The 72,089-nt window shown below is 45.1% G+C and overlaps 4 protein-coding genes across 4 annotated transcripts; 2 read left to right on the top strand and 2 right to left on the bottom strand.

The window, feature by feature from the left end:
* Positions 1–1,805: 1,805 nt before the first annotated feature.
* Positions 1,806–7,639, bottom strand: LOC115144469 (myozenin-1-like). Its single transcript, XM_065002299.1, has 6 exons — positions 7,485–7,639; positions 5,528–5,618; positions 3,348–3,514; positions 3,166–3,238; positions 2,420–2,603; positions 1,806–2,251 (listed from the first exon to the last, which is right to left on the bottom strand). Exons 2-6 carry the CDS (start codon positions 5,607–5,609, stop codon positions 2,020–2,022), a joined length of 738 nt encoding a protein of 245 aa, XP_064858371.1. The 5' UTR covers positions 5,610–5,618; positions 7,485–7,639; the 3' UTR covers positions 1,806–2,019.
* A 2,057-nt stretch (positions 7,640–9,696) lies between these two features.
* On the bottom strand, positions 9,697–20,950 carry LOC115144079 (synaptopodin 2-like protein). Its single transcript, XM_065002448.1, is given in 6 exon segments — positions 9,697–11,883; positions 11,886–14,087; positions 17,140–17,588; positions 17,680–17,955; positions 18,149–18,300; positions 20,606–20,950. Coding segments are annotated over 6 exon segments (3,723 nt in total). The 5' UTR covers positions 20,708–20,950; the 3' UTR covers positions 9,697–11,341.
* Positions 20,951–32,421: 11,471 nt separating this feature from the next.
* Positions 32,422–65,258, top strand: LOC115144078 (protein transport protein Sec24C-like). The gene is given in 22 exon segments (XM_029684773.2): positions 32,422–32,606; positions 37,625–37,803; positions 38,199–38,279; positions 38,637–38,769; positions 38,856–39,022; positions 39,109–39,417; positions 39,420–39,731; positions 41,366–41,508; positions 49,640–49,879; positions 50,044–50,182; positions 50,268–50,383; positions 50,631–50,755; positions 50,835–51,026; positions 52,354–52,564; positions 52,773–52,943; positions 57,781–57,877; positions 59,423–59,707; positions 59,950–60,068; positions 60,311–60,490; positions 60,668–60,853; positions 60,956–61,045; positions 63,666–65,258. Coding segments are annotated over 21 exon segments (3,597 nt in total). The 5' UTR covers positions 32,422–32,606; positions 37,625–37,643; the 3' UTR covers positions 63,807–65,258.
* LOC135561209 (general transcription factor II-I repeat domain-containing protein 2-like) lies at positions 43,111–46,671 on the top strand. Its single transcript, XM_065002447.1, has 2 exons — positions 43,111–46,087; positions 46,268–46,671. The coding sequence occupies exon 1, from the start codon at positions 44,295–44,297 to the stop codon at positions 45,642–45,644; it is 1,350 nt and encodes a 449-aa protein (XP_064858519.1). The 5' UTR covers positions 43,111–44,294; the 3' UTR covers positions 45,645–46,087; positions 46,268–46,671.
* Positions 65,259–72,089: the final 6,831 nt, after the last annotated feature.

Genomic DNA, 72,089 nt, shown 5'->3' with positions numbered 1-72,089 from the left:
AGTGTGTGTCTACATCAGTGTGTGTCTACATCAGTGTGTGTCTACATCAGGGTGTGTCTACATCAGTGTGTGTCTACATCAGTGTGTATCTACATCAGTGTGTATCTACATCAGTGTGTGTCTACATCAGTGTGTGTCTACAGTACATCAGTGTTTGTCTACATCAGTGTGTGTGTACACTACATCAGTGTGTCTACATCAGTGTGTGTCTACAGTACATCAGTGTGTATCTACATCAGTTTGTGTCTACATCAGTGTGTATCTACAGTACATCAGTGTGTGTCTACATCAGTGTGTGTCTACAGTACATCAGTGTGTCTACATCAGTGTGTATCTACATCAGTGTGTGTCTACATCAGTGTGTGTCTACATCAGTGTGTATCTACATCAGTGTGTGTCTACATCAGTGTGTGTCTACATCAGTGTGTGTCTACATCAGTGTGTGTCTACAGTACATCAGTGTGTATCTACATCAGTGTGTGTCTATAGTACATCAGTGTGTATCTACATCAGTGTGTGTCTACAGTACATCAGTGTGTATCTACATCAGTGTGTGTCTACATCAGTGTGTCTACAGTACATCAGTGTGTGTCTACATCAGTGTGTGTCTATAGTACATCAGTGTGTATCTACATCAGTGTGTGTCTACATCAGTGTGTATCTACATCAGTGTGTGTCTACATCAGTGTGTGTCTACATCAGTGTGTATCTACATCAGTGTGTATCTACATCAGTGTGTGTCTACATCAGTGTGTGTCTACAGTACATCAGTGTGTGTCTACATCAGTGTGTGTCTACAGTACATCAGTGTGTATCTACATCAGTGTGTGTCTACATCAGTGTGTGTCTACATCAGGGTGTGTCTATAGTACATCAGTGTGTATCTACATCAGTGTGTGTCTACATCAGTGTGTCTACATCAGTGTGTGTCTACAGTACATCAGTGTGTATCTACATCAGTGCGTCTACATCAGTGTGTGTCTACAGTACATCAGTGTGTCTACATCAGTGTGTGTCTATAGTACATCAGTGTGTATCTACATCAGTGTGTGTCTACATCAGTGTGTGTCTACATCAGTGTGTATCTACATCAGTGTGTGTCTACATCAGTGTGTATCTACATCAGTGTGTATCTACATCAGTGTGTGTCTACATCAGTGTGTGTCTACATCAGTGTGTATCTACATCAGTGTGTGTCTACATCAGTGTGTATCTACATCAGTGTGTGTCTACATCAGTGTGTGTCTACATCAGTGTGTGTCTACATCAGTGTGTGTCTACAGTACATCAGTGTGTCTACATCAGTGTGTGTCTATAGTACATCAGTGTGTATCTACATCAGTGTGTGTCTACAGTACATCAATGTGTATCTACAGTACATCAGTGTGTGTCTACATCAGTGTGTGTCTACATCAGTGTGTGTCTACAGTACATCAGTGTGTCTACATCAGTGTGTGTCTACAGTACATCAGTGTGTCTACATCAGTGCGTGTCTACATCAGTGTGTGTCTACATCAGTGTGTGTCTACATCAGTGTGTGTCTACATCAGTGTGTCTACATCAGTGTGTGTCTACAGTACATCAGTGTGTGTCTACAGTACATCAGTGTGTGTCTACAGTACATCAGTGTGTGTCTACAGTACATCAGTGTGTATCTACATCAGTGTGTGTCTACATCAGTGTGTGTCTACAGTACATCAGTGTGTATCTACATCCGTGTGTGTCTACAGTACATCAGTGTGTGTCTACAGTACATCAGTGTGTGTCTACATCAGTGTGTGTCTACAGTACATCAGTGTGTCTACATCAGTGTGTGTCTACAGTACATCAGTGTGTGTCTACATCAGTGTGTGTCTATAGTACATCAGTGTGTGTGTGTGTGTGTGTGTGTGTGTGTGTGTGTGTGTGTGTGTGTGTGTGTGTGTGTGTGTGTGTGTGTGTGTGTGTGTGTGTGTGTGTGTGTGTGTGTGTGTGTATGAGTGTGTGTGTGTGTGTGTGCGTGTGTGTGTGTGTGTGTGTCTACAGATTGTCCGTCTCTCCGTCGAAGGGCAGCATGTCGTCCAACTGCTTGTGGATGTGTGAGTTGTCCTCCGGGTTGCACACCCAACCGATGGGGGTGCGGTTGAACGAGGGGCGGGACCTAATGTCTGCCTGCAGGGAAGGGAGAGGCTCCAGCTCAAATGGGATCTCAGGAGACTCGAAGGTCATGTGGCCTCTCACCTTCTCGGAGCCGCCATAGGGCAGGGCCGACCTGTCAATCAAATATTAATATCATAACGTACAAAATACATGTCTACATAGTAAAAAATGCATCAGCAGTAACCTTCTGAAGGTCTTGAATCTGGTTATTTTCGACAGGTGTTTATGTGCGTGCGTGTTTGTGTGCATATGTGTGTTGGTGTGAATGTGTGTGCGTTACCTGTTGAAGCTCTTAAACTTGAGCATTTCGTGGGGGGGGTGTGGTCCTGCCATGCAGTGGTGCATGGTGGCAGTCAGAGACTCGTCTCCCCTCATGGCCCGTTCCCATGGAGACACATAAGTACGCACATACTGCTGCCTCCTCTTCTCTTTCTCTGCCTCCTTATCCAACACCTCCTCCTCTACTGTGGGGGAGACAAACATGACATCATCTTACTGTTTTCGCTTGTGTGTAAGTTTCCCTGGTGTTGACATCAGAACACGCTTCAATACATATGAATGTCAAATAGTTTTACATACTTGAGGTGTGCTTGATTTTTACAGAACAAAAATATAAACGCAACATGTAAAGTGTTGGTCACATGAGCTGAAATAAAAGATCCCAGAAATTGTCCAAACGCACAAAAAGCTTTTTCTCTCAAATTTTGTGCACAAATTTGTTTACATCCCGGTTAGTAAGCATTTCTCCTCTGCCAAGATAATCTATGACAGGTGTGGCATATCAAGAAGCTGATTAAACAGCATGATCATTACACTCCCAGGCCCATCCATGACTGCACCCCTACCCAGTCATGTGAAAGCCATAGATTAGGGCCTAATGAATTTATTTAAATGAACTGATTTCCTTCTATGAACTGTAAAATGGTTCAAATCTTTTAAATTGTTGAATGTCGTGTTCACATTTTTGTTCAGTACAGCTTGGTACAATGGAACTAATTGAGAAGTCCTAGAAGTGCATAGTCCTACCGTGCTCAGGTTCAGGCTCGGGTGGCGGGGCCATCATTTCACAACCCAGGGACGGAACTAGGCTCTGGAGATTCTGCTAGAGGAGACAGGACACACACACACACACACACACAGCCAGATCAGCACACTCACACACACACATGTACACTTACACCACCCCCCACCCCCCCCCTCTCCCCCACCATATTCTCGTTGGTGACAATGAAGCGCTCCACCCTCTGTTGTCTCCTCCTGAACAGCTTGGATCCCTTGTTGGTCATAAGAGACAATTCCTCCAGCATGGTGTCTTTAGGAGTCTTGATCTTGGTGCCCAAATCAAACTCTGATGCCTCGGGGTCCGATTCTTCATCTGTAGAAGGGGGAAACACAATGTCATTGAATGAGATGACATGTACTGTCATTTACATATCCCTGATTGCATTGATTCCAATGCTAAGTTCACAAAGCATCACAGTCCCACCTTTACTATGTAAAGTGATTTGAGCACTGGAAACGGGCTATTTTAATCCACTCAATTATCAATCAATATTCTCTTCCCAGACCCATATCACCACTAACTCCATCCTCTAGTCTAAACTCCCAACTCCTAAGCACGGTTGCTCTGAAAGTGCAGATAGCTGCGAACATGGCGAAAATGTCAACTTGACCAATATGAGAGCAAGGTGGAAGTATTCAAATGTTACATGGTCCTTCTCTCTCTCTCTCTCTCCCTATTCCCTATATCTCTTTCTCTCTCTCTCTCTCTCCCTATTCCCTATATCTCTTTTTCTCTCTCTTTCCATCCATATTCCCTATATCTTTTTCTCTCTCTTTCTCTCCCTATTCCCTATATCTCTTTTTCTCTCTCTCTCCCTATATCTCTTTCTCTCTCTCTCTCTCTCTCTTTCTCTCCCTATTCCCTATATCTCTTTTTCTCTCTCTCTCTCCCTATTCCCTATATCTCTTTTTCTCTCTCTCTCTCCCTATTCCCTATATCTCTTTCTCTCTCTCTCCCCCTATTCCCTATATCTCTTTCTCTCTCTCTCCCCCTATTCCCTATATCTCTTTTTTCTCTCTCTCACTCTCCCTATTCCCTATATCTCTTTCTCTCTCTCTCCCCCTATTCCCTATATCTCTTTTTCTCTCTCTCGCTCTCCCTATTCCCTATATCTCTCTCTCGCTCTCCCTATTCCCTATATCTCTCTCTCTCTCTCTCTCTCTCTCTCTCCTCTCCCTATTCCCTATATCTCTTTCTCTCTCTCCCCCTATTCCCTATATCTCTTTCTCTCTCTCTCCCCTATTCCCTATATCTCTTTTTTCTCTCTCTTGCTCTCCCTATTCCCTATATCTCTTTCTCTCTCTCTCCCCCTATTCCCTACATCTCTTTTTCTCTCTCTCGCTCTCCCTATTCCCTATATATCTCTCTCTCTCTCTCCCTATTCCCTATATCTCTTTCTCTCTCTCTCTCTCTCTTTCTCTCTCTCTCTCTCTCTCTCTCTCTCTCTCTCTCTCTCTCTCTCTCCTATTCCCTATATCTATTTCTCTCTCTCTCCCTATTCCCTATATCTCTTTCTCTCTCTCTCTCCCTCTTCCCTAAATCTCTTTCTCTCTCTCTCTCTCCCTATTCCCTATATCTCTTTTTTCTCTCTCTCCCCCTATTCCCTATATCTCTTTCGCTCTCTCTCTCTCTCTCTCTCTCTCTCTCTCTCCCTATTCCCTATATCTCTTTCGCTCTCTCTCTCTCTCTCTCTCTCTCTCTCCCTATTCCCTATATCTCTTTTTTCTCTCTCTCTCCCCCTATTCCCTATGTCTCTTTCGCTCTCTCTCTCTCTCTCTCTCTCTCTCGCTCTCTCTCTCTCTCTCTCTCTCTCTCTCTCCCCCTATTCCCTATATCTCTTTCGCTCTCTCTCTCTCTCTCTCTCTCTCACTCTCCCTATTCCCTATATTTCTTTCTTTCTCTCTCTCTCTTTCTCTATCTCTCTCTCTCTCTCTCTCTCTCTCTCTCTCTCTCCCTATTCCCTTTCTCTCTCTCTCTCCCTATTCCCTATATCTCTTTCTCTCTCTCTCTCTGATAAAAGTGTCAAATATGTTTTACAGATGGCTGGCTGGTCTGCTCTCCTCCCCGTAAAACGTTCTCCTCGTCATCTGCTACACACTCTCTGATATCACTCATAACACCTGGAGCCCAGCCACACAATATATACACACACACACACACACACACACACACACACACACACACACACACACACACACACACACACAAAACTGGGAGCTGGCAAAGCAATCCTGTGCTGAGAGCTGTAGCTTGCAGTACCTTGTAAATCAGGACTGTGTGTGTGTGGTCTGTGTTTGTGTGTGTGTGCGCGTGCATGCGTCATACCGTCCTGGGTGATGTTGGTCAGATCAGTAATGATCTTGTTGGCCTTCTTCCTCTTTGGGGGGGCGGGAGTTGAGAGAGGCATGGCTAGAGCCTGCATCAGAAATACACAGTTCAAATCAACAGCCAATCACAGAGCGATCGGTGACATCCACCAATCCCAATCAGACTGATAATGATAATGATGATGATGATGATGATGATGATGATGATGATGATACATGACTGACCCGGAAAGGAAAGGTTTTAGGTGTCTAGGGAACCATTACTTTGAGGCTCTTGGCCTGTGGGTCTATATTCCATACTGTAGTTGGTGTAATTGATTTAATCTGCTGTAATTGAAGCTCCTGCTGGAATCCAACACCCTGTAGCTATTATTACTACATGTTCCACAGCAGCTCTGTTGAGTGCTACTGTCACCACTCACACACACACACACACACACACACACACACACACACACACACACACACACAAACACACACACACACACACAAACACACACACACACACAGGGCAATTCCACGGTGACAGAGTAATGCTGAGACTAAGATTTTTCACTCTAAAATGTATGTCAAACTATTTGACCAAGAAGGAGAGTGATGAAGTGGAGCATCAGATGACCTAGCCCCTACAATCACCTGACCTCAACCCAAATGAGAAGGTTTGGGATGAGTTGGACCGCATAGTGAAGGAAAAGCAGCCAACAAGCTCTCAGCATATGTGGGAACTCTTTCAAGACTGTTGGAAAAGCATTCCTCGTGAAGCTGGTTGAGAGAATGCCAAGACCGTGCAAAGCTGTCATCAAGGCAACTGGTGGCTACTTTTAAGAATCTCACATATAAAATACATTTTGATTTGTTTAACACTTTTTTGGTTACTACATGATTCCATATGTGTTATTTCATAGTTTTGATGTCTTCACTATTATTCTACAATGTAGAAAATAGTAAAAGTAAAGTATTGTACACAATAAAGACAATCAATTACAGGTCAACCTTTAAATATTGCTCCCACTGAGGTGGGAGAACGCCAGGCTTACGGAGCTCCTGCTGAGTTAGCGCTGGGAAAAGTCCCCCAACTTCAGGAGAACGTGAGCCTGAATGTCTGGTTACTCCAAGCAGAAGGGACTCCTGTCCCGCTCACTATTCCTGATTTAGCTACAGATAAATCTCACCGGAGGACAACAAACATAGTCAGTCAGCACATTCCCAAACATCCCAAATCCCAAAACACTCCGCTCACTCCGCTTTTATCCAGAGCTATTTACAGGAGGAATTGGGTTTATATAGACAAAATGTTCACCTAGTCAGCTGGGGATTCAAACCAGCGACCTTTCAGTTACTGGTCCAACGCTCTTAACCGCTAGGCTACCTGCCGCCCATCAACCTCACATTCCTAACTCACTCTGGTCTGATGGACATGGAATGGGAATGGTTTCGGGAACAAGCAGGCCAACGGCATAGTTTGCATTCACTGACCATGTAGTCATTCAACTTAGTACCCGATGATTTAACATGGGGCTGTCGAAGGTGTATCGAGTAAGTGTGGAAGAGCTTATCAGTCTGCGTTGCATGATCCATACAGCTACTAGCCGGTGTGAGTTGAAACGATGCCGTTGATACATTTATTCATTCATTTTATGATGTGATATGATATGCTGCCATATGGTGGATGACACATGATTCACACTGACGGGGACTTCTCTGCCTGGCACAGCACAGCCTAGCACAGTGCAGGCCCTGCATGGCATAAACCCATGTTCAATCAACCTTCCAATTGGTATTTCGCTCAATTCGCTCCCTGCCTGGTAGCTTGTCCCTACCCTGGTGACATTTAGACCTGTATCATCAGTCCTGCTTCATTTCCCTATTATCACAACAACATAAGCCACAGACATGTACTGCTTGTGTGTGTGTGTGGGATTGCGTGGGCAGCGATGTCACAAACTCAGCCTTACCTCAGTAGAATCCTCAGGAATTAGAGAAGAAGGGCAGAAGGAGAAGAGTTGAAAGTATTCAAGAGAGTGTCCAAGTGCCTCCCCTCCTCTACACCCAAGAGGGAGTGAAACCCTAGCACAGTAAGGAGCTGGGCTATGGAGGCCTGGGTGGGTGGCTGGAGGTTAAGGGCTCAGAGGGGCTCGGAGCTTCTTAAGGCTCTACGAGGAGACTGATACTATCTCTCAGATGCTCCTGAGGTCTATGTATAGACCAGGAGAGAGAGAGAGAGAGAGAGAGAGAGAGAGAGAGAGACAGAGAGAGAGAAGAGAGAGAGAGAGAGATTTATTTTATAGACACAGAGAGTGGGGGGAGACTGGGACATAGAGAGCGAGGGGGGGACATAGAGAGTGGGGGGCATAGAGAGTGAGGGGGAGAGATGGGGACATAGAGAGAGAGGGGGGGACATAGAGAGGGACATAGAGAGTGAGGGGGAAGTTAGAGAGTGGGGAGGGGGACATAGAGAGTGAGGGAGGAAGATAGAGAGCGAATTTATTATTCTGATATCTTTACTCTAATAACATTGTAAAATGTATCAGTGTTTAGAGTTCAGCACTCAGCACTCAACCAGATGACTGGAGATCAACAGGACTAAAAATAGGAGGGGCGCTTGTGATAGTTAGCGAATGAAGATTCAAAAAGGGCCTAACGCCAAGGGAGCCACAGGACTGAGTTCAGTACCAGTTATTACCACGAGTGGATGAAGGTAGGGACTGTCCCATATGATCATAATACAACTCTTACCCAGTCCTTCATATTCAAAAATCTAATCTAATTTTATTGGTCACATACACATGGCTAGCAGATGTTAATGTGAGTGTAGCGAAATGCTTGTGCTTCTAGTTCTGACCATGCAGTAATATCTAACAAGTAATCTAACAATTTCACAACAACTACCTTATACACACAAGTGTAAAGGAATGAATAAGAATATGTACATATAAATATATGGATGAACGATGGCCGAATGGCATAGGCAAGATGCAGTAGATGGTATAGAGTACAGTATATTCACATGATATGAGTAATGTAGGGTATGTAAACATATAAAGTGACATTGTTTAGAGTGACTAGTGATACATTTATTACATCCAATTTTTTATTATTAAGTGGCTAGAGATTTGAGTCAGTATGTTGGCAGCAGCCACTCAGTGTTAGTGATGGCTGTTTTAGCAGTCTGATGGCCTTGAGATAGAAGCTGAGTGTGAGTGTGAGGTTATTTTCCTGACACCACACTCTGAGGGCCCTCACCTCCTCCCTGTAGGCCGTCTCATCGTTGTTGGTAATCAAGCCTACCACTGTAGTGTCGTCTGCAAAGTTGATGATTGAGTTGGAGGCGTGCATGGCCACGCAGTCATGGGTGAACAGGGAGTACAGGAGAGGGTTGAGAACGCACCCTTGTGGGGCCCCAGTGTTGAGGATCAGCGGGGTGGAGATGTTGTTTTCTACCCTCACCACCTGGGGGCATCCTGTCAGAAAGTCCAGTAACCATTTGCACAGGGCGGAGTCGAGACCCAGGGTCTCAAGCTTAATGACGAGTTTGGAGGGTACTATGATGTTAAATGCTGAGCTGTAGTCGATGAACAGCATTCTTACATAGGTATTCCTCTTGTCCAGATGGGTTAGGGCAGTGTGCAGTGTGATTGTGATTGCGTCGTCTGCGGACCTATTGGGGCGGTAAGCAAATTGGAGTGGGTCTAGGGTGTAAGGTAGGGTGGAGGTGTTATGATCCTTGACTAGTCTCTCAAAGCACTTCATGGTGGGGAAGTGAGTGCTACGGGGCGGTAGTCTTTTAGCTCAGTTGCCTTAGCTTTCTTGGGAACAGGAACGATGGTGGCCCTCTTGAAGCATGTGGGAACAGCAGACTGGGATACGGATTGATTGAATATGTCCGTAAACACACCAGCCAGCTGGTCTGCGCATGCTCTGAGGACGCGGCTAGGGATGCCATCTGGGTCGGCAGCCTTGCGAGGGTTAACACGTTTAAATGTTTTACTCATGTTGGCTGCGGTGAAGGGGAGCCCGCAGGTTTTAGTAGCGGGCTGTGTTGGTGGCACTGTATTGTCCTCAAAGCGAGCAAAGAAGCTGTTTAGTTTGTCTGGGAGCAAGACTTCGGAGTCCGCGACGGTGGCATGATGTCAGTGACATAGGTAGAGACAGACAGACAGACAGCTGGAGAGTTTCACGTCTAGTTTTATTTCTCTGTACCACAGAATAACAACTTTTAACAGCTCGCATATCAACAATCAGACAAATCATCACCACAACCTCCTACCTCCCGTCCCTTCCACCCCTCACCTCCCTTCCTTATAACAATAAAAGGGTGCACTTTATGAAGTGGGGAAAACATCTAACAAATGCATCCTGATGTACTACTGTGCAATACTCTGACACAATCACATGAAGCCCCCCCCCCAAAAAAAAAAACGGGCTCTTTTATAATATTCAGAATAAGAATATAATCACAATAATCATGACAATAATAAGTACAATATAGTTGTAACGGAGTCAGATCTCTATTTCAGATTCAGGCCTTTATGTGACCAACTGGGGTTTGAACCGGTGCCCGTCATCGCTCCACGAGACTGTGTTAGCCCCCCGAGTTAAAGCCACAATGGCAGCACACCGCAGGCATATAGTCCATCCTAGTCTTTAACAGATCAGCATATTACCGAACAGTTTGTCTCTTAGAGAGGACTCTTATTTCCTCTCCTCTAATCTATCTGTCCTCCAGTCTTTCTGTCCTCTAATCTATCTGTCCTCCAGTCTATCTGTCCTCTAATCTTTCTGTCCTCTAATCTATCTGTCCTCCAGTCTTTCTGTCCTCTAATCTATCTGTCCTCCAGTCTTTCTGTCCTCTAATCTATCTGTCCTCCAGTCTATCTGTCCTCTAATCTATCTGTCCTCCAGTCTATCTCTCCTCTAATCTATCTCTCCTCTAACTCTGTCCTCCAGTCTCTCTCCTCTAATCAATCTGTCCTCTAATCTATCTGTCCTCCAGTCTTTCTGTCCTCTTATCTATCTGTCCTCCAGTCTATCTGTCCTCTAATCTATCTGTCCTCCAGTCTATCTCTCCTCTAATCTATCTCTCCTCTAATCTCTGTCCTCCCGTCTCTCTCCTCTAATCTATCTGTCCTCTAATCTATCTGTCCTCCAGTCTCTCTCCTCTAATCTATCTCTCTAATCTATCTCCTCCAATCTATCTCTCCTCTAATCTATCTCTCCTCTAATCTCTCTCATCTAATCTCTCCTCCAATCTATCTCTCCTCTAATCTATCTCTCCTATAATCTATCTGTCCTCCAGTCTATCTCTCCTCTCCATCCTCCATCACTCTCTCGTTCCACAGGCTTGTCTTTAGCACATCCTCCATGTATCAGTTTATCACTCAACTTCATTCTTGACTTTCACCTTTATTCTGTGGACCCCATCGCTTTAAATAAACTTTATTCAACTTCACATCGTGTCCCATTCTCTCTCCCTCTCCATGTCGTTCTCATTTTAGATCACTTTTTATCTTTCTGATTGTCATTAAATACTTATTTTACATTCATATATGCATTCATATCAACTATATCAACAACGCATGTCAACTATACATCAAACAATATTTTTTACGAAGAGAAACAGAGGTGGTCAATTTATGAAATGGGTGGTGTGATCCAAGAGTTGCAATAGTGCCCAAACAAGAAATCAATAAAAGCCTGCAATGCACCATACTAACATCTTCTTAGACGTGACAAAGACCAAAAAACAAAATCACAACAGACTGTGGGGGGATTTATATTCCTGTCGTTTCGTGCCAATTCATGACCTGCAATCTCAGTGCGTGGTGGATCCGGGGCGCCAGACACTGGGTTGCAGACCCAGGTTAGAGGTGCTGAATCTGGGGCGAGGAACTCTGGAGGGCTTGGTGGAGGCGGGGCAAGGTGGGGTGTGGACAAGAGGACTGAGATCAGGGGCACTCTTAAACTGCCTGTTACCCTGTTGAGGGGCGTGGGGCTTGGAGGGGTAGGGGTGAGGGTTAGGGACATGGGCAGAGGGGAAGCTAGGGAGCTGAGGGAGGGGGGCGTTGGGGGCTGGAGGAGGAGGGACCCACTGGGGCTGAGGCTGGTAGGGGGTGTTAGAGGGGGATTGGTAGCAGGGAGTGGCTGTGGGCAGAGGAGAAATGATATCAGACCTCCACAGCGGTTCTCCCAGTGTGGTCGCTGACCGTGGGACAATGATCGTAGGGGAGGGGCCTGTGGGAGGTGGCGTGGAGAAGCGCTTGATCTCATACACACGTGGCGTCTTGATGGGCCCGTAGGAGCCGCCCATCATGCTCGGCTGCTGTTGATAGGCCTGTGCTTGCTGGGGAGTCCCGCCCCGTAACTGAAGAGGGAGGAGTTTAGCTGGTAGGGCTGGCGACTCATAAAGTCCAAAGCCTTGATGCCTTGAGCCTTCTGACCCCCAGGAGCGGCTTTATGCCCCGCTGGTCTCGCACCCTGCCCTGCTACCCCCGCCCTCTGGCGCTGGGCCTGGGGAGGGCAGGAGGGGGAGAGGAGGGGGTTGTAGCTGATGGGAGGGGGGGCTCTGCAGCTGGAGGAGTATCTGAATTGAGAGGGGAGGGAGAGGGTGGGAGAGGGCTGGCGGGGGTGGCCGGGAGAGGGTTGGGGTGAGGAGGGGGTGCTCTCCACCACATAGCGATCCATCCTGCTCTGTCTACGGGCGAACAGCTGACCCCCCTTCCCTGCTAACTGGGGTACCTGTGGAGGGCCCTGCATTTTAGGGGCCACAGGAGGGGGCTTGGGGCCTCTCCGGGCCTGCATGAAGTTACAGGCCTCGGCCCCCAGCCTCAACCAGTCCTCTTCAGGGCCAGACTCACCTCCAGTCTCCACACCTCCCACTCCTCCACTAGGCCCCATGGAGCCGGGACCGGAACCGGGGCGTGGACCCATCCTGGTTGGTGCATCCGGGTTTTGGAGCAGTTCGAGCAGGGCCGGGTTGGGAGACACGTCCTTCTTGTTCTCCACAGACAGACGGAACATTGGCTTCTTGTTGCTGCGACGACGTGCCTCCGCCAGTATGCCTGTTCTGGATGCGGGGACGGCGATACGCTGCTCACGGGAGGACAGCGAATCAGAGGATGGGGGCTGGGCCGTGGAGGGGGTCGCAGTGGCAACATAGGGGTTGAAGGTCAGGGGAGGAGGGGGTTGGGTCTGAGCAAGGGGGGGTGGGTGAGAGTAAGGTGTGGGATAGGAAGGAGGGAAGGATTGATTAATAGAAGGAGGAGCAGAGAAGGACTGGGCAGCCACAGCAGAGGATGGATAGACTGGGGCGTCAAGAGGAGGGGAGAAAGGTTGTCGAGGAGGAGCAGAGAAGTGTTGAGTGGGGGTAGGAGGAGGTGGAGAGAAAGGTTGAGGAGCAGTCAAGGAGCAGAAGTGTTGGGTGGGTTGAGGAGGATGTTTCGGAAGAGAATAGGGGGCAGAAGAGGGAGAGAAGGTGGCAGTATGGACAGAGGGAGGAATGAAAGGTTGAGAGGGAGTGTAGGTAAGAGAGGGAGGAGATAGAACCGGAGGACGAGGGAGGGCAGAGGTAGGAGAGAGGATGGCTGCAGCAGGTCTTGGGGGGATATAGAGAGAGGTACTGGAGACCGCTCTCCTTGCCTGGGGCCCCCCTGAAGGGCGAGGAGGGGCAATGGTCACCATGGATACCGCCGCGGTCGGTTTGGAAACCATAGTTACGGCAGGAGTGGGCTGGACGGGTCGAAAGATGACAGGGGTGACTGGAGGGCGAGATGGGGCGAGGCCTGAGGTGAAGGGGCATGCCGTGCGGTTATGGATCCCTCCAGGCGGGTTAGGGTTAGGGTTTAGGTCAGGCTGGAGGTTAGGTGTGTGAGAGGGGGGGGTCAGAACCACACTGGCCCGACTCACCCCTACAGGGCCCCCGTTTGACAAACCTGCGGCCGGGGAGGGGTTAGGGGCGGGGTTATAGGCGACATGGGTGACCCTTTTCCTTTGCTGCTCAGACTGCTCCGTCTCTTTCCCCTGATAGGCAATGGAGTCCAGCCCTGGGCTCTGATAGGCTGGGGCATTCGCCACAGAGCCCATATTGATTGACACATTAATCTCTGGGCTCTGATAAGCCGAGGAATCCAACCCTGAGCTCTGATTGGTTGGTGTTTGGGACCTTGAGTTATATGTGGACGGACAGGCGGAGCTCCTCCTATCCAGCATGTCCAGGTATCCGCTGTCCCAGGTGGGGTCAAAGGTTCCAGCGAAGCCCTCTTCATCCACCTCTGAACCCGAGGGGAAGGAACTCCCCTCCTCCTCCTCTCCCTCCGTCTCTCCCCCAGTCTCAGCACCCACCTCCCCCTCCGTCTCTCCCCCAGTCTCAGCACCCACCTCCCCCTCCGCGCGGCCGAAACAGGTGAGGGTGAACTTCTTGGCACGCTGGCGTCTCTTCTTGAACATGAGAACTCCTTTGGAGTTGGAGTACGGAGCGTCGGTGAGCAGGGAGGCGATGGAACGACATTTAGTACGAGCCTCTTTCACCTGCCTGTCTACCACACTCTCTCCTCTCTGCAGCTCTGGGAGACACGGGGAGGGATGTGAGGAGGGGGGAGGAGAGGGAGAGCAAGTAAGAGAGAACAGAGGATTAAATACAGGAGTGTCAATTGGGTATGGCAGTCGCCATATCATAGCTCAACACCAATGATATAAAATAGGCGATTAAAATCATTCCAATCTCAATTCAAATGCAGTTTAGCGCTATTTGTTTGTATGTCTGGCTTCATATAGAGCAGAGATCTATAATGAATGATGAGATACTCATGTCTCCGCCCTAACAATGGGAGTCGCTGTCCCAAAGGCGGGAAGGCAGGCGACAAGCCCAGGTCAAAATAAGCCCATAGAAACGGATTGGGTTTATTTTGGACAGATTTTGACGGGAATGAAACCTCTCGCTTCGCTTCTTTCTCTCTACGGAGAGCCCATCGATGCAGCTGCAGGGAACAGCGGGACTGTTTCCTCAACACATTGCAGAAGTGAAGATGGCTGTAGTAGGTGGCTTTGGCTAGGTAACTGCCAAAGACATCTGACTTAACATGCAACTAAACTGGACTTTTAATCCCGGTGCTGAGCTAGTGCATCGAATGTTAAGTAGCACATTTAGCTTGTTTTTGCTGTTCTCCAAATTGCATTTTAGAGTTTGTACATTTTGTAGATAAGCAGTAAATGCAGTCACTTTTTTTAAGAAATCCCCGTCACTTTGCCGTACCCAAGGTTTAGCTGAAATGATGCCCCTGATTAAATAAGTAACTGAAATGAATAAGAAAGGTCTGGTTAGAATTATGTCTGTGATCAACAGAATGACATCATAGCATCTGGAATGTCACTCAATTCCATGACGACACCATGATAGGTGACACCATCAACAAGTGGGGAGGGGCTCAACCCTGACAGACAGGAGAGTGTGCTGGGGGGGGCTCAAAGCTCTAAATTCCCCCTCCTCCCCAGTTGAGCAGTGACCTGTTAGACTGTCTGTCAGTATCCACATCCCTGTCTGCAAGGGCGTAACTTTGTGTTACATATTTGGTGGTCAGGGTTAATGGGTTCCGGGGTCAACACCTTTCTAGGGGGGTTCGAGGACATGCCCCACCCAGGAGACTTTAAAAAAATAGCTGTGAAATGGTTGTTCCTGGTGAATTTTGCTGAGAAAATACAAAATATTCATGATAATTTGGTCAATATATCCCAATCTCATGGGAAATACCAATAATGTCCGTATTACTTTTGAACTGTTGGTCTAACTCTAAGGCTGTGTTTTCACAGTCTGCCCAATTCAGAGTTTTTTGCCCAATAATTGGGAAAACTATCCAAATGAGTTCAGAGAGTCACCACTCTACCCCTGTAAAAGCCATGACCGCTTAATGCTTATGTGTGTACCTTTCACCACGCCTGGCATGTCATTTTGTCTGTAGAATGACTGTGAGAAAGTTACTTCTGGCAACTTTTACTTCAAAATGAATGTCCAGAAATGAGCCTAACGACATATTGGTCGATATTATCAGGCTGCTGTACTCCTTAGCAATAAGCATTATCACCTGTAGCCCAACTGATGCATAGTGTCGATAAATACATAGACTGGAGCATGGGGTTCCCCATCGGTATTTGTCCTAATCATTAGTTAGATCAGCACTTACCAAACCTTTTTCAGTCATGGCCCCCCCTTTCATTATGGGGGAACGTCCTTTGCACACCTGTCTGGGCACGCGCATGCACACACACACAGTCTATCGGATTCTCCCCCTTACTTCACCCACCTCACATACGCGCAACAACCTTGTAAAAGGTGTGTGTGTGTGTGTTGTTCTAGGTCGTCAAGAACAACTTACTCATTACTCTTAGCAGTGTGTGTATTATGAGAAAGGGCAGGTCACTTGTCCCCTCAATCAACAGTCTGCCACTATTGTCTCTGTCCAAGAGGTAACCTTGCCTGAAACCTGACTACTTGCACGAGCGCCTCAAACGAATGCCTAGGCTTTAGCTCAGCAGGCTAAAACCGTGCTTGGGATGAAAATCAGTGAGTCCCAACCAACTGCTATAGTTCAGGGTGAGGTAGACAGCTGTGAGAAATTCATGTAGTCATCTATGCAGGTCAAACATGCAGTACGTCTAGCTTCATGGGAAGAATGTTGTTTTCACATGAAGTATCCTTGAAACCTTATTTACAGATAGGGTATATATATCATTGATCATGTAAATAGGGTATATATATCATTGATCATGTAAATAGGGTATATATATCATTGATCATGTAAATAGGGTATATATCATTGATCATGTAAATAGGGTATATATCATTGATCATGTAAATAGGGTATATATCATTGATCATATAAATAGGGTATATCTCATTGATCATGTAAATAGGGTATATATCATTGATCATGTAAATAGGGTATATATCATTGATCATGTAAATAGGGTATATATCATTGATCATGTAAATAGGGTATATATCATTGATCATGTAAATAGGGTATATATCATTGATCATATAAATAGGGTATATATAATTGATTATGTAAATAGGGTATATATCATTGATCATGTAAATAGGGTATATATCATTGATCATGTATGCTGCCCCCTCCCCCATTGCACATTCAGCTGTGTGGATCACTAAATGTGAGGTCAGTTGTGTCCGTGTGTCCATCAACACCAGATGGGAATGCTAGCTGCCCAACTATAAATACTCTGGAAGAGACCAGGGCTTAGAATACCGACTGGAGAGACGAAGGGGCAGAAATAGGAGATGAAAATAGGAGATGAAGGCTTTGATTCATAGGATAGACAGCAACTGGAAATATCTCTTCCTCTCTTCCCTTCCTCCCTCCCTCTCCCTCCCTCCCTCTCTCTCTAACAACCCCCTCCTAGCTGACCACAAGGTGAGAGGCTGAACCTACAGCAGAACAACACCAGAGGGAGTCCTATCACAGCTCAGACACCTTGACTCCCACACACCCGTAACACTCAGACAATCCACAGGCTTCACGGAGACCGTTCAAAGCAGCTGAATTGTTCACGTGTCGTCGGTAGTCTGTATAGTGTGTAGGGTATCTGGTATAGTGCACTCACTGGCTTGCCTGGCCTTGTCCTTGTACGTAGTAGATAGATCATCACTGAGTGGGGTCAGCTGGGCGCCCACCATGGGAACCATCTGTCGGCTGGAGCCCAGCATCATGGCTCCTCTAGCCCGCTCTGGAGACACCAGGGGTGAGCAGGCCAGACCCACACACAACCCTGCCTCCTGGAACCCACTGTCTCCCTCTCCCTCCGCCTCTCTTCCCCCCGTCGGCTCCCCCTGCTCAGGATGTGGGACGTGCTGGGCTGGATGGGTCCACTCTGGCTGGGACTGGGGGGGTTGGGGTTGGTAGACCACCTCCCTGCGTGGTACTCCAGGTTGAAACCCCCCTGTTCCCAATCCTGTTGGTTGCTCCCACTGTTGGATCACACCGTTTCCAAATGTGGGTAGTTGCTCCCAGGGCCCCTGCAGGGAAACCCCTCCATCTGGAGCGCTCTCATACCTGGAGGAAGAGAGAGAGAGAGGGATTGGATAGGTCAAGCTGTCATAGTACAAACCAGGAAACAAGGTTGGAGATGATTATTGTCTCATACCCGCTCAACTCCGAGGTCTCCTCCTCCTGCTGCTGGCGGCCTGGAGAGCGCGTGTGCGGAGGTGTGCGTCGCTGGCGGCGGTGTGTGTGTGTGTGTGTGTCCGCGTCACTGTCCGTCTCTCCATAGTAGGCCTCGCTGTCAGGGGGGGAGGTGATGGTGAGGCAGGCTGGCCCGTCAGTGGGGGAGAGAACGGAGTGTGTGGGTGTGTATGTGTGTGTAGCAATATGTGTAGGTGTACGACCTGACAGGGCCACAGTGTGGACCCCAGACCTAAACCTGGAGATAGAAAGAAATGGAGAAAGATAGTCAGGCTGTGTGTGTGTGTGTGTGTGTGTGTGTGTGTGTGTGTGTGTGTGTGTGTGTGTGTGTGTGTGTGTGTGTGTGTGTGTGTGTGTGTGTGTGTGTGTGTGTGTGTGTGTGTATTTGCTTGCATGTGTGTGCGTGCGTGCGTCTGTGTGTGTGCTCTGACCTCTTGATCCTGAGGTTGAGTGTGTGCCGGTGGGAGTCAATGAGGGTCATGGCCTGGGCGTGGCTGAGCTCGGCACACACACAGTCGCCAATGGCAACCAACTCATCCTCCTCCCTCAGGCCAGCCCTGCATGCCTTACTGCGCCGTCGCACCTGAAACACACACATTAACATATACACACACACAGCCTCAATCCAGCAGCATGGAATCACATGGGGGGACAACTCAGTTACGAGGTTATGGGGTGTGAGGTCATTATCGCTTCTGGGATATGGGGAGGGGGAGGGGGGGCTGAAGGGTGGTACAATTTAGGCAATGATGTCATAAACCTATCTTTACTGAAAGGGGGTTGGGGGGTGGAAGCAGAGCTCTATAGACACGGAGAGAGAGAGAGAGAGAGCTAAAAGAGAGAGAGAGAGAGCGAGACAGAGAGAGCGAGAGAGAGAGAGAGAGCAAGAGAGAGAGAGAGAGGGAGAGAGAGAGCGAGAGAGAGAGAGAGGGAGAGAGCGAGAGAGAGAGCGAGAGAAAGAGAAAGAGAGAGAGAGAAAGAGAGAGAGAAAGAGAGAGAGAGAAAGAGAGAGAGAAGGAAGGAAGGGGTGAATAGAGGTGGAGAGAAAGGGGAAGAAGGAGAGAGAGAAATTAGGAGGATATAGCGAGCCAGTTAAGAGAGATACAGGGAGAGAGATGGGGTGTGGAAAGAAAGGGGGAGAGAGAAAGAGAGAGAGAGGGAAAGAAAGAGCAGGTGACAGACGACAGATAGCAGAGACATGTCATGCTAAACAGCCGAATATCTAAGGGATAAGACTCTCAAACCAACCACTCACAAGCACCTGTTGAGCACAGTCTCTTCACACAAAATCTGGTACTACACAGACCCTCCAATAAGACACCTCTACCCCATTGACACACACACACCCAGCCACTGTGGGAAAACACAGTGAAAGAGGGGGCATTAGACAGATGCACCCCCCCCTCCATACACACATTGCAGGCCCTGGGCAGAGGGCAAGCATCACATTCACCATGTGTTCCCCATACACCCCAAAATAAACCCCAGCAGAGGAACCAGCCACATGTCTAGACGGACCCACGGAGCAGCTAACCAGGGATGTAGCCTTTTAACACACTTTATATGGTGAATGATGTCGACCTACTTTTCAAATGAGCCTGGTTAGCATTTACCTTACTCACCGCCTTTCACCTCTACCGGTCAACAACACCAGACAGAGTGTGTGTGTGTGTGTGTGTGTGTGTGTGTGTGTGTGTGTGTGTGTGTGTGTGTGTGTGTGTGTGTGTGTGTGTGTGTGTGTGTGTGTGTGGAGGGCAGACGTGCCTCAGATAAGCCCAGCTAGGAGTAGAGAGGTCCGTAGGATCAGAATAGCTCATTTAAGAGGAGCTGGAGCAGGCCATGGAAAAAAAGGCCTCTCTCTCTCTCTCTCTCTCTCACACACACACACACACACACACACACACAACTACAGATACAACTGGAGGTGACCTTGTCTGGCAATAGCAACAGAACAGTGGTTAGCTGCTCATCGGGACCTTGTTGAGCTGAAAGGTGTGATGGATAAAAAGCCTGCATTTCCTGTATCTCTCCCATGGGGAGGGTTGGCCACCCCTGGTTTATAGAATAGAATAAAAATAGAACCCAGTACGAACATCTATGCCAAGCAGACTCAGGTCATGGCCCATCTTTTCACAATATATTTTCTGGTTAGATTAAATGCATTCTACCCTGTCAACACCAATGTGTCTGAGTCTGTGTGTGTGTTTCTGTGTGTCCACTTAAGAGAGCATGCCCTCAATTCCTGTGCTCGTATCTTACTAGCACACGACACCGACAGAGACAATATGATCATACCGATCACACACCATCTCAAACACACACACACACACATTAATACATAGAGATGAAACGCACTTAAACACCGAGAAAGTTCATAGAGCATGTGTCCATCAGGGTCAGCCCATGACCCACGGTCCCTAAAATCCAATCACCATGACATCCAAACAGACTCTGTTATTTAGGAAGGGTTGCACAGCTAAGTCATGAATATAACGACTCCTTACAGAACTTGCCCAGCAGCTCAATGTGCTTTACATTACATGGGAGGGGAAGGGGGAACTTGCCGGCTTCTACCAATGTGTAGCACCCACCTGGCTGATGCCACAGCAGTCATTTTTGTGCCAGAGGGTTCAGTTATCGTACCAGTCATGACCAGGCAGGCAGCGCAGGACACAGAGGAGGGCAGAACTCTTGACGGCCTGAGCCCGCCATCAATATACACCTGCTGTTCCCTAGCCCTCTCCTGCAACTGTTACTCCATGATCTGCCCCCCGTGCTCCACTCTTTTCCACACATACTCATACCATTCTGTCCCCACAGCCCACCGTACATCAGACACACAGCCTGTTGTTCCACCTACCCCACTCTACCCCACAGACAAGTCGTACCTTGGACACCTGCAGTGGTGTTTGATGCTCAACTCCTCCTTGCAGTCTGAAGCCCCATGGAGCCCCTCCTGAGAGAGTGACCACCACCTCCTCTGCTACCATCACGACTCAGTAACACACACACACGCTGAGTCACACTGCACACAGAGTGTATGTCTCTCTGGTTCTTCCGACTGCTCTGTGTATTTGCTGTCTCTCTGGTCTGACATACTTCCTCTGTGACCCAGCCCACTCCACCCAGAGAGGGGGGTTGAAAGGGAAGGGGTTAGAGAGAAAGAAAGAGAGAGAGAGAGAGGAACTGGTTTCCGTCTGCTAACAGTGGAATGCTGTGTCGACTGTCAGGGGGGGCACAGGGTATGTGTGTGTGTGTGTGCGTTTTATATCCACCACACGTGTCATGTCACTCTGCAGGATGCTGATAGATCCTCCCAAAATAACCCCCTGACCCCATCACACATACTGCCCCGACCCCCAAACCAGCCCTCTCCGAGGCTTTGTGTCCAACTGCCCTGAATGAAGAGGACAGAGTGAGGTTGGAAAGGAGAGGGTGAGGGGTATTTTAAGAGCAGAACATAGGTCTACATATTGTGATCCACATTCACAGTGAGCTAAGGCCCGCCTGTCATAGCGGGTCAGTGTTGCTAGGGGGCGCTATTACACTGCTGTTATGATAACACCAGAGATTTGTGTCTGAAGCATACCAGTTTTGGTAATAACAGTAGCCTACTGATCATATTTTTTTACCGTGACGTCAGCAACTCGTGGCCACATTAAACTGGCCACACGTTTTTCGGATTTAAAAACCTGCGGTCAAATGCTATGTGATTAACCAGGTTTCCATCCAAACTTTTTATGCATGTCGGATGAAACGAATGTAATGACAGGCCAGGCCTGATGGAAACAGAAAAATGTTTGGTAAACTTTCAAAATGTCGACAAAACAAAATACGCTAGACAAGGTGGAATCTTTTTGTGTCGGTGAAACGAATTATGCGAGAAATGTCGGTGGATATAATAACAATCCTATCGAATTCAACTTGGAGTGACACGATGACGTGTGGTCCTCGCACTACGACTTGTCAGGAAATCATGCTGATTATGATGAACTTCACAGGGTGGTGAAAGTGAACGTTGATAAACTTGATGCTCCTTTCCAATAAATATCGAGGGTCTTATTCTGGTGACATGATCATCGATGCTGGCTGCCGTTTGACAAATAAAAATAATCTCATCATGGAGACGATACCGTACAGTACGTGTTGGCTGCTCAGAGCGCACGTGCCAATAAGTGGGCACACATTTTTTTGTAGGAAAACCATCAGTAGAGTTGAAAATGCGATGGAAACCCAATTAACTTTTTTAAATTTTGTATTCAGTACATGGAAATTTAACTGCACAATAAATGCGCATATTGTTTTAATGCGGAGTTTAGAATATTCGCATGAAAATCTGTCGCCAATTGGATGGAAACCAAGCTATAGATACAAATCAATATGTTTTGCATTGCGTTCCTTTCATGTCTCATCTGGTGTTCATGAAATAGAACTTGATTTTTTTGCATCAAATCCAAAATCCCACCCCACCCCACCCCAGTTGTATCATTGGAATGTTTTTTTTATTTTTTAACTAGTCAACAATGTGCTTTAGGACCATGCGGACGCCTCAGAGCGACCGGGTAGGCTGTTTGGAGTGATTATCTGACTGGATAAATAATAATAATAATGTCCCTCCCACTTCTATAACAGCCATGCATTATAATGAATGTATAAAAAAATAACAAAAATGTGAAATAATAAAAATGTATTACTATTATTCCCATGATACCTTTTAAAAACGTGAACAATTTAACTTGTGTATCTTTATATTACTATCTACTTTACACATATTAGGTCTTCCTCTTTAGACTTCCCTTAATATCATGTTAAAATATCACACGTGACAGCTTTAGAGATTTCACATACTGCAATTGTTCTATTCTTACATGATGAAATCTCTGTTTGATTGCGCAATATCTAGAATAGGATACTACACACTTTTTGCTTAGCCGAAATAGTGGAACTGGCAGTGATCCAAATGTATTGCAGTAGTAACACTCTATTAGGCTCATTACTTTATTTTATCATATTTAATTTTTCCGTTTTTTATTAATTCCATATACTAACTTATACATGCGAACAACAACTTACAGACTCACACAATCAGTGACTACATCTCATCTACCCAGACCCACATGCTCACACCCCCATCCCTAGTGCCTGCATTATTTGTTTGCCACTTGGCCTTAAATTGTATACATGTATTTTTCTCGGTCGCCCATGCTATTTCAATAATAAATTATTCGATTTTTCCACTGTGTTAGTGATGACGGATTGATTCATTTCCACGTTTTTGGTCCCCCCCAAAAATAAAGAGAATCGTCCTCATATTTATGCCATGTCTTGAAATATGCAGACAAACGGATTGAAAGTATACTGATAAAAAATATGAACACAACAATTTCTAAGATTTTACTATGTTACAGTTCATATGAGGAAATCAGTCAATTGAAATAAATTCATTAGGAATCTGTGGATTTCACATGACTGGGAATACAGAATGCATTTTTTTGGTCACAGATAGGCCTACCTTAAAAGAAAAGTAGGGGCATGGATCAGAAAACCAGTCAGTATCTGGTGTGACCACCATTTGCCTCTACCAGCGCGACACATCTCCTTCGCATAGAGTTGATCAGGCTGTTGTTTGCGGCCTGTGAAATGTTGTCCGACTCCCCTTCAATGGCTGTGCAAAGTTGCTGGATATTGGCGGGAACTGGAACACGCTGTCGTACACGTCGATCCAGAGCATCCCAAACATGCTCAATGGGTGACATGTCTGGTGAGTATACAGGCCATGGAACAACAGGGACATTTTCAGATTCCAGGAATTGTGTACAGATCTTGCGACATGGGACTGTGCATTATCATGCTGAAACATGAGGTGATGGCGGCGGATGAATTGCAGGATCTAGTCATGGTATCTCTGTGCATTCAAACTGCCATCGATAAAATGCAATTGTGTTCGTTGTCTGCACCTTATGCCTGCCCATACCATAACCCCACTGCCACCATATGGCACTCTGTTCACAATGTTGAAATCAGCAAACCGCTCGCTGCTTTCCTTCCTCCATCAGGCTCATTCTTGATCTACACAAGCAATAAGAGCACATGTTTGATTCTACAGTCAAAACCAGGTAAAAGAAAAATGTTACTTTAGCTGGGGAGCAGCAATTTTCTCTGTGGTCAAAGGGCACTTATCGTTACCGTCCTGTGCAGTTCCTCTAGTAATGTGATAGAGGGCAGTGCAGGTCAGATGAGGAGTGGATTGTCTTGCACTGCCACTCTCTCCACCACACCTCCATTAGGAGAATTGGGTTAAGGTTAGGAAAAGAGTTAGGGCTAGCTAAAATGCAAAAGAAATTGTCCCTGAAGCGACTCAAACATGTCTAGCTACAACCAGGCCTGCCCTGAGAACAGCAGTGGTAGAAAAAGTACCCAAGGTTGAGTAAAAGGAAAGATACCTCAACAGAAAATGACTCAAGTAAAAGTGAAAGTCACCCAGTAAAATCTTACTTGAGTAAAATTTCAAAAGTATTTGGTTTTAAATATCCTTAAGTATCAAAAGTAAATGTTATTGCTCAAATATACTTAAGTATCAAAAGTAAAGTATAAATCATTTCAAATTCCTTATATTAAGCAAACCAGGTGGCACCATTTTCATGTTTTTATTTATTTCTTTATTTATATATGGATAGCCAGGGGGCACGCTCCAACACTCAGACATAATTTACAAACGAAGCACCTGTTTAGTGAGTCTGCCAGATCAGAGGCAGTAGGGATGACCAGGGTAGTAGTACTTTAAAGTATTTCGTACTTAAGTACTTTACACCACTGGAGAACAGTCTTGCTTTCCACTAATGTGATTCTGAGCTCATCACTCTTGGTCCTCAGCAGATGTCTGTCCATCATACTCATTTAGCACCATGTCCAGAATTGTTGTGTGTTATTACATACAGCTGGAAAGAACTTTTGGATATCAGAGCGGCGCGTAACTCAACAGTACTTCGACCAGGAATATGACTTTCCCGAATTGGATCCTTTGTTTGTACCCCCCAGGGCAATTGAACGTATTCCAGAGGCTGCTCCAAAACACTGGCGGCGGAGAAGAGGTATTCGGAGTGGACTTCTAGTCCAACTCAGGAGGTGTGAACACCATCCACCGCTTCCAAGGATATTACTTGCAAATGTTCAGTCTCTGAATAATAAAGCAGATGAGCTCAAGGCGAAGATCTCCTTCCAGAGAGACATCGGGGATTGTAACATACTCTGTTTTGCGGAAACATGGCTCTCTCTGGATATACTGTCCCCGTCCATACAGCCATCTGGGTTCTCAGTACATCGCACAGACAGTAATAAAGAACTCTCTGGGAAGAAGAAAGGCGGGAGTGTATGTTTCATGAACTACTCATGGTGTGATTGTGATAACATACAGAAACTCAATTCCCTTTTTTCACCCGTCTTAAAATACAACACAATCAAATGCCGACCGTATTACCTCCCAAGAGAATAATCTTTGGTTATAGTCACAGCCATGTATATTCCCCCTCAAGCAGATACCACGACGATCCTCATAGAACTACACTGGACTTTATGCAAACTGGAAACCACATATCCTGAGGCCACATGTATTGTAGCTGGGGATTTTAACAAAGTAAATTTGAGGAATAGCGCTACCGAAGTTCTACCAAACACATTGACTGTAGTACTCGCTCTGGAAAAACATTGGACCACTGCTACTCAACTTTTCAAAATGTCCTCCCATTGGCAAATCTGATCACGACTCAATTTTGCTCCTCCCTTCCTATGGACAGAACCTCAAACAGGAAGTGCCCGTGCTATGGTTTATTCAAAGCTGGTCTGACTAATCGGAATCCATGCTTCAAGATTGTTTTGATAACTCGGACTGGGATATGTTCCGGGTAGCCTCTGAGAATAACATTGACGAATACACGTATACGGTGACTGAGTTCATCAGGAAGTGTATGCAGTGGTGGGAAAAGTACCCAATTTTCATACTTGAGTAAAAATAAAGATACCTTAAAAGAAAATGACAAAAAAAAGTGAAAGTCATCCAGTAAAATAGTATTTGAGTAAAAGTCTAAAAGTATTTGGTTTTAAATGTACTTACTGTATGTATCAAAAGTAAAAGTATAAATAATTTAAAATTCCTTATACCAGAAGACACAATTTTCTTGTTTTTTATATTTACAGATAGCCAGGGGCACAGTTCAACACTCAGACATAATTTACAAACTAAGCATTTGTGTTTAATGAGTCTGCCAGATCAGAAGCAGTAGGGATGACCAGGGATGTTCTCTTGATAAGTGCGTGAACTGGACAAATTTCCTGTCCTGCTTAGTATTCAAAATGTAACGAGTACTTTTGGGTGCCAGGGAAAATGTAAGGAGTAAAAAGTACATTATTTCTTTCGGAATGTAGTGGAGTTAAAGTAAAAGTTGTCAAAAATATTATTAGTAAAGTACAGATACCCCCAAAAACTACACAAGTAGGTTAGTACTTTAAAGTATTTTTTACTTAATTACTTTACATCACTGTGTATAGGACATATTGTACCCACTGTGACTATTAAAACCTACACAAACCAGAAACCGTGGATAGATGGCAGCATTCGCGCAAAACTGAAAGCACAAACCACCTCATTAATATGGCCGAATACAAACAGTGTAGTTATTCCCTCCGTAAGGCAACAGGCAAAACGTCAGTACTGAGACAAAGTGGAGTTGCAATTCAATGGCTCAGACACAAGACATACTGTATGTGGAAGGGTCTACAGTCAACCACGACTACAAAGGGAAAACCAGCCATGTCACGGATACCGGCGTCTTGCTTCCAGACAAGCTAAACACCTTCTTTGCCTGCTTTGAGGATAACACAGTGCCACCTACGTGGCCGGCTACCAAGGACTGTGGGCTCTCCGTCTCTGTGGCCAACGTGAGTAAGATATTTAAGCGTGTTAACCATTGCAAGGCTGCCAGCCCAGACGGCATCCCTAGCTGCTTCCTCAGAGCATGCGCAGACCAGATGGCTGGAGTGTTTACTGACATATTCAATCTCTCCCTATCCCAGTCTGCTGTCCCCACTTGCTTCAAGATGTCCACCATTGTTCCTGTACCCAAGAAAGCAAAGGTAACTGAACTAAATGACTATCGCCCCGTAGCACTCACTTCTGTCATCATGAAGTGCTTTGAGAGGCTAGTTAAGGATCATATCACTACCTTACCTGACACCCTAGACCCATTTCACCGCACTGCACACTGCCCTATTCCATTTGAACAAGAGGAATACATATCATCAAGGACATAAACCACCCAATCCCCGGCCTGTTCACCCCGCTATCATCCAGAAGGCGAGGTCAGTACAGGTGCATCAAAGCTGGGACCGAGAGACTGAAAAACAGCTTTTATCTCATGCCATCAGAGTGTTAAATAGCCATCACTAGCCGGCTTCCACCCAGTTACGCAACCCTGCACCTTAGAGGCTGCTGCCCTATATACATAAACTTGGAATCACTGGCCACTTTAATAATGGAACACTAGTCAATTTAATAATGTTTACATACTGCTTTATTCATCTCATATGTATATACTGTATTCTATTCTACTGTATTTTAGTCAATGCCATTCCGACATTTTTATTTTTTAGATTTGTGTGTATTGTTGTGAATTATTAGATACTATTGCACAGGGGGTCCCTATTGTAAACTGGATCTCTTTCCTCCATTGGAAAAGCCTATAAGACTGTCCAACTTTAGCTACTCCAAGCTGTCCTACTTTAGCTAGCTACAGTGTGATTGGTAAAGTGGGACATCAACAACAAAAAATGGGCAACTTTATTATGCATTACATCACAATTTGGGACAGTGTATTATTTGACAGTTTTATAACCTTAACATATATAACATCAAAAAAAGAAAAAAAGCTATGTCACTGATCTGTGCTTTGCGTGGTGAGCTTCCTGTTTAAGGCTTGCTCTGCCCTCTCTATGATGTAACACCCGTTATGTGATTTTGGTCATGTGGTTTCTCTGCAAGGGCTTAGTAACAATAGTTTAGATTTTCTCTCGTCAGACCAAGAAATAAACACCTCAGGATATATTTTTTTGTAGTTGTATAGCCATCTTTCTGTAAAGTTGTCAAGAAAGGAATATATACAGATGGGTCTATGAATGTACTTGATGTTGGCCCCAAATACGCCAAGCTCGGTTAGACAGGGGCTGAGTTTGAGTGGCGTCCGCACTCTCAGGAGGAAGTTGTGAACAGGCCGGGCTGAACCTTGTCCATCAGAACATAAACCAGCCATACTCAACTGGCGGACTGCAGTCCGGATCTGCAACCAGAACAGGGTCAATACCCCAATTTATTTAAAAATGTTACTTAGTCAGGCTTTCATTATAATGCTGTTGAGAGTTGCAATAACAGAATGCACAAGGTGCCATTTCGAGATGTGGTAATGCATGGGCAGTTTGGTAGTGCATGGGCAGTGGTCATTTACTGACAGATGTGAAGGTTGGTAAATTAGGCTAACTAGCTATCTAAATCTTATTGTGGCCGGATTATGTGCCCATGGGGGCCCCAATGGATTTTGTTGAGTCACTCAGGTATTATACACACATAAGACATGACAACATGTAGAGAATTTCAGGAGATTAGCTTTAAAATTACAAAAAGTTATCTCCGCCTCATGGCAAAATGTGTAGAATTGCAAGAAATTATCTTAAAAACAGAAACATTTTCTTTCCACCAACAACAGGGGTGTGAACAGTTTGGGGTTGAGCGGTGGGAGTTTGTTACTATGACGATAAATTACAATATCCATCCGGACCTTTTCCACCTAGGACCTTCTCCAATAGTAGTTGAGTAGACTACCCCTGATATAGGCCATCCTCTCAGGGCTCTGCTTCACACTCTCCACTAGTAACTGACAGATCTCAGCTACAAAGATGTTGTTGCCTACAGGAGAGGAATTCATCAGCAGACAGGCCAGAGCTTGACTGAGGGCACATTCAAGCGGAAACATTTTTGTCTAGTCAGTGACCATCATTGGTAACCGACTTTTAAAGTGTGAACTTTGCAAAAACTATATGATGAAAGGTCATGCAGTTTTTTGATGAAGATGCCTTCAAGTCACTGCAGATGCTGCTCACCTACTTCTTTGTGTGGTTTTCCGGCAGACAAGACACTTTGTTGTACAGTTGAAGTCAGAAGTTTACATACACCTTAGCCAAATACATTTAAAATCAGTTTTTCACAAATCCTGACATTTAATCCTAGTAAAAATTCCCTGTCTTAGGTCAGTGAGGATCCCCACTTTATTGTAAGAATGTGAAATGTCTGAATAATAGTAGAGAGTGATTTATTTCAGCTGGATTTATTTCAAGATGGATGTTCCGGTGGTCAGGTCTGTACAGCGTTGGTCGAACCAATCAGAATTCACGCTCCAAGACTGTTGATCACATGGACTGAAATATGTCCCATGTCACCTCTGGAGATGATATCAATGAATACGCTGACTCAGTCACCTGATTCATAAAAAAATGCACTGATAATGTCTTTAAAAACTGTTCCCGAATCAAAAACCGTGGATTGATAGCAGCCTTGTAGGAAAACTGAAAGAGCGAAATGCTGATTATAACCAGGGCAAAGTGACCGGGAACAATAGTTTGGTTAAACAGTATAAATACAACCTACGCAGATCGATCAAGATGGCGAAACACGTATAGGGACAAAGTGGAGGAGCAATTTAGCAGGTTGGACACAAGGCGTATGTGGCTCCTAACGATCACGGATTACAAAAAGAAAGCCAGCCACATCGCGGTCACCAACGCCACCCTACTGGAGGAGCTAAGCACCTTTTTCTCACGATTCGAACACAATGACCCTGAGCTGGCGAGGAGAGCCCCCAATGACAAAGTGGGTTGCACATGCACAGTCTCCACAGTGGACGTGTGTAAGTCATTCAAACGTGTTAACTCTCGTAAGGCTGCCGGCCAAGACGGCATCCCTAGCCGTGCCCTCAGAGCATGTGCAGACCAGCTGGCTATTGTGTTCTTGGACATTTTCAATCGCTCCCTAGCTCAGGCCACTATACCCACCTGCTTCAAGATGTCCATTATCATACTTGTGCCAAAGAAAGGGAAAGTAACTGAACTGAATGACTATCGACCAGTAGCACTCACTTCCGTCATCATGAAGTGCTTCGAGAGGCTAGTCAAAGACCATATGACCTCCTCCCTCCCCGACACACTCAGGCCTTCCGCCCTGGCAGATCCACGGACGACGCAATCGCTATTGCACTTCCCTTACCTACCTGGACAAAAGGATTGCATATATGCGGATGCTGTTTATCGACTACAGCTCGGCCTTCAATACCATAGTTCCCTATAGTTCCCTGCATAGCCTCACATAGTTCCAACTCCATCATCAGAGAAGCTGAAATGGGTGAACCACACGGACACCGTGGTGAAGAAGGCACGACTGTGACTCTTCAACTTCAGGAGGCTGAAGAAATTTGGCCTGTCTCTGAGGGCCCTCAGTGTCTACAGGAACACCATTGAGAGTATACTGCCAGGCTGCATCACAGCCTGGTACGGCAACTCCATTGCCGTGGACTGCAAGCGCTTCAGAGGGTGATACGTGGAGTCGAACGCACCATTGGGTGCACACCTACAACAACAGGTGCTGCAGGAAGCCCAAGATCTTCAGGGACCCCAGCCACCCAAGCCATGCCCTGTTCTTCCCACCTCAATAATTCAGACGCGGGCAGTACAGGAGCTTCATGGACAAAACTGGTAGACTGGCCAATAGTTTCTACCCTGAGACCATCAGGCTGCCGAATAGCCACCACTAGTCAGCTACCTGCTCCCCACTCCCCCTATGTACATTTCCCCCCACACCCCCTCAGCGGTAAACCTTACATGCTGCTCCCCCATGGACATTTTCCCCCACCTCCCCAAATTACTTTTACTCTGCCCCCATCCCCACAAAATGGCTTTATTACAGACAGAAATACTCCTCATCAGCTGTCCGGGTGGCTGTTCTCAGATGATCCCGCAGGTGAAGAAGCCGGAAGTGGAGGTCCTGGTTACATGTGGTCTGCGGTTGTGAGGCCAGTTGGACGTACTGCCAAATTCTCTAAAATGAAGTTGGAGGAGCTTATGGTAAAGAAATGAACATTCAATTCTAGCAACAGCTCTGGTGGACATTCCTGCAGTCAGCATGCCAATTGCACTCTCCCTCAAAACTTGAGACATCTGTGGCATTGTGTTGTGTGATAAAACTGCACATTTTAGAGTGGCCTTTTATTGTCCCCAGCACAAGGTGCACTTGTGTAATGATCATGCTGTTTAATCAGCTTCTTAATATGCCACGCCTGTCAGGTGGATGGATTATCGTGTCAAAGGAGAAATGCTCACTAACAGGAATGTAAACATATGTGCACAACATTTTAGATTGGCCAATAGAGAAATAAGATTTTTTTGCATCTTTTATTTCAGCTCATATATTTTTGTTCAGTATATGTAGTGCTATTTCTATTGTTGTTTTTTACCATCCTGTGCCTAAGATTTCCACACCTGCAACCCTGTATATGTGACTACTAAACACCCTGAATCTGAAACTCTGAACACTCAATGCCACCCCAGTTATTACTATTTTCAGTGGCTCTGTTTCGGAGAGCAAAGCAGAACACAGCTCTCGTCACAAAACGTAGTACCCTCTCCATCTGTGCAGCAGACACACAAATCACCTTCTGGATACTTTGACAAAACTCAACTCCTTTACTCAGTCTGATACCACAAATGGATTGACCAAAAGGCATGGATCCACTTTATCCATGAATCGTACTCCCATTGGGCCAGAGTAATCTCAGGCATTTTCCTGATCATTGGGGTTAGGCTTAGAAGCCTTCACCTCACCTGTTGTACAGGTTCAATTTCCCGAGAGTTCACTATCCGTCGACTGCTCAGGGTTTTTAGGACCGTAACATGTCTCCTGTATTTGACAAAAAGGAGAAAGTATTTGGCTTCCATTTTGCAGGCTTCAGTTTGGGTTTGAACCTGGCGCCTATCCCGCCTCGCATCATCTCACCCAATACTGCAAGTCACACTCCACCTGCTCATACTAACAAAACAGCGGTTAGAATTGTAAGTATATGTATGTCCCTTAAGGTCCTTCTGTAATTGTAATGTGATATTGTACCCCTAGCTCGATTGTCCATTGTTTGTAATCAATGTATGCTTGTGTTCCCTCATGTGCTTTATGTATTGATTTGTTGTTAATAAATAAATAAAAATTAACTCCACCTGCTCATCTGTGCCATCACTTCCTTGTCACCTGAGTAGGCATAACAAACATGTGACCAGTGACGTTCAACTCCACATGAGTGTCCCTACAACAAGTTACAACTTTCCAAGACAGACAGCAGATACCTATTCAGTTCGGAAATAAGCAGGCCTAAAAAAGATTTAACAATTTTTGTTTAGTAGATAAGGACAGCACCATGATGAAGTAGAATCAACCTCTGAGACCGAAACAATAAAATGTTAGATACAATTTTAGGGAGATTGATAACTGCAATAGGAAACTTTACGTTCCATACACTGTTAAAGGTGTAATAAACCATATATTTACATAATTCACAACCTTAACTTAACCTCCCTGTTGTTATTGAGCGCTCAGCTGACGCAGTGTCCGGATGTGGACGTGGCAGACAGCTACCTACGACAGTTCCGGTGCGAATGTCCGCTTGGAGAGAAACCAGAGAGGAAAGGATTAGCGAAACACCCCAGGACGGACATCGGCAATAGTTTGACGGCCACTGGCCTTCGGAACCGGTTGTGAGCAGGGACAACCGATCTCTTGGCTAACTCGTTATTTTATCCAGTTTTGAGGTGAGTGTCGAGTTGTATCTTGGTGAAGAATTTCAGTTCCTTTAAAGCAAACATTAGAAATCGGTGGTAGCATAGCTACCTAACGTCAGCAGGATACTGGCTGTACGCTCCATTATTTAGCTGATTCAGTTGCTGCGAGTGCTGATTATTGTCATGAATCAACTCCGTGTATGTAGGCCCAAAGACGTCAACTGACATGAAGGTTAGCTAGCTAGTGGTGTTTTACTCAAGGCCGTGTATAGAAGCTGATTGTTTCTCTGATCACAAAAATGAATATTGATTTAGCTACCGTAGCCCGGTGAAATGCGACATGGGTTAGTTAGCCAACTAGAACTAGCCTTAGTTACCCGCGCTAGTTAACGCAACTGCTTGTCTCTAGCTGGTAGTTAAACGTTAGTTCACGGGACAACAACCTAAAATACCGCCTCTCTTGTCCATTGAAGTTGAACACACTTTAATGGGCTGTATAGATCAAGCAAATTCGCCGTTTGAACGATAACCAGTTGCTAAACAGACGTAGGCTATCCAATGAACTTTAGCTAGTCAGCCAGTCAGCTGTAGCTCAGCACGTTTGACAGTTTCTTCCTTCAACAGGCCCGTTACGCTCTGTAGCTAACGCTAACTGTTAATAGCTACAGTACACAGATCCAACGGTATTGTATTTCTAGCCGTGGCACCTGTTACCTTGAATTATTTAAAGAGCTGTGTCGAATGAACCCGTGTTTGTCATCATATAATAATGCTACAGCCGAGGTGGCTAGTTAGCTAAGGTAACCAGTGCAGTGGCTAGTCCTTAATCATGACTCTCAGTGCCATTACACTACACAAGTCATTGGATGAAGGCTGCGGTACGGATTTGGAAGCATAAGGACCTTATATTTTAATATTGACAAGAAAGAAGAAGAAAAAAAATCTAAAAACAATAGGTTAAATTGACACACACTTAAAAAAATAAAAATATGGTTAGGGTTCCCACACAGGTATATATTTCCATGTTACAGGATTGCTTAGGAAAGACAGAGTGGACTGCATGTGCTAATTAATGTTAGCTATCTGCTTCCTCCCCCGAACACCTGTGTAAATGGCAGACTGTTGTCACCGAACAATACTGTTGGCTGAAACTGTGTTTAAACGGTGTACACTAAGTGTGTAGTTTGTGAAATTATTTTTGATGTAATATGAAAGTATAGGGATTTATGTTTCTAGAACCACATCGCAATTGAGAATCGAACATTTAAGGTCCTTGGACTAAGGAGTGACTTTAAGGCACCTTTAGTTCAATATTGGGCTAACCAGTGGCTAGCTAGCTAATATATGCAAATTATGTTAGATGAGGCCAGCAAGTCAATGAGTTAACATCCAGGTCAGGTCTAGGCAGACTAGGTTAATGCCTTTAACCAGATTTTTAACCTCTTAGATGTAAAGTCCCCTGTTTAGGAGACCTGTGTGGTTCTGGTACCGGTTCCGACTGTCATTTTTGCTTATAAATCGATCTGTGGACACCACAGCTTGCATTGAGCGATAGCCCTGGTTCCCACAGACACAGTAGTATATTTGTGTTGTGCCTGTGTGACGTGGGATGTGAAATATGAAAACACTGGGATGTCCCTCCTACCATTTAATTTGGTCTTCCGACTGTCCAACTCCTGGCTGAACCTTCCATCACAGCCACTGACAAAGCACATGTCTGCAATCCTTACACCATAGAGCAGCAGTCGAGTGGTTTCATCACTATAGCACATTCCGAGATCAATTTGTAGCCAAGTCTAAGTCCAAAAGGCTCCTTAACAGCTTCTACCCCCAAGCCATAAGACTGCTGACCAATTAATCAAATGTTCACCCGGACTATTTACATTGACCCCACCCCCTTTGTTTTTAAACTGCTGCTACTCACTGTTAATCATCTATGCACAGTCACTTTACTTAGTACTTAGATTATTTAGTACATATTTTCTTGACTCTGTTTTCTTAACTGTATTGCTGGTTAAGGGCTTGTAAAGTGAGCATTTCACGGTAAGTGACAAAGAATTCTATTTGAATAAAAATAAGTCATGGATTTTTAACAAACACTTTCTGTTTGTCAGAGATGGATGAGATTAATATTAGGTGAAAGGCGAGTTCCTGGACGAGTTCAGGAAGCCAAGCCAGAGCTAGCTCTGTGTGACGTTCAGAGGTCAGGGCAGATGTTTTGATCAAGAGTGACATTTAGAGAATTAGCACATTTTCTCTAACACCGAACATGCAAATATGTATTTTACAGTTATAAGGGAGGGGAAAGCGTATAGTTTGGGGCTTTATAATTTGCTTATGCTTTATTTAGAAAGCACATGTCATTTCAAGCCTTATTCAAACAGTTTTGTTGAATAGGAAATACGTCATAAAATATTTCTTATTTTTATCACATTTCTACTGTGTACTTGAGCTTGTGTCCTCCAAAAGTGGCTACACCCCAGCAATTCAAAACTATTTGAACCAGAAAGGTCAGATTAACTTTATTGGAGTATGCAGCATTACTAGTTATTCTTTATGGCCCTCTCATGAGAAATAATTTGCTACGTTTAGATTATATGTAACCACATTTGATGTTTTAAAGTTGCACTATGCAGAAATCGCTCCTCCATTTCCTGGTTTCAAAAATTCTACTAGTTCCCCTAATTTCAGTTTATTTGACAAAACAAGCAGTGATAAACGTCTGTGAGATATTTTCAATAACCACAAATATTATATTTTCAGCTGGTGGACGTCACCGAATGTAAAATACAAAGTTTAAGAACAGGAAGCATAGAAATAGCGCACATAGAACATATCTAACACTTAGACTGGCTTTCAATGAGAACGACAGATCTAGAACTCACTTTTCTATGTGGATTTGGTTGGGTTGCCCAAAAACGAACATATTGCATCTTTAAAAGAAAGATGTGTTGTTGGTGAGGTAGCTAAGTGAATGGGTGCTCAATAACTAGCTAACAGGCTTTTTGACAAGTGGGTGGTGTAGCTTGGCCTCTAGTGTCAGTGTACAGAGGACAGGACACTATTCTATCCATTATATGGCTGTCAGCTATAGCCAGTCACATGATATTTGATTGAGCCTTGTGTGTCAACAAGGTCTGTCGATTGATCCTACTTGTGCTGTATAGCTAGGGTTACATTTTTGCTCACATAAAGAGAAATTAGGTTAGGTGTGTTTTTAAAGAAGGTGAATTGGGGAAGAACCTGACCTGTTTGCCAAAATCAGATTGCCCTGTCAGGCCGATGTAGGCGGGGCCAAGTGTGTACTAAGTATGGCTGGTCGATATGGCCTAAAAATCATATTTTCAACCTTACGGGCAATTTACGATATATCTAAATTGTTTTCATGTTTTCTCTAAGCTTTGTGGTAGCAATTTTAAAGGTCAAACACATGGCTGTCTGTGTGTAAATGGGATGGTGGACAGATGCAGCAGAAGGAGCACAGGAGTTATGACCAAAAAGACATTAGAATATGCAAAAAGAGAAAATGTTTTCTGGACACATTGTGCAGGTTTTGGGCTGTGACTATTTAGTGCTTTTTGAGGTCTGTTTTGGTTCGATTATATATATTTTTTAAACATATATATTTTTTTAAACATTAAATGCATTATGAAATAATGACACTAAAATGATTTTAGAGCTTTTTAATGGAGATTCCAAAGCCCAAAATAGTGAATATTCAATTGGCGAAACAGAACACATTCCATTGTCTCTGTCTGGTCCACATTGGTTAGACGTCAATTGAAAAATAGGAACTTACTATAAAATAATGAAATGTTTCAGTTGTGTATATTATTGGTTTTTATTTGAATGTTTTGAATTCCTTTAAAGTTATCATCTCTGCTCAGGTAGTAGCCAGCCAACCAGCCAGACAAACTGTTATCTCTGTGCTCCCCATACTGTACTGTCTTGGGTCATCCTATTTAGCAAGGCTAGCCTGCCTTAGAATGCTGCAGAGCTGTCTCCCAGTCATTTGACTAGTTCTTCAAAGTAGATAAGGCATCCTTTCACAAGCTCTCTCTATCCTTCTCATCATGCATTCTGCTCTCATGCGATCAGTTTAGATAAACACAGACCAACGTAGCAGGCATAGAAGTGTATCCCTCCAGAGATCTGTATAAAATGACGATGTTCATGTCTCCGCCCTAACAATAGGAGTTGTCCCAAAGGTGGGAAGGCAGGCGACAAGATTAGGTCCAAAAATAAGACTATAGAAAAGCATTGGGCTTATTTTGGACAGATTTTGCCCGAGAGTTAAACCTCTTGCATTGCTTCTTCCTCTCCGATCCCTCTCTGCCCGAGCCAGAAACAGGTGCAGTGGAGTATGGTCGTTGTAGTTAATTACCACATTTCTGCACTGAGCTAGGTTGAATATTTGCTTAATGAAAACAACGCCTTTCAGTGTCCCACTTAGTTCTTGACTTGATTTCTCTTGAGAATGATTCGATTTCTCTCTGAGAAATGGTGTTGGCTCACAAAAAACCTGACCTGAATGGAATTTAACTATTTGAACAGATGTTGGTCAATTAGTAGTTTAAATGTTTCATAACTCTAGTGTCTTTCTCTCTACTGCAGTGATCTGACACATGATAGGATGCTCTCTAGTAATTTGCTCTCAGCTGTCCAGATCGTTCACATCAGCACTGATGGAGAGCGAGATGAGGACGCTATTGAGATGGAGCCCATGTCTTAAGTGTTGGCCCGGGGCCCTACAGTACTATACTGACTCCAGTACACAGGGGCTGGCCGGGTTGTGCTGAGTGGGCATATTTTCCCTCTAGGGGAACCTTTATGGATTCTACATCAACTTTTTTTTTCTCCCCACCTTGACTTTAAATTCTTCGGCTCAGATAGCCAGGGTTCACTTCCAACAACCGGGCACAAAGCAGGGCACGCCCTGGAACTTCAATAGATCCACGCTGGCCCAGACTAGTATTGTTAGGGCAGTGAAGTCAAAGGTATAAATCAAACCCTGCTTGGGGTGCTAAATGCATGTTAACCTCTCCCAGCTCCAGGTATGAACTGAGAATGAATATGAACCAGCAGACTCCCATGGCGTCTCCGTACGGCCCGCCCCAGCCTGGCTATGGCCAGCCCAGCTACGCTCCCCTGGGAGGGGGCTACCCTGGCCCCTACGGACCCTACAACGGGCCCGCTACAGCCTACCAGCCTGGGGCTCCACCACAAGGTAAGTCTCTCTCTTTCCTTAACCCTAACCCACCTCTTCTGTCTCGCAAGCGACTCTGTCTCTGTTTCTCTCCCTCCTCCCACGAGCTAGCTTACAGTCTGCAAGGTAAAACTTGTCTCTGTCCCTCTTTCTCTGAACCCATCGCAAAGTCCACCCCCTGCCTTTCCCACCATCTTTTTCTGGCAGCTCGTGTGTGTTTGGATGTGGTTGATTGTAGTGTGAATGCATCAACAACCATAGGGATTCTAGTTGCTCCTACTCCTGTTTGTTTGTGTGTGTGTGGAGACCTGCGTGAATAGGCATATTATGCGTGTATGTGTTCCTCCATTCCCCCTGGCTTTCTACATTCCTATTCTTGCCTCTGTACACTGTCTCTTTCCTTTCTTGTCTTTCAGGTTACTCTCCCTATGCCAGTTTTCCCTCTAAGGCTGTGGCAGCTAACCCTGTCTCTGACCTGTCCTCTCCTCTTGACTTAGGTAACTTCTCTCTCTCTCTCTCTCTCTCTCTCTCTGCCACCCCTCTCCCCTACCTACATGCTTCTACAGCCTGCTGATCATTTGGTTGAGAGCAAGGGTTCCCATGGCCCACTTGAAGTTCAAAATCTAAGGTGTAGGTTTCTTACCTGAGATGACTAGCTTCAGGATGACTCATTTGACCAATGAGTGGTGTGAATCTGCAGGTTTTTCTGTCTGGGAGTAGGCCTAATCATATCTTTAACGTTGATGACGTAATGGTCATCCTAGCTGATCGTTAGGATGTTCTGAATGCCATCCGCTGTGCTTCAAACCTGTGGTCATTTGCAGGCAGGTGCCTAACTCCCCCCTCTCTCTCAGGACCTGCCAGAGGCCCCCTTACCTCTGCCCCCCGTCCAGTCTCCACCCCCCAGGCGTACTCCCAGTATCCCCAGGGAGACTCTCAGAACGGACCCCCACCTATGAATCACTCTATGGCCCAGCCAGCTCACAGGTCAGACCACACACACACAGTATATATAATAGACAGTGTTGTATGTGTGTGAAGGTGTGTATGTGACAAGTTGTTTGTGTGTCCAGGTCGCCAGTGTCTCAGCAGTATAGCCAAGGTGCTATGAACTTGTCAGGGCCACACCCCTCCTACTCCCAGCAGTACGGTGCTCCGCCCCCCATGCAACAGGTTACCAATCAGATGTCAGGGATGCAGATTGGGTCTGGTCCCCCCACCTCTGTTGGGCCGGGATATGGTAAGAAATGGATTGATTGACGAATTTCGTGCCAAACTTTGCGCCTGCTAAACACAATCTTAGTTACCTGAATTTTCTTTCTCCAGCTCACCATCCCAGCTCCCAGCCTCCAATCAGTGCTGCATACTCCTCTGCAGCCCCACCCTCCTATACGCAAGCTCCTCCCCCATTGTCTGCTGCCCCCTCCCAGCCTCCCCCTCCCAGTGAACCTGTAGCCTCCCAGCCTTACTATGGTGGCCCCCCTCCCCCCCAACAACAACCCTTCCCCTCTGCCCACCATCCCTCCCAACCCTTCGTCTCCTCCTCTCCATACTTGGGCCCTCCCAGCCAACCTCAGGCCCCTCCAGTCTCCCAACAGCAGTCCTTCCCACCTGGCCCCCTGCTCAGCAACCCTTCCCCAACTCCGCCCCTCCTCCAGTCTCCCAGGCCTCCTACTCTGGTCCCCCTCCTCTCACCCAGCACTCTTTCCCTCCCTCCTCCCAATCTGGCCCCTTCCCACCTATCTCTATATCCCCTTCCCAGTACCCAGGTCCACAGCCCCAGTCCCAACCCGGACCCCCTCCCTTCCACTCTGGGCCCTCTCCTCGAGGCCCCATTCCACCCCCCTCCATGTCCCAGCAGCAGGCCAATCACCTTCCCCCCGGCCCCATGCAACAACAGCAGCCGCCTCAGCCTGGCATGCAGGGAGGATACCCGACCCAGCAGAATGGTGAGTACACCATGTTCAAACCCCTGTTCATCTTCTGCTAGACCACTAGCTTGCTTTGTAATAGAATGTATTTGGTAGTCAGAATGGATGTGGAAATCAAATGTCATTCTAGTCAAATCAATCAAATCTAATGTTATTTGTCATGTGCTTCGTAAACAACCGGTGTAGACGAACAGTGAAGTGTTTTACTTACAGGACCATTTCCAACAATGCAGAGTTAAAGATATAAAATAAAACATAGAAATAGTGACACTATGAGTAAATACATGGTGAATAACACAAGAGTAAAAATAAACATGGCTATATACAGGGAGTACCAGTACCAAGTCAATTTGCTGGAGTACTAGGTAATTAAAGTATATATGTACAAATAGGTAGGGGTAAAGTGACTAGGAACATAATTACAAATAGTTTGTAGACTGCAAATTGACCGCAAGAAGCCATAGTTATGTTCCCTAAATCATAATCATTTTAAACCTTTCTTACATTTGTATATGATCACGTCTCTCTATTGTGCGTGGGAATACTTGGGAACAGATTTCTTAAATTGAAGTCACTTGGAGCTGATTTCCTGGTGTTTTTAGTCTTTGTTCAACAATAATAAAATATTTATTCTTTTTGCTCAAATTTGGGGGCCAAATAAACCACCCGCGGGCCAAACGTTTGGGCCTTCCTCTGGCAACGCCTGGTATAGAGGTCCTGGATGACAGGGAGCTCGGCTCCAGTGATGTTCTGGATCTTACTCACCACCCCCTGTAGCGCCTTGCAGTCGGGTGCTTTGCAGTTGCGTACGAAGTGGTGACGCAGCCCTTCAAGATGCTCTCAACGGTGCAGCTGTAGAACTTTTTGAGGATCTGATGACCCATGCAAAATGTTTTCAGCCTCCTGATGACAGAGGTGCTGTCGTGCCCTCTTCACAACTGTGTGTGTGGACCATGTTAGTTCCTTAGTTATGTTGACATGGATGGAACTTGAAGCTCTCAACCCACTCCACTACTGCCCCATCAATGTGGGTGGGGGTGTGCTCTGTTTCATGTAGTCCACGATCAGCTTCTTTGTCTTCCTGACGTTGAGGAAGAGGTTGTTGTCGTGGCACCACACTGCCAGGTTTTTGTTCCTTATATGCTGCCTTATCGCCGTCGGTGATCAGTCAGTCCTACAACCGTTATCGTCAGCAAACTTAATGATGTTGTGTTGGAGCCGTGCGCGGCCACGCAGTCGTCGGTGAACCAGGCGCACAGGAGGGGCCTAAGCCCACCCCTGAGGAGCCCCCGTGTTGGTCAGTGTGGCTGATGTGTTGTTGCCTAGCCTTGCCTCCTGGGGGGCGGCCCATCAGGAAGTCCAGGATCCAGTTGCAGAGGGAGGTGATAAGTCCCAGGGTCCTGAGCTTAGTGATGAGTTTGGAGGCGACTATGGTGTTGAACTCTGAGCTGTAGTCAATGAACAGCATTTACGTAGGTATTCCTTTTGTCTGTGTGGGTGAGGGCAGTGTGGAGTGCAATATCATCTGTGGCTCTGTTGGGGTGGTATGTGAATTAGAGTGGGTCCAGGGTTTCTGGGACGTCACGTCTGCCAGCTAATGAACGTAAGCCGACCCTGTAGAGTTTATAATCGATCAATACTTTCTTCCTCAGGTGCGTTTGGGCAGCCTAGAGGGCCCCAGCCCGGCTATGCAGGCCCGCAATATTCCGGGCAACAGAACTACGGAGCAGGCCCTGCCCCTGCACCCGTTCCCCCTGCACAGAAGAGACTGGACCCTGATTCCATCCCCAGCCCGGTAAGGCACACACACAATCCGTCCTAGTAACACATGCTCACTTTATCTTGTGATAGTGTATTGGTGATAATGATGTTGGGTATTGGACTGTATGTTGTGTGTGTGTGTGTGCGTGCAGCCTAACAGTTTAACCCAGTCTGTTGAGCATGTGCATCAAACACAGATGATTTGCTTGCCTTCTCTCTGAGGACTGACTAATCTATAACCAATAATCACAGAATCAGTCAGGGAGCTAATAATCCTGCTACTGAGTTATTTACGTCCTCTTCTCTCTGTCCCCTGTTTTCTGTTGGTTTTGTTTGATTTGATAATTTGCTGGACAAATCTCTGTTGTGAATGTAAAGCAAGCGTCTGAGCTGCCGGCTGTGCAGAAATCGAGACATAGAATAGACCCAGACGCTATCCCCAGCCCAGTAAGTCCTGTCTACCTCCTAACCCCTATGCCCTTCCCCTTAACCCATTATCCTTAGTGCTGAGCGATTAACTGAAATGTGTTTATTTACGTTTTTTTAAATAACTAATTGCCCGACATTGGTTCAATTATTTGAATTCCATTTGTTTTATATTTTTTTCTGAGCTCAATGTGCTATATCTCTAAAGATTTCATGTTGTCCAACTCATCATAGTTAAGCGCAGAAAACGTTGCAATTAACTACAATGACCAGAATCCAATGTGCCTCCAGCTGCCTGTTCTCATTGGTTCTTGCCCCAGGCAAGCCGGTGGGTCCAGCAGAAAGACAAGGAGAGGAAGAGCGATAGACACGAGGGATAGAGAGCAGTTGCTTAAGTATCTCTACCTGACAATACATCTAATTGATTGATGGTTCTTATTTAGCAGTCTTAAACATATTCACTATGTGGTCCAACTCATCCCAAACCGTCTCAATTGGGTTGAGGTCAGGTGATTGTGGAGGCCAGGTCATCTGATGCAGCACTCCATCACTCTTCTACTTGGTCAAATAGCCCCTAAACAGCCTGAAGGTGTGTTGGGTCATTGTCCTGTTAAAAAAAACAAATGATGGTCCCACTAAGTGCAGACCAGATGGGATGGCGTATCGCTGCAGAATGCTGTGGTAGCCGTGCCGGTTATGTGTGCCTTGAATTCTAAATAAATCACTGATAGTGTCACCAGCGAAACACCATAACACCACCACCTCCATGCTTCACGGTGGGAACCACCCATGTGGAGATCATCCGTTAACCTACTATACGTCTCACAAAGACGCAGCACCTGGAACCAAAAATCTCAAATTTGGACTCATCAGACCAAAGGACAGATTTCCACTGTCTAATGTCCATTGCTCGTTTTTCTTGGCCCAAGCAAGTCTCTTCTTATTGGTTTCCTTTTAAAAGTGGTTTCTTTGCAGCAATTCGACCATGAAGGCCTGATTCACACAGTCTCCTCTGAACAGTTGCTGTTGAGATGTGTATTTTACTTGAACTCTGAAGCATTTATTTGGGCTGCATTTTCTGAGGCCGGTAACTCTAATGAACTTATCCTCCCTCTGCAGCAGAGGCAACTCTGGGTATTCCTTTCCTGTGGCGGTCCTCATGAGAGCCAGTTTCATCATAGCGCTCGATGGTTTTTGCGACTGACTTGAAGAAACTTTAAAAGTTCTTGAAATTTTCAGAATTGACTGACCTTCATGTCTTAAAGTAATGATGGACTGTTGTCTCTCTTTGCTTATTTGAGCTGTTCTTGCCATAATATGGACTTTGTGTTTTACCAAATAGGGCTATTTTGTCACAACACAACTGATTGCCTCAAATGCATTTATGAAGGAAAGAAATTCCACAAATGAACTTTTAACAAGGCACACCTGTTAAAGCAGGTGACTACCTCATGAAGCTGGTTCAGAGAATGCCTCGATGACAGCTTGACACTCTTGGCAAAGGGTGGCTACTTTGAAGAATCTGAAATATAAAATATATTTTAATTTAACACTATTTTTTTTTTTTTTTTTGGTTACTGCATGATTCCATGTGTTCATTTTTTTCATGTTTTCACTATTCTACAATGTAAAAAATAAAGGAAAACCCTTGAATGAGTAGGTGAGTCCATACTTTTGACAGGTACTGTATATACACAAGTAAGCTGCCCCAGGTCAACCGTTTAGGAGCAACAATGGCTCAGCCACGAAGTGGTAGGCCACACAAGCTCACAGAACGGGACCGCCGAGTGCTGAAGCGTGTAGCGATGAAAAATTCCCTGTCCTTGGGTGCAACACTCATTACCGAGTTCCAAACTGCCTCTGGAAGCAATTCATTACAGTCATTACAATAACTGTTAGTAGGGAGCTTCATGAAATGGGTTTCCCCATTGCCAAGCAGCTGTACACAAGCCTAAGATCATGCGCAATGCCAAGCGTCGGCTGGAGTGGTGTAAAGCTCACCGCCATTGGACTCTGGAGCAGTGGAACCACCTTCTCTGGAGTGATGAATCACACTTCACCATCTGGCAATCCGACTGACAAATGTTGTTTTTCAGATGCCAGGAGAGTGCTACCTGTCTCAATGCATAATGCCAACTGTAAAGTTTGGTGGAGGAGGGATAATGGTCTGGGCTGTTTTTCATGGTTTGGGCTAGGCCCCTTAGTTCCAGTGAAGGGAAATCTTATCGCTACAGCATACAATGATATTCTAGATCAGTGGTCACCAAACTACGGCCCGTCAGCACATTTGGCCCGGCCCTCTGAACAATACCAGAGACGCTATCGAATTTTTTTCCTATTTGGCCTCCAGAAAAAAAATCCTAGGCCCGGCCCTGTCAAAGAGAGAACGGAATAATGGCGAAAAGGTTAGGTAAGAGAAAAATTGATTCAGAATGCAGGGTATTTAACCTGCAGTGGACAAACAATTTTTTTTTTGTTCAATGCAAAGAAAAGGCTGTTTGTCTCATCTGTCAAGAGACGGTGGCGGTATTCAAAGAATACTATCTTCGCCGACACTATGAATCCCGTCACAAAGACAAGTACGATAGCTTGCAAGGCCAAATACGAGCAGACAAACTCTCAAAGCTAAAAAGTGGACTACTATGTCAGCAGAATACATTTGTACGCCAAGCTCAGCTGAACCAGGCATCCGTTCGGGCCAGCTTTCGGGTTGCTAAACTGATAGCAAGAAGCGGTAAGCCTTTCACTGATGGAGAGTTTGTTAAGAAATGTATGGATGCTGTCGCGGAGGAGGTGTGTCCCGAGAAGAAAGATGCATTTAATGCCGTAAGTCTGTCGGCGAGTACAATCACCAGACGAGTTGAAGAAATTGGGAGTAATGTATATGCCCAGCTGCAGCAGAAGACGAAAGAATTTGACTTTTTTTCATTAGCACTGGATGAGAGCACAGACGTGCAAGACACAGCGCAACTGCTCATTTTTATTCGTGGAGTTAGCGCAAACTTTGACATATGCGAGGAGCTGGCAGCCCTCCAAAGTCTCAAAGGGACTACAACGGGAGAGGATATTTTTGACAAAGTGTGCCAAACCATGGAGAAGTTGGACCTGGACTGGTCAAAGCTAGCTAGCATCACGACTGACGGGGCTCCTAGCATGGTGGGCGAAACTTGCGGTCTAATAGGACGCATGAACCGGGAGTTGGAAAAAAGGGGTCTCACCGCCCCGCTACGAGTCCACTGCCTAATTCACCAGCAAGCACTGTGCTGCAAAGTGTTGAAGTGGGATTCTGTAATGAAGGTTGTGGTGTCGTGCATAAACTTCATCAGAGCAAAGGGACTTAAACACAGGCAGTTCCAAGAATTCCTGTCTGAACTGGAGTCTACGCACGGAGATGTGCTGTACTACACAGAGGTCCGATGGCTGAGCCGGGGCAGAGTTTTGAGGCGTTTTTACGAGCTGCTACCCGAAATTAACGCATTTCTTAATTTAAAAGACAAAACGGTCCCAGAGCTGATCGACCCAGAATGGAAATGGCACCTCGCATTTTTAACAGACGTGACAGAAATACTTAACAGCCTTAACTTGCAGCTACAAGGCGAGGGGAAACTCATTTGCGACATGTATTCACACATAAAAGCATTTGAGGTGAAATTAGCGCTGCTTTTGGAACAAGTGAAAAAGCGCAACTTCGTCCATCTTCCTGCTACCCAAAACCTGTCCCCCAGCGGTCCCGTTCCCAGCTGAAAAGTGCGTGGAAGCACTGGAAATGCTGAAGGCGGAGTTCGGTGTGCGATTCAGTGAACTACATGTTCATGCAAAAGAAATCCGTCTTTTTCAGAACCCCTTTGTTGCCGACATTGATGAAGCCCAGCCTTCATATCAGTTTGAGTTGGCTGAGTTACAGAACTGTGATGTTCTGAAAGACTCATTCAAGCCCAACAGTCTCATTGACTTCTATGCCGCCCTCCCAAACGACACATATCCAAACAAAATGTCCACAGTTTTTGGCAGCACCTATATCTGCGAGTTTTCTCGCATGAAACTGCTGAAAACCCCGATGAGATCAAGATTGACAGATGAACATTTGCATCAGTGCTTGAGACTGGCTGTAACTAGAATGGAACCTGATATTCAACTTCTCACCAGCCAGATGCAGGCCCACAGTTCACACTGATGAACATACATAGGTAAGCTCACTTTTCTGACTTGAATGAGTCATTCTGAGCATAAACAAATATAATCATAATAAAATCTACTGGGATAAAATCCATCTTTACAACCATACTGGTAGTGAAATGTATTGTGCTGTGTAGGTGCTGTATCACTTAGTTCAGTTTCTCAACCTGCTTCTTTTGTGGTTTTCACAGGGAAGTTGATGAGAGAGAGCTGCAAACAGCGGTGTCTACAAGCCTACTGGAACCTACAAAAGGATTATAAGGAAGGAACACAAGAACTTTAAGAGACTGCTCATATGTGTCAGAGAGATTCTGCTCTGACAACTGAGCTGAACTTTTATCTGTTAAGATTGTGCATGGCACGACAGAAAGTTAATGTTCCATGGCTTTTTTTTCTATGAAGAACCCAGAGAGAGTTATTTAGTTATTATTTATTTCCTGTTTTTTCTGTGAAGAACTCAGAGAGGGTTATTTAGTTATTATTTATTTCATTAATAGTGTTATTTGTTTCCTGACTTTTTTTCTGTAAAGAACCTGGAAAGGGTTATTTGGTTATGTGTGGCTTTCTGGAAAACAATAAATTTTTTAAGCTCCCCTACGATCGTCACACTTTTTCTGTTACAAACTGACACCGGCCCCCCATCAGAGAAGGGAAAAGTTATGTGGCCCTCACAGGAAAAAGTTTGGGGACCCCTGTTCTAGATGAATCTATGCTTCCAACTTTGTGGCAGCAGTTTGGGGAAGGCCCTTTTCTGTTTCAGCATGACAATGCCCCCGTGCACAAAGCGACGTACATACGGAAATGTTTTTTTGTCGAACGGTGTGGAAGAACTTGACTTGCCTGCTCCGAGCCCTGACCTCAACCCCATCGAACATCTTTGAATTGGAATGCCCGACTGCGAGCCAGACCTAATCGCCCAACATCAGTACCCGACCTCACTAATGCTCTTGTGGCTGAATGGATGCAAGTCCCCTCAGTAATGTTCCAACATCTAGTGGAAAGCCTTCCCAGAAGAGTGGAGGCTGTTATAGCAGTAATGTTCCAACATCTAGTGGAAAGCCTTCCCAGAAGAGGCTGTTATAGCAGCAAGGGGGGACTCCATATTAATGCCCATGATTTTAGAATGAAATGTACAGCAAGCATGTGTCCACATACTTTTGGTCATGTAGTGTAGATGGCTGGCTGCTACTACCTGAGCACAGATGATATGATGACTTGGAATGAAATAGTAAGTTTTCAAATGAAGTGAGAGAAAGGTAATCCACCGTTGAATAAAGTAATGTGAAAAAAATGTGCTTATTAAGTGATAAATGTAATGGGCAGTCTGCTCTCATTGGAGTTACATGAAATAGTCATCGTACTAAAAAGAAATGTAATTTACAGTGCATTCGGAAAGTATTCAGACCCCTTGACTTTTTCCACATTCTGTTACGTTACGGCCTTATATTCTAAAATTGATTTAAAAAAAAAAAAATCTCCCCCCTCATCATTCTACACACAATAACCCCATAATGACAAAGCAAAAACACTGTTTTTACTTTTTTGAAAATGTATCAAATGAAGTGGAATATCACATTTGCATAACTATTCAGACTTTTTACTCCGTACTTTGTTGAAGCGCCTTTGGCAGTGATTACAGCCTTGAGTCTTCTTGGGTATGATGCTACAAGCTTGGCACACCTGTATCTGGGGAGTTTCTCTAATTCTTCTCTGCAGATCCTCTCAAGCTCTGTCATGTTGGATATGGGGAGCATCGCTGCACAGATATTTTCAGGTCTCTCCATAGATGTTTGGTTGGATTCAAGTCTGGGCTCTGGCTAGGCCAATCAAGGACATTCAGAGACTTGTCTTAAAGCCGCTCCTGCGTTGTCTTGACTGTTTAGTGTCTTTGCCCTGTTGGAAAGTGAACCTTTGCCCCATTCTGAGGTCCTGAGCACTGTGGAGCAGGTTCATCAAGGATCTCTGTACTTTGCTCCGTTCATCTTTCCCTTGATCCTGTCTCTCAGTCCCTGCCCCACATCATGATTTTGCCACCACCACGCTTCACCTTAGGGATGGTGTGAATATTGGCATTCAGGCCAAAGAGTTCAATCTTGGTATCACCAGACCAGAGAATCTTGTTTCTCATGGTCTAAGAGTCCTTTGGGTGCCTTTTGGCAAACTCCAAGCAGGCTGTCATGTGCCTTTTACCGAGGAGTGGCTTCCGTCTGGCCACTCTACCATAAAGGCCTGATTTGGTGGAGTGCTGCAGAGATGGCCGTCCTTCTGGAAGGTTCTCCTCTGTGGAGATGGGAGCTCTGTCAGTGACCGTCGGGTTCTTGATCACCTCCCTGACCAAGGCCCTTCTCCCCCCGATTGCTCAGTTTGGCCGGGCAGCCAGCTCTAGGAAGAGTTCCGAACGTCTTCCATTTAAGAATGATGGAGGCCATTGTGTTCTTGGGGACCTTCAATGCTGCAGAAATGTTTTTGTACCCTTACCCCAGATCTGTGCCTCGACACAATCCTGTCTCGGAACTCTACGGCCAATTCCTTCAACATGGCTTGGTTTTTGCTCTGACATGCACTGTCAACTGTGGGACCTTTTTATATAGACAGGTGTGTACCTTTCCAAATCATGTCCAATCAATTGAATTCTACAATCAAGTTGTAGAAACATCTCAAGGATGATCAATGGAAACAGGATGCATGTGAGCTCAATTTCAAGTCTCATAACAAAGGGTCTGAATACTTATATAAGGTATTTCTGTTAGAGTTTTGTATACATTTGCAAAAATGTCAACCTGTAATGCTTTAATGTAACATTGTGGAAAAAGGGAAGAGGTCTGAATACTTTCCAAATGCACTGTACACAACCAAAATATTTTATTTAAGGAAAGTAATGTGAATAAGTGATTGTTGGAGCCTAATAAGTTGTTTTACCATCAATTGTTTTATGCTATGCTGTTACAGCATTGAACCCACATAATGCATCATTTTTGAGGGGGAACTGAAATTAAAGAACCTCAAAAAGCACACAGCTCAGCACTCAGCACTACCTTATCTCCAGCCCAGCAGTCTTCTCTGTAACTGCTACAACCCTAACCTTTTGAACCCAGACCCTCTGAAGCATACCAATGTTACTATGTCTGACCAGCAGGTCATTGGTGCGTTCTGACCCCCCCCCACCTCTTCTCTTCCTCCTCGCATGCCAGCCTGCAGTGTCTCACACACGACTCACCCATAATTCCTTGCTTTCGGACATTTGCCCACAATTCCTAGCACCCTGAAATTAGCCCAAATTCCTTGCATTTTTCTGTTGTCCACAATCATGCTACATCTCCCTAGTAGTGTTGGTGTGTTGTGCACTGTTGCCATGGTTGCTGTGTCATTGTGTTTATATTATAGAATGGTTTTTGGTTCATCTTCTCTGTTCTCTTTGGGAGATCTGTTATTTTTTACTCTCCTGCAGCAGAATAGGTTTGTGTGTGGTGGATAGATTCTTCCCCTGCATGTCTTTTATACTCCACCCTCTGTCAAATTAACATTAGTGTGTCTGTAAAACTCGCTTTCTCGTTCTACCTCAGATTCAGGTGATTGAGGATGACCGGGTCAACAAGAGCAGTGAGCCGTTCACCACTGGGGTCAAAGGTCAGGCTCCACCCCTGGTCACCACCAACTTCCAGGTGAAAGACCAGGGCAATGCCAGCCCGCGGTTCATCCGCTGTACAGCCTACAACATGCCCTGCACCGCCGACATGGCCAAACAGTCCCAGGTCCCCTTGGCCGCTGTAATCAAACCCCTGGCTATGCTGCCACCCGACGAGGTGAGACACACACACCCTCTATCTCCTCTGGTCTGTTCTCCTCCTCTCAAAACACTCTCTTACGTCTTGCTCGCTGTCTCTCTCGTATGTGTTTAATTTGTTCGCACGAATCGGAGTTTGAACTACGGTATAAGATGCTAAACAGACCCCCCTCTGTCTCTCAGACCCCTCCGTACATTGTGGACCATGGGGACGGCGGCCCTATCCGCTGTAACCGCTGTAAGGCCTACATGTGTCCCTACATGCAGTTCATCGAGGGCGGACGCCGCTTCCAGTGTGGCTTCTGCAGCTGCGTCACAGAGGGTATGTGCGCGTGGATGATATTGTGTGTGTCTGAAGTCGACGTTTATTCTTTTGTTATAACACTCCCTCTTTCTCTCTCCCATAGTTCCTCCCCACTACTTCCAGCATCTGGACCACACCGGGAAGAGGGTGGACTGCTACGATCGGCCAGAGCTCTCTCAGGGCAGCTACGAGTTTGTGGCCACCGTCGACTACTGTAAGGTAGGCGTCTACTTTTAGAAAAGACTGGAGGCCCGTAGCGTTGCGCTATTTTGGAGCAGGAGATTTTCATGAAGAGCCAGATTCTGTCGTCACAATGACCAGGTTTGGCACATAGCAGAGATTCTCGACCAAAGAAAGGCTGTGCCGTTATGTAATATGCGAACTGTCTCGTCTAAATACGCCTCTCTCTCGTTCTCTCTCTCTCGTTCTCTCTCTCTCGGTCTCTCTCTCTCGTTCTCTCTCTCAGAACAATAAGCTCCCCCAGCCCCCGTCGTTCATCTTCTTCATCGATGTGTCTTACAACGCCGTGAAGAGCGGCATGGTTAACATCGTCTGTCAGGAGCTCAAGACTCTACTGGACTACCTGCCCAGGTACACCCACACACACACTATTCACCCATGTAAACACACACCCACTAGCTAATTAATGACATTTGCTCTCACCCTCCAGGGAGAATCCAGAGGCAGACTCGGTGGTGCGTGTGGGTTTTGTGACCTACAACAAGGTGTTGCACTTCTACAACGTCAAGTCCAGCCTGGCCCAGCCCCAGATGATGGTGGTCAGTGACGTCAGTGACATGTTCCTCCCTCTGCTCGACGGCTTCCTGGTCGGCGTCAACGACAGCCGGATGGTCATCGAGAGGTACGCAAGCGCACACATCTCCACCAGGCCTCCAGACTTGAGGTTCCCGTCGTGGCACCTATCCCGTGATCTAATCTCACAGCGCCAATGTTCTGTAAAACAGTAGGAAGGGTAGGAAGTCACAATATCAGTTGCTACAGAATCCGAGTGTCACAGAATACAGTAACATTGTGTCCCCGGTCCTTGTACCTCCGGTCTGGAGTCAATCACTATCAACGGATATGACAACAATCATAACATTCAGTTTAATGTCTTAAGTGGCCATAAACCTGCACACAAGTGATCGTCTCAAATAGACCACTGGAAATCATGTCTTATGTAAAGGAAAAAACGCATAAATATGCCAGGCATTGTGTAAATGACTCTTGACTGAATATTAACTTATTCCATGACATGAGTCATCTTCTAATGTAATTCAGTGCTTTATTACGGAGTGCAATCAACAACTGAGATGACATTTTAGAAATGAATTGTTTCTTCTAGCATGTTGTGATTCAAAATATTTTGATGCGCATCCTAATCCAGTGGTTGTCATGAATTTTGGGTTGACAATTAGGCTGTTATATTTTACTGTTAAAATAGGTTCAATAGAGATTCATTTGCTTACATCTTTATGTGCACTAATATCATTGGATACTTTTTGGGGGGGCTAATTCACCCCCTAAGTGGAAACTCAAAACACATTTTCTAGATCGCTAACTCGAAGAATAAAACCCACTGCTGGTAGTCATATGTTAATCTAACAGCAAATGTAATGTCCTACTTTTTTTTTGTTTTAACTGTAGTTGTAGCCTACTACAAAAACCTGTTCAAATACAATGGCTGCTCTCAAAGACATATCAAATACCAGGGTTGTAAAATAGTTGCTATTTGGCTTAATAGTCAAAGTTGCGAGTGTACCTACATAAAGCTCAGAACCTCCTCTCAGAGTTACACATACCTGTGTTTTTACCCTGCAATTGGATTTGAAAATGTTATACAATCAGAATGCTTCTTTTTTTTCCTCCCGGGAAAGGCCGTGAGAGGCTCGCTCGTCACAGAGGAGGCAGCCGCAGGGCATGAACTTTCATTAGATGAATCATCAGGATAATGCACTTTACTGTTTGACCAAATCATGGCTTAAGCCCCCCCCCCAAATAAAATAGGAAGATTGAGAAATATCACATTTAATTTAATCACACAGCTAAGCCAACGGGTCACTGTCTGGAGCCCTGGGAAACACACATGAACATTTATATCCATCACATGTATTGAAGTAGATGTCTCCTCTGTCCAGACTTTGCAACTGGTTTAAGTTGCGTAGACTCATTTGGTGTGTGTGTGTCAGTTTGCTAGACCAGATTCCGGAGATGTTTGCAGACACCAGGGAGACTGAGACGGTGTTTGGACCAGTCATTCAGGCAGGACTGGAGGCACTGAAGGCTGCAGACTGTGCCGGGAAGCTGTTTGTGTTCCACTCCACTCTGCCCATCGCTGAGGCTCCTGGGAAACTGAAGAATAGAGAGGACAAGAAACTAGTGGGAACAGACAAGGAGAAGGTACACACACACACACTGATACACTCATACACATGTATTCTCACACACACACATACTAATAAGGACCAGATAAACTGATATGGCAACTGTGTGGCAGATACTGTTGCAATTAGACACAGAACACATAAAGAACCCTCATTCTGGAGAAAGCGTTCTATCTGCTAGTGGTTGTGTCATTGACTCGGTCTATGCGTCTCTCTCTGTCCAGTCTCTGTTCCAGCCCCAGTCTGGTTTCTATAGTAACCTCGCTAAGGAGTGTGTAGCACAGGGCTGCTGTGTAGACCTCTTCCTGTTTCCCAACCAGTACGTCGACGTGGCAACGCTTGGCGTGGTGCCCGTCTCCACCGGGGGTTCCGTCTACAAATACACCTACTTCCAGGTGAGACGCACACCTCTTGATTGATGGATGGTACCAAGAATATGCATATCCTTGCTTCAGGTCCTGAGCTACAGGCAGTTAGATTTGGGTCATTTTAGGTGAAAATTGGGGGGGGAAAGAGGTGGATCCTTAAGAGGTTTTTAACAGGGCAATTGAAGATGTCAGTTTAATCTAGTCTTTAGGCTATATGTATTATAGGCCTATGTGTGAAATTAGTTTTGATATAGTTTACGTTTAGTTTCAATTGGCCAGTGACAGATGGCAGCCAACTATCGGGGTGAAGGGCAGGCAGGGGGGGAAATGGCCATGTCCTCCTAAAACTGCTTATAACACAACTCTGTGTTGAGATTCTAGCAACGACCGTGTTGAATCAACTTATTTAGGACAAGCCAAGCATGGGGGAGACATGACTTTGAAAATTAGGGTAATTCAAATGTTAAATTCTTAACCTCAATGATGCTCTCTGAGCTCCTAGTGTTAATCCTCAGATAAAAGGGGACACCTGGTTAGTCTTTAGTTAGTTGTCTAGAGGGCTGTTGTGGTGACAGTGGTACTGCCACACCGGCAGTCATGAGTCATGACCACAGTCAAATTCCACGTGACTTGGGCCTCGAAGTGCTTGAGGCTTCATTATAGACCCGGATTCGATCCCAGGCTGTGTCGCAGCCGGCCGCGACCGGGAGACTCACGAGGCGGCACACAACTGGCCCAGCGTCGTCTGGGTTAGGGGAGGGTTTGGCCGGCCAGGATGTCCTTGTCCCATCTCTCTCTAGCGACCCCCTTGTGACGGGCTGGGCACATGCACAGGGATTTCGGTCGCCAGTTGTAGGTGTTTCCTCCAACACATTGGTGTGGCTGATTTAGCGAGCAGTGTGTCAAGAAGCAGTGCGGCTTGGCAGGGTCGTGTTTCGGCTCTCGGCCTTCTCCTTTGTAACTACCAATTAGATATCACAAAATGTTGGAGAAAAAGGGGTAAAAAGTCACGGTATTTTTGCACTCTGGACATGTGTTGGTAGTACCCATCTTGGTAACGACCAGCTAGCGGTTTGGTACTCAGGGCTCTGTTGTCCCTCTAACCACTCTGACATCAATGAAATGCTATGGAAAATCACATCGAACAATTATCAAAACAGTATCATGCTTTTAAAACTCAGTTAGGCTACTTTTTTTTTTTTGACCTCACTGTGATTATCAAACTGAAGAAAATAGTTCAACAACCGGTTGAAACTGAGCGAACGACATGATCGTTGTGGATGTTTCAAAGCCAAACACAACTAAATGGACAACGCTTTCTAAGGTGATGATTCATTCAAAGCGTTCAAGACGTTGCATTTAGAACCGGATGCATATTAGAGCTTTAGGCCTCTATGAGCCCAAGCCCACTTATTTTGCCTTCATTAAAATAACGATTGTGCCGTTACGCAATACAGTGTCTTCGGAAAGTATTCAGACCCTTTTTGTTACGTTACAGCCTTATTCTAAAATGGATTACAAAAATAATAATAATCCTCATCAATCTACACACAATACCCCATAATGACACAGCAAAACCAGTTTGTTGTTTTTATAGATCTTTTTACCAAGTTATTAAAAATAATATACCTTATTTATGTACGTTTTCAGACCCTTTTACTATGAAACTTGAAATTGAGCTCAGGTGCATCCTGTTTCCATTGATCATCCTTGAGATGTTTCTACAACTTTGATTGGAACAGTTAAAAAAAAAAAAGGTATTTAGTCCGTTTTAGAATAAGGCTGTAAAAAGTGGTCTGAATACTTTCCCGAATGAACTGTATATGTCCATTGACTAATAGCCTACTGCATATTACACATGGAGGGAAAACCGTGTAAAACAAACTGGTTTTCTTATGCTACACTCAAAACATTATATCCATATGTCTGGGAGAGAACATATAGGCCTAGGCGCGATCCTGTTGGTTCATTGATTGTGCAGGGCGGCTTACAGAGTTAGCCTACAATAATTAGATTTTGAATAGCCTAGTAATGGGGCATTTTTATATTTTCATAACTAATAGTCTGACTACCTTCAGCTATACAGAATATCTCACCTCTGTGCGTTTCCATCTCTTGCCTTCATTCCTTTCTCGAGCGTGCAGAGAGCGGGCCTGTCAGCAGTCTAGTTATGTTTCGTAGTGAAAACATGTTACTACTGATGCTCCCGAACAGATTTCTGTTGGTTTCCCATATTTAAGCACTGGATGGCTTCAGGAACATTGTTGGAGAGCCCTTGGCATACAGATTTTGCGCGGTGTGTCACTTGTCACGCAGCGAGAGGCTGCCTGCTCCTCAGTGGTCGACAACGTGAAGTGAAATAAGTGTTCTTTATATAAGCCCAGATATTTCTGCATGCAATCCTGTGTTGAAAGCAGAGTTTTGATGGTTGCTACTAAAAAGAGGATCCCGGCTGATCCCGGCTGCTACTCTATTTATTTCTCTGCTGCTCCGCTATAAAACCAGAGTATCCAACTGCGTGAAAGCAGCCTCCATTTGCTATTCCAGTACATACAGATGACATATTTTTTCCCCCTGCCCCGTTTCTGCCCATTTGATAATTTGGCTTTTCTAAATCGAAACAAATGTTACATATTAATAAAGACAATATTACATTTGAGAATAGTCTGTTGGGTGAAAATATGATCACTTGAGAGAACAGCGTTCGCCGCCGGAGTCCAGGGACGGAGAGCAAGCTTTTTTTGTCAACAGCCCATTGTTGCAGCATGCATACAGGATATGTTTTGGTTTCTAAGACATTCTAAGGTTTGCAGAGGATGACCGATTATGATTTTTCAACGCCGATACCGATTATTGGAGAACCCCAAAAGGCCGATGTCGGCTTTTAAAAAATATATATATATTTGTAATAATAACAATTACAATACTGAATGAACACTTTTTTTTATTTTAACTTAATATAATACATCAATAAAATCTATTTAGTCTCATAAATAATTAAAAATGTTCAATTTGGTTTAAATCATGCAAAAACAAAGTGTTGGAGGAGAAAGTAAAAGTGCAATATGTGCCATGTAAAAAGGCTAACGTTTAAGTTCCTTGCTCTGAACATGTGAAAGCTGGTGGTTCAATATTCCCAGTTCTTCAATATTCCCAGTTAATAAGTTTTAGGTTGTAGTTATTATAGGAATTATGACCTGTCCACTATTTCTCCCTCTACCATTTATATTTCATATACCTTTGACTATTGGATGTTCTAGTAGGCACGTTAGTATTGCCAATCTCAGGAGTTGATAGGCTTGAATTCATAAACAGCGCTGTGAAGCAAGCATTGCTAAGAGCTGCTGGCAAACGCAGTAAAGTTTGAATGAATGCTTACGAGCCTGCTGCTGCCTACCACCGCTCAGACAGACTGCTCTATCAAATCATAGACTAATTATAATATAATAAACACAGAAATACGAGCCTTTGATCATTAATATGGTCAAATCCGGAAACTATCATTCTGAGAAAAACGTTAATTCCATCAGTGAAATACGGATCTGTTACGTATTTTATCGAGCGGGTGGCAACGCTAAGTAAAAATTTTGCTGTTACATTGAAGGTTGTGCAATGTTATGTCATAATTATGTAAAATTCTAGCGAATTAGTTCGCAACTAGCCAGGCGGCCCAAACTGCTGCATATACCCTGACTCTGCTTGCACTGAACGCAACAGAAGTGACACAATTTCCCTAGTTAATATTGTCTGCTAACATGAATTTCTTAACTAAATATGCAGGTTTAAAAATATATATACTTCTGTGTATTGATTTTAAGAAAGGCTTTGATGTTTATGATTAGGTACGATTGTGCTTTTTCCGCGAATGCGCTTTTTGTTAAACCATCGCCCATTTGGCGAAGTTGAAGTAGGCTGTGATTCAATGATGAATTAACAGGCACCGCACCGCATTGATTATATGCAACGCAGGACAAGCTAGTTAACCTAGTAATATCACCAACCATGTTTAGTTAACTAGTGATTGTGAAGATTGTTTTTTTTATAAGATAAGTTTAATGCTAGCTAGCAACTTACCATGGCTCCTTGCAGCCACAAGGTCCTTTTGATGCTGCACTCGCGTAACAGGTGGTCAGCCTGCGGTAACAGGTGGTCAGCCCGCCACGCAATATCCTCGTGGATTGCAATGTAATCGGCCATAATCCGTGTCCAAAAAAAGGCAGATTACCAATTTCTGATCTTGAAATCGGCCATGCCAATCGACCTTTAGTTTGTATCATTCACAGCTCAATTTAGTGTATAGTACCCGTTTTCAAATGATCACTTATGGTCAACATAGGCACTTCATATGCGCACTCGCTCTGGGAATAGGGACAAATATCGTCATGTTTCTTTAGACGTGCCTAAAATACGTGGATTTATTGTGATGGACTTTTATGTAGGTTTCCAAAGGCGTGCTGCAGCGGCTTGTGTGCATGGAGGCCTGGAGATGCTAAATGTGTTTTATGTTAATGAATGGTCAATTACCATGAGACCGGCAGTCATTTTCGAGACGATAACCGTCTGACACAATTTGGTGACCGCCGCAGCCCTAAGTTACCTACGATTGAATCACTCCTTGTTCATCTTTCAAATACCCACGTGGGTTTGAATGCTCCTGAAAACCAATCATTAGATGGGAGAGGTGGGACTTGCAGTGGGTCAAGCGTCTCAATGATGTGCACGAGCGGTGTGGATGAAATGTTTGAATAACATTTCAGTACATTTTATTTTACAACGCTCGTGCACCCAACGCGGTGGGGCTCGTTTGGGTGTAACCACGTCCACCTGTTACCTGCCTTCACTCGCTGTCTGTGTGGTTTGTCAGGCCGAGACGGACCGTGAGCGGTTCCTGAATGATCTGCGGCGAGACGTTCAGAAGCCGATGGGCTTCGATGCTGTCATGAGGGTCCGAACCAGCACAGGTAAGTGTCTTGCTCTCTCTCGCTCACACTGTCTCTCACACTCACAATTGTTCAAAAAATAAATTCTGGGGGGGGGCTAGATCAGCTGTAACCTAACAACTGTGGAAAAGGTTAAGGGGTCTGAATACTTTCTGAAGGCACTGTGTGTGTGTACACACATTTTGTTTTTCTTTATGTTCCCCTAAACCAGCATGTCAATCTACTGTCCCCCATAGTACAAAAGTCGACATTCTATGCGAGAAATAAATATTCCAAACATAGTCTGGAACCGTTTTGGGTTGCAATAGAGCCCAAATTAATACAACCACTAGAATCAAAACTTTTGTTATGCAATGTGGCTGATCCAACAGATCAGAACATTTAGCTTAAAATGTTGATAAACTATTAGGCTATTTCTTCACATTATAAGCGCTACAATGCACACGTGGTAGTAGGCTATAACACATTATCTAAAGTGACCGCAAATGCAATTACCCATGTGATGCTTTTATTATAAAGGGGGAAAAATGCATGTCGTCTATGCACTTAAATAGCAAATGGAGGAAGCTTTTCCAATTGTTCATTTTCATGCCAGATGGATAGGATATACTCCTGTTGTAAAATAAGCAATGTGCTTATTATTAGGAAAGTTTATATATATATATATATATATATATATATATATATATATATATATATATTAGGCCTAGCCTATAGAAAACTGATGGGATCCTCACTATGTTTTCTCTCACAATTGCATAGCATATATAAATGTTGCGCAACATGAGCTCTTGGGCTCTCAGTAAGTGTTTGATTAGATTTTGCATTGATGTCAGTGACTAAAGGGGCAATGGAGCGCTAGCTTGTTTTGGTAGGCTACTAATGACCAGCATCAGCGCTTGGAGAAGCCTAATTATCGTGACTAAACGGTCACATGGAATTTGACGACCTTCACGACTCGTGACCGCCGGTGTGGCGGTAGTACGGTCACCGTAACAGCCTTAGTCACAACACTGAAGTGAAAGGGGCCTCCAAGTCTTTATATTTATCACTTGGTTCCTGTTTCAGTAATAATGAAATCAGACCTTGTTGAGTGTCTGATAACCACTCCAATAAAAATAGTAGATTAAAACATGCTTACACCGGTCCCCTGAGTACATCAACAAAGGATTGGTATACCTCCACTGGTATGCCATCCAGCCCCAGACTTAAAGGCTTTAAATGCATCAAGAAGTTCCTCCTCTGTAATTTGGCCTTCGCATGAGTCTTTCCGTACATTTTACATTCTTAATAGAAGAAGCAAAATCGATACAGTTGAACTTTGTTTAGTGGAGATGGAGGAGACTGAGAAGAACCATATGCTTCAAGTACTTTGCTTCCTCTTTCAAAATATTGTTTGGTGAACTAAGTTTAATGAAATACTTTTTGGTGGCATTTCTATGACGAGGATGGCTCATTCTGTGTCTCTCTGGAACCATTTTTTGTATTTTGCCGTCTGTCTGTGGACTCACTCTTCACGTAGTGGTGTTTTATTTACTGCCGTCGTAACGTCCTCTCCTCCACCAGGTATCAGAGCGACAGATTTCTTCGGTTCGTTCTTCATGAGCAACACGACAGACGTGGAGCTGGCAGGCCTGGACTGTGACAAGACTGTCACCGTGGAATTCCGCCACGACGACAAGCTCAGCGAGGACACCGGCGCGCTCATGCAGTGTGCGGTGTTGTACACCAGCTGTAGTGGTCAGCGGCGTCTGCGGGTCCACAACATGGCGGTCAACTGCTGCTCCCAGCTCGCCGACCTCTACCGGAACTGTGAGACGGACACAATCATCAACTTCTTCTCCAAGTACGGTCAGTATCACACGCTCACTATCTGGCTATACAGCTGTGAAATTGTGTAGGATGTTTCCAGGTTGTTACTAAGAGAAATAATGTATAAAGATCAGCAGGGGTCCAATCACTGAACACCTACATCTACTTTAGGTGTGAGATACTGTAGATTTGATTGATACCAGTAGGATTCAAACCAACTTAAGGTCTTTATGTCTGGAAATGGAAACCAATGGTCCTTTTGTCTCTGTGACTGTGTGTAGCGTACCGTAGCATATTGAACACCCCCACCAAGACAGTGAGAGACACCATGGTGAACCAGTGTGCCCAGATTCTGGCCTGCTACCGCAAGAACTGTGCCAGCCCCTCGTCTGCCGGACAGGTCGGTCACTCGCGCGCACACACACCCAATTGGACAAGTCAGTGACACACACCCCATACACACGCACGATACACACGCATGATACACACATTCCCCCCCGACACCATTCAGACACTGTCACATACATACACAAACACTATACATTCACCCCTTTACCACCCACACACTGCAGTCAGTCTCTCACACAAATCAACACCCCAAAAATGTACACACTCAATCACTTCCCCTCTCTCCTTTTGTAGCTGATCCTACCAGAGTGCATGAAGCTGCTGCCGGTCTATCTGAACTGTGTGTTGAAGAGTGACGTGCTGCAGCCGGGAGCTGACATCTCATTGGACGACAGAGCCTACCTGAGACAGCTGCTCGGCTGTATGGATGTATCAGAGAGCCACATCTTCTTCTATCCCCGCCTACTGCCCCTGGTGAGTGGCCCTGCTCTCCAACTCGCTCTCTTTCTGTCTCTCGAATTCACTTCAATCAGCCTCATTTGGCATGACAAGGCACCATCTTACTTTGCTGAAGCAAACATGTAAGAACATATTACATCAATGTGAAATCAGTGTTAAATCGTGTGTTAATCAAGTACCTTTCCATCTCAGGTGAAGTTGGATGGAGGGTCGTTGCCAATGGCAGTGCGTAACTCAGAGGAGCGCCTGTCGAAGGGCGGAGTCTACCTCCTGGAGACAGGGCTCCACCTCTTCCTGTGGGTGGGAGCCAATGCTCAGCAGGAGCTGCTTAGCAACATCTTTGGAACGCCCACCTTCAGCCAGATAGACCCCAACATGGTGAGACACACACACACAGACTTCAACCTCTTACAAATCATTGTCTTGATTTGAAGTGTGTGGGTGTGTTGCTATCTCTTAAATGTGTGTGTTGTGTTCCAGACGAGTCTGCCGGAGCTGGACAACCCGTTCTCCCAGAGACTCCGAGAGATCATCGACTCCTTCAGGTCACAACGGTCACGATACATGAAGGTCAGACTCCACTACCTCTATTTCTGTCTCTCTCTCTCTGTTCTTTCTTCCTTCTGTATCTTTCCATCTCAATTTCTGTTTTGTCAGGGAACAATACTGCGAACAAAACAGTCAAGTTGCAACCGTTTGACTTGGCAGTGCAACACACATTTTTAATTGGCACGCATTACACCTTTTGTGAGACTAACTACCACATGGACACACTTCATGCGTGTTTGTTTGGATAAAGCTGTCTATTTAATGCATGACAACTGAAATCTTTTAACAAATTTCTACCAGCAGGTCATCTGTACAACTAGAGGCAAAAAAACCTCTAGATCACCTTTATTCCACACACAGAGATGCATACAAAGCTCTCCCTCCATTTGGCAAATCTGACCATAACTCTATCCTCCTGATTCCTGCTTACAAGCAAAAACTCAAAGGAAATACCAGCGACACGGAGTGATCAAACAGGCAACGTGTCAATACAGGACTACGTTCGAATCGTACTACACCGGCTCTGATGCTCGACGGAGGTGGCAGGGCTTGTAAACTATCACAGATTACAAAGGGAAAACCATCTTGCGAGCTGCCCAGTGACGTGAGCCTAACAAACAAGCTCAATGCCTTTTTTATGCTCGCTTCAAGGCAAGCAACAACGACCCATGTATGAGAGCTCCAGCTGTTCCGGACGACTGTGTGATCACGCTCTCTGTAGCCAATGCAAGTAAAACCTTTAAACAGGTTAACAGACGGATTACCCTGATGCGTACTCAGAACATGCGCTGACCAGCTGGCAAGTGTCTTGAACTTGCCAACTTCTCCCTGACCCAGTCTGTAATACCTACATATTTCAAGCAGACCACCATCGTCCCTGTAACCAAGGTAACCTGTCTAGATGACTATCGCTCAGTAGCACTCGCATCTGTAGCCATGAAATGTTTTGAAATGCTGGCCATCCCTTACATCAACACCATCATCCCAGACACCTGAGACCCAGTCCAGTTCACGAACCACCGATGACCCAATGTCTATTACACTCCACACTGCCCTTTTCCACCTGGACAAATGGAACACCTACGTGAGAATGCTGTTCATTGACTACTCAGCGTTCAACACTGTAGTGCCCTCCAAGCTCAGGGCCCTGGGACTGACCACCTCCCTCTGCATCTGGATCCTGTACTTCCTGACGGGTCGCCCCCAGGTGGTGAGGGTAGGCAACAACACATCTGCCACGCTGACCCTCAACACGGGGGCCTTTCAGGTTTGTGTGCTTAGTCTCCTCCTGTACTCCCTGTTCACCCATGACTGTGTGGCCGCGCACGACTCCAACACCATTAAGTTTGCCAACATTCACGACGGTGGGAGGCCTGATTGACGATGATGAGACGGCCTATAAGGAGGTAGTCAGAACACACCAACACCGTCGTGAAGAGGGCACGACAATGCCGCTTCCCCCTCAGGAGGCTGAGAAGATTTGGCATGGGCCCTCAGATCCTCAAACAGTTCTACAGCTGCACCATTGAGAGCATCTTGACTGGCTGCATCACCGCTTGGTATGGCAGCTGCTTGGCATCTGACCTCAAGGCGCTGCAGAGGATGGTGTGTACGGTCCTGTACATCACTCGGGCTGAGTCTGGGACCAAAATGCTCCTGAACAGCTTCTACCCCCCCCAAATCAGAAGACTGTTGAACAGTTCATCAAATTGCACCGACTATGCACACTCACTAAACTTGACCCACACACACGCTACGCTGCCACTCCATCGCACACACGCTACGCTGCCACTCCATCGCACACACGCTACGCTGCCACTCCATCGCACACACGCTACGCTGACACTCCATCGCACACACGCTACGCTGACACTCCATCGCACACACGCTACGCTGACACTCCATCGCACACACGCTACGCTGACACTCCATCGCACACACGCTACGCTGACACTCCATCGCACACACGCTACGCTGCCACACACGCTACGCTGAATTAAAGGGTAACTACACTGAAATGGCTTTATTTCTCTTTTTCCCCAGACCTAAAAACATTGTCCCCTGATGTGGTTTAATCATTGTTGTGGACTTAGAACGTCCAATTTTGTTGTTTTTTTTCTATTAAAGTGAGATTTGAAAGTGAAAACATGAAGAAAAAGAGGACTATCAGTCCTTCTCCCGAGTTTAATTATTTTTTTCAAAGTATTTTTATTTTTTTCTTCTGACCTCGAGGATTTTGCAGAAAAGAACACATGGCAATAACGCAATACATTTGGCACTTTATTTTACGCCTCTCTTCTTTGCTTTTACATTGATTTGGATAGATTTACTGTAAGAACACAGGTTAAAAGATGATAGCCAGGTTCTGGAAGGAATGCAGGCACATTATGGGCGACAGGCTCATTGTCATCAATCATCATTATCGACTAAATCATATGCTTATGCATTGCTTGCTCTTTGGGGTTTTAGACTGGGTTTCTGTATAAGCACTTTGTGACATCTGCTGCTGTAAAAAGGGCTTTATAAATTTAATTTGATGTGCGTGTGCCACCAACTAGAAAAAGTAAGTGGAGATCCCTGGTTGTAGTACAGAAGCATAAGGTGTGTGTTAACATCTTTCTCTCTCCACACGTGTCTGTAGTTGATGGTGGTGAAGCAGGAGGACAAGGCGGAGCTAATCTTTAAGCACTTCCTGTGTGAGGACAAGAGCACCAGCGGAGGAGCTTCCTATGTCGACTTCCTGTGTCACATGCACAAGGAGATCCGCCAGCTACTCAGCTAGGTCCCTGATTTCTGACCCTTCAAACCTGACCCCGGCACCTCTCAACCCCCCCCCCCCCCCCCCCCCCCCGATGCGCTTTATCTTTTATTTACCTAATAAACTTAACCCCTCCCCCTCTGTCAGCGAGAGGCCGGAGACATATACACAGCCTCGTGGCAGATTCCGTGTGTTTGTCCTCATACGACTCTACTATTCCAAACGTCAGGCTCTAAAACAGCTGGAGCTGATCCACTGGCCAATGGAAGTGTGTGTATTTTGTGAGTGTGTTTGTGAGGGAGAGAGTTGCTGTTGATTGTAGTAGGTGTTCTGTCTAACACTAGCACTGAAAGGCTGTTGTGGGTGTACCAGCCGCTGGTAGAAACTCTTTTTGTATGATTCAGACCCAGTAGAGCTGAAGATGACAAACTATACATGACATGAAATAAATGTTTTTTTTCCATCTCTAGAATTATTTTTCTATTTGTCTTATTCTCTCTCCCTCAGACATGACCTCGTGTGTGTGTGTGTGTGTGTGTGTGTGCGCTGACTTACAAACACTACTGAGGCAATAGGAGAGCGGGAAGAGTATATAGAGATAATCTGTGATTGAGGTGAAACTCCCAATAAAAGTCTATGCATCTAATCATCCAGAGGCGCGGGGTTTGAACGTTCAACCAGCGTGGGGGTCCCACTATGACTCACACAGTATAGACTGTTTGGTTGAGGTGTGTGTCATGTTTTACTAACGTGTGTATCAGCTTGACACCATTCTCTGACATGATGCCTGTTTGTCTTCCTGTCTGTGAAGGGAAGGAGTAACTGGCTGTGCTTCTCAAAATTGAGGTCAGTCCGAGAAAGTGTGATGAGAATAATGTTGGGCATAGTCATGTTCCGTAGGCACGAAAACAGGTGAGAACTATTTGAAACGGGGGGTTACTTTTGTTTTCCGCAGGAGAATGTTTTTGTAATTTGCTGAACATGACCCTGTGCTCTACACACAGCTGTGTCTGAGTTGTCCCACACTGCGGACGGTCTGCTATAGAACCTTGGTTCGTTTACACATATAACCTACGTCTATAACCTGTACAGAATTAAATCCTCCGGTTTTTAAACACCTGTGTCAAATGCTGTTGTTTGTCAGTCCTCTCCGTCGCCGCCGCTCACACAAAAGCAGTCCTGCTTTTTTGTGTGCAGCTTCGTGTGTGTGTGTGTGTGTGAGAGAGGGTGAATGTGTGGGGTTCTGGAGGCAGATCCTGGTGAATTTCTCTAAAGGAAAAGAGGGATCCGTCGATACATCCTGACTTTTGCATTTGTTTTCGTTCTCGTGTCTTAACACAAGTGTTGCTGCCCTCTTCTCTGACCCATCTCTCTGTTGAAGGGACTTTCTGACTGACTGTGATCTGACCCTTTTCCTTTTCTCTGTGTTTTTGTCATTGCCTCCTGGACTGTTAATAAAGTTATTGAATCACCATGCCATGCTTCTCCCATCCCTGCTCTCATTGGCTTGTTGGTACTATGGTTACAGTCAGGGACTTTCTCCTAGTCAAACTCTTTGTCACTCATAAATTGCACCTGATAAGACTGCCCAAATGTAGTGCACCATATACAGTTGCAGCCAAATATATTGACACCCTTGAGCTTTTCTTAAATAATTCCCTATTGCTGCTTACCAACTGCTGCTTTCAGCTCTCGCCATAGATTTAGATGTGGACTCTTGGCGGGCCACTCTAGAACAGTCCAGCGTTTCTTCTTGAACCATTCCTGGGTACTTTTTGATGTGTGTTTGGGGTTGTCTTGCTGGAAGACCCACAGCCTTCAATGGAGACCCACGTTTTTGGACACAGGGTTGAACATTGGACTCAACACCAGATATTCTGCTGGTTTCAAGATGCCTTTGCTCACGTTTTAAGGCAGAAAATCAACCCCACAGTATTACCAAACCACCCCCATGTTTGATTGTGGGGAGGGTGTTATTTTCATTGAATGCATCATTTGGTCATTGTAAACACTGCTCTGATCTGTGTTGTCAAAGAACTAATTTTGTTTCATTGGCACAGAACATGTTCCACAGGCTTTAGATTTGTTTTGGAGGGATTTTGAGAAGTTCAGCAGGAGGCGCTTCCTATGTCTAACGAACAAATTAAATATTCAAGAAAATAACACCCTCCCTACATTCAAACATAGGGAAGGTTTGATAATGTTGAGTTTCTTTGCTGTCTCTGGTACTGGGGGCCTTGAACATACGCAAGACATCATGAAAACAGCAGATTACCAAGGTGTTTTGGGGGTGAAATGTTCAACCCAGTGTCCAAAAACGGGGTCTCTGTTGAAGGATGGAGTGGCCAGCGAAGAGTCCAGATGTAAATCGCATCAATAAATCACATCCATAAATCACCTCTGGCGAGAGCTGGAAAAAGCAGTTGGTGTTGGATACCCCGCAGAATTAGAGCAAGGTACAGCAAATCATTTGCAGTTATTTTTGCCAAAAGCTGTGCAACCAAGTACTACAGTGGGGCAAAAAAAGTATTTAGTCAGCCACCAATTGTGCAAGTTCTCCCACTTAAAAAGATGAGAGGCCTGTAATTTTCATCATAGGTACACTTCAACTATGACAGACAAAATGAGAAAAATCCAGAAAATCACATTGTAGGATTTTTAATGAATTTATTTGCAAATTATGGTGGAAAATAAGTATTTGGTCACCTTCAAACAAACAAGATTTCTAACTTCTTTAAGAGGCTCCTCTGTCCTCCACTCGTTACCTATATCAATGGCACCTGTTTGAACTTGGTATCAGTATAAAAGACACCTGTCCACAACCTCAAACAGTCACACTCCAAACTGCACTAAGGCCAAGACCAAAGAGCTGTCAAAGGACACCAGAAACAAAATTGTAGACCTGCACCAGGCTGGGAAGACTGAATGTGCAATAGGTAAGCAGCTTGGTTTGAAGAAATCAACTGTGGGAGCAATTATTAGGAAATGGAAGACATACAAGACCACTGATAATCTCCCTTGATCTGTGGCTCCACGCAAGATCTCACCCCGTGGGGTCAAAATGATCACAAGAACGGTGAGCAAAAATCCCAGAACCACACGGGGGGACCTAGTGAATGACCTGCAGAGAGCTGGGACCAAAGTAACAAAGCCTACCATCAGTAACACACTACATCGCCAGGGACTCAAATCCTGCAGTGCCAGACGTGTCCAGGCCCGTCTGAAGTTTGCTAGAGAGCATTTGGATGATCCAGAAGAAGATTGGGAGAATGTCATATGGTCAGATGAAACCAAAATAGAACTTGTCATGTTTGGAGGACAAAGAATGCTGAGTTGCATCCAAAGAACACCAAACCTACTGTGAAGCATATGGGTGGAAACATCATGCTTTGGGGCTGTTTTTCTGCAAAGGGGCCAGGACGACTGATCCGTGTAAAGGAAAGAATGAATGGGGCCGTGTATCGTGAGATTTTGAGTGAAAACCTCCTTCCATCAGCAAGGGCATTGAAGATGAAACGTGGCTCAGTCTTTCAGCATGACAATGATCCCAAACACACCGCCCGGGCAACGAAGGAGTGGCTTCGTAAGAAGCATTTCAAGGTCCTGGAGTGGCCTAGCCAGTCTCCAGATCTCAACCCCATAGAAAATCTTTGGAGGGAGATGAAAGTTCGTGTTGCCCAGCAGCAGCCCCAAAACATCACTGCTCTGGAGGAGATCTGCATGGAGGAATGGGCCAAAATACCAGCAACAGTGTGTGAAAACCTTGTGAAGACTTACAGAAAACGTTTGACCTCTGTCATTACCAACAAAGGGTATATAACAAAGTATTGAGAGAAACTTTTGTTATTGACCAAATACTTATTTTCCACCATAATTTGCAAATACATTCATTAAAAATTCTACAATGTGATTTTCTGGATTTTTTTTCTCATTTTGTCTGTCATAGTTGACGTTTACCTATGATGAAAATTACAGGCCTCTAACATCTTTTTAAGTGGGAGAACTTGCACAATTGGTGGCTGACTAAATACTTTTTTACCCCACTGTATGTGAATATAGGTTTAGGGGTTACGTTATCTTTGTCATCTGCTGTATGTTACACACACAAAAACGTGTGTAATCTCCCTGAAGTCTCAGGTGTTCCTCCAGGGAGGCTACTCTACCTGACACGGGGACACTGACGAGTCCATCCAGCCTAGCCTAAACCCTGGATAGAATGGCTCCGTGGATGTGGAGTGGAACGTGTGCAGGTGGGTCAGTGTGTTAGAGGAGACACTGTAGAAGGACAGAGTGCCAGCCGGCCAGTCTAGATACACTCCTACTCTGTTAGAGAGAGAGGAGGTGGTTATGTCAGTGCTCTTGTCATTGTGCCATGTAGTGTAACTGTCATTAGAGCAGTTCAGACTCCAGGACACAGCGTTTCATCCAAAACCAGCAGTCATGTCCCTCTCCTTCTGATCCCACTCCACTCTGTCTCCCAATAGCAGCGCCCAGTCAGACCCTCTCTACACAGCAGCTTCCTCCAGCAGTCAAATCTCTCTGAGTGATCAGGAAACGGCTGCTCTTTCCCTCGCATCACCTTCCTGTTCTCTGCAGACAGCGATAGCTCTCTGTGTGCTGTGTTTGGGTCCAGTCTGAGGTTACGGGTATCTGGGAGAGAAAAGAAATGAAACTCATAGTAGAATATCACACCCATACTGTACATACATGTCTGTGGTCCTGGTCTGATCCTGAACTCAGCGCAGTACGCCACACTGTCGGAGAGAGAGGCAGTAAAACAGGGCTGGGATTCACACAGTCTCACTCAATCCCAAACTGAGTTAATGTCTTTTTTTTACACATTCATTCTTTACTAAATTTCCTCAGTTTACAGTGTGTATCTTCCAGTACAGCAGAGGGAAGCTTCACTCCTGAGTCTCCTGGGTGATTGTAGCTCAGGTCCTGCTGTCTCAGGTGTGAGGGGTTGGAATTGAGAGGGGAGGCCATAAAACCACATCCTACCACTGTGAAAGTACAAAGTGAAAACCTATAAACAAAAAGAGAAAAACGATTAACATTTTAGCTGCCTCTAAAAGTGGTGATAAGTTTACTGTCTGGACTGCCCAGTGTTTACAGTTTACAGTCTGGATTGCCCAGTGTTTACAGTGCCCAGTGTTTACAGTTTACAGTCTGGACTGCCCAGTGTTTACAGTTTACAGTGCCCAGTGTTTACAGTTTACTCTCTGGACTGCCCAGTGTTTACAGTTTACTCTCTGGACTGCCCAGTGTTTACAGTTTACTCTCTGGACTGCCCAGTGTTTACAGTTTACAGTGTGGACTTGCCAGTCCAGAAGAGAGCAGCTTCACCCCTGAATCCTACAGGTCATTGTCACTCATGTCCAGCTCTCTCTGGTGTGAGAAGTTTGTACTAAAAGCTGAGGCCAATGCTTCACAGCATCTCTCTGTGAGTTTGCGTCGATTCAGCCTAAGAAATATAATGGATAAACTCAACTCTTAACCTGACTAAACTGAAAGAGTGAGAAGAGTGTGTGCAGTGTCTGTTGATGTGATCTGAGGTATTGCTGTTGATTTTGTACTCACATGGATGTTATTTGATTTACCGGCAGCAGCCTCAGAAGACCCTCCTCTGATCTGGAGTATTTCTTTAGGTCAAACTCACCCAGCTCCTCTTCTGAAGTCAGCAACACAAAAACCAGTGCTGACCACTGTGCAGGTGACAGTTTGGCTCTAGATAGACTTCCTGAGCTCAGGTGGCTTTGGATCTCCTCCACTAGAGAATGGTCATGTAGTTCATTCAGATAGTGGAATAAGATTGATGCATCTTTCTGGAGAGGGATTCTCATTTGAAATGATCTTTGATGGGCTTGACTGTTTCCTTGTTGGTCTGTGATCTGACTATCCTCTGAGTTAGCAAGTCTCTGTGGAGAATCTGATTGGACTCCAGTGAGAGAGGCCCAGAAGGAAGCGGAGGAAAGGGTCCAGGTGTCCACTCACTCTGTATGGCCTTTTCCACTGCTGCTTTGTAAAAGCTGGTTGAAGATGAATCTCTGAATGGAAAATGTTTCAAAAAAGGATTGCTGTTTGGCTAATAGATTCACATGATCACCGAAGAATGTGAGAAACACATACAGAGCAGCCATAAACTCCTGAGTACTGAGATGACAAAGCAGAAAACCTTTCCCTGACACAGGGCCGGTTCCTCACTGAAGATCACACTCCTGAGTACGCAGACGCCTCCCTGACGTTTATGCCACACTCTTTCACGTCTTCCTCATAGAAGATCAGGTTGCCTTTCTCCAGCTGTTGGAAAGCTGGAGTGTTTCCCAGGGACTTGATGCTTTTTCTCATCGAGTCAGGGCCAAGGTTTCCTCTTCTGTGAAGCATATGACTCATGTCTTTCTCTTGAAATACCAGGAAATGTGAGTACATCTGTGTCAGGGTCTTGGGCGTCTCTCCACTCTCTGCTTTTACCAGCTTGTTCTCCAGAACGGTGGCTGCGATCCAACAGAGTGCAGGTATGTGGCACATGATGTAGAGGCTTCTTGATGTCTTTATGTGTGTGATAATTCTGCTGACCAGGTTCTCATCACTGATTCTCTTCCTGAAGTACTCCCCCTTTTGTGGGTCATTGAACCCTCTTACCTCTGTCATCTGGTCAACACACTCAGGAAGGGATCTGATTGTCTGCTGCAAGTCGGGAGGTTATCCAAAGTTGAGCAGAGGGAAGCAGAGGTTTGTTAGCAGTACGTCCACTGAGGTTGACTCGGTTCTATCAAACAATACGTCATTGTTGTGGAAGTCTAGAGGAAGTCGACACTCATCCAGACCACCGAACACAAATAAAACCTGATACTTCTTGTAGTTTGATATCTCTGATTCTTTTGTTTCCTTAAAAATCAGTAGAGAAGCTCATCAAATTCAGCTGTCGAAAAGAAAGAGGAAATATCAACTGTAGATCTTTGATTGGCTTTTCCTTCAGCTCAGTCCAGAATGAACTTCTGCACTGAGACGTTGTTGCCGATGCCAGCAACTCCCTTTTGTCAGAACAGTTCTGATAGGTTGATCTTGTCCAGGTGAATGGTTGAAAGATGTCATTGCATTGGATTGGTGTTTCTTGTGTTGCTGGTCTCCTGGATGCTGTCTCAATCTGTCTCACCTCATGTTCATTATTGAGCTTTGTACGTCTGTGTAGACCATGTCGTGGCAGAATCAGAATTAGTTAGGTAACATTGATAAATAAGATGTTTTATTTACATAATAATATGTGAGATATTTGTCATTAGAATGTCTTCTTTTGGATAATACTGTTGGCAGTTGCATTTTCCTCTTTCTTCTCCAGGGAAAAGTCACTTGGGTACCAGAGTGGGGAGAGGTCAGGCTTGTCTTTTATCTGTCTCGTAATAGGCAGAATATCAGAAAGGGAGAAGTCAGAATTGAACAGTGTCTTCCAATGTATCAGTTAAACCATGTGAAGGGCTCCACAATGTCTGTGTGCCAGTCACTCCCCTCTGTGAGTTTATCCAGGGGGGGGTGTATTTGACATGGGAGTATCTAGAATTGACAATTGATATATGCCATTGGATGAGGTAATGTTTTGGTACTAAGAAGTACCAGGAACGAGATTACAATCTCGGTTTAGGAGACCAAACTGAACAATAATTTATAGCTAATGCTCTCTGGCTATGGGATACTCCTCTTTCAAGTAAAAGGCACTTTGTGAAGTTCCTAAGATCTGTGGGGGTGGATCTTTGCTATAAAAGATCTCAGTTGCCATTTTGTAAGCACTCTCAGATAATTAATTTATAGACACTGAATTGATCTGAGAGTCACAGGGCTATGGTGAAGCTCATTTAATTCAATTATGAAGTTTATGTATAACTCTGACTGGTGTGTGGTTTGTAACTCCCCTTATTTAGTAATACAGGAAATTTCCACGACAACCAGTGGCGATTTGTTGGGGGAGCCTTGTCTGGCAGCGAAATAGTTCATTTAGCCTTATTTACTGCCTTTTTAAAAAACATAGCTGGTATGGCTGACTTGCTTAAACAAATGTGGCTTCTACTGACAATTGACATGTGCAAACTATGGCATAAGGGAACGATGAGCGGATAAGAGGCAATCCGTCATTTTGATTAAGACATTAACGAGCGAGCTAAGATGGAGGTAGTCAATATAACTATTTGTTCAGCACTTTTGAAATGTACAGCGACATAATTCAGAACATGGGCCATTCTTAAAATATTCTCTCTGTACACCAAGTAGGATAAATAAAGTGGGCATATGAGCAGACAGTGAAAGCTCTTTCAA

The sequence above is a fragment of the Oncorhynchus nerka genome, linkage group LG16 (genome assembly GCF_034236695.1).
Source record: "Oncorhynchus nerka isolate Pitt River linkage group LG16, Oner_Uvic_2.0, whole genome shotgun sequence".
NCBI classification, from domain to species: Eukaryota; Metazoa; Chordata; class Actinopteri; order Salmoniformes; family Salmonidae; genus Oncorhynchus; species Oncorhynchus nerka.
This window is presented reverse-complemented; position numbering and strand designations above follow the sequence as displayed.

Excerpts from the sequence above, each read along its gene's own strand:
- LOC115144469 (XM_065002299.1), bottom strand. The coding sequence starts at position 5,609 with ATGCCTCTCTCAACTCCCGCCCCCCCAAAGAGGAAGAAGGCCAACAAG. Across the intron at positions 3,515-5,527 it reads GACCAACATCACCCAGGACG|ATGAAGAATCGGACCCCGAG; the intron begins GTATGACGCATG and ends CCCCTTCTACAG. Across the intron at positions 2,604-3,165 it reads CGAGCCTGAACCTGAGCACG|TAGAGGAGGAGGTGTTGGAT; the intron begins GTAGGACTATGC and ends TCTCCCCCACAG.
- LOC135561209 (XM_065002447.1), top strand. The coding sequence starts at position 44,295 with ATGGCGAAAAGGTTAGGTAAGAGAAAAATTGATTCAGAATGCAGGGTA.